The sequence below is a fragment of the Lactuca virosa genome, chromosome 4 (assembly GCF_052849685.1).
Source record: "Lactuca virosa cultivar CGN04683 chromosome 4, Lactuca_virosa_CGN04683_v6, whole genome shotgun sequence".
Lineage (NCBI taxonomy): Eukaryota > Viridiplantae > Streptophyta > Magnoliopsida > Asterales > Asteraceae > Lactuca > Lactuca virosa.
In genome coordinates, this window is record NC_136429.1 from 10,143,308 (window position 1) to 10,215,396 (window position 72,089).

General features: G+C 36.7%; 1 long non-coding RNA gene across 1 annotated transcript; it reads left to right on the forward strand.

Moving 5' to 3' along the window:
• The first annotated feature begins 48,126 nt into the window (after positions 1-48,126).
• LOC145109627 (uncharacterized) lies at positions 48,127-49,847 on the forward strand. The gene is made up of 5 exons (XR_013709105.1): positions 48,127-48,685; positions 48,800-48,857; positions 48,971-49,143; positions 49,210-49,421; positions 49,579-49,847. It is a non-coding gene; the product is annotated as an uncharacterized LOC145109627 (long non-coding RNA).
• Positions 49,848-72,089: the final 22,242 nt, after the last annotated feature.

Genomic DNA, 72,089 nt, shown 5'->3' on the forward strand with positions numbered 1-72,089 from the left:
GTAAAACTATGAAGTTGCGACGCAAGATGGTCGATCTAGTGCTTGTGCGATGGAAACATACGAATGGGCCAAATCTCACCTGGGAAAAATGGAGAGTGATATAATGAGTTGCTACCCGCATTTGTTTGTTGATGTGTGATTCCGGGGACATAATCATCCTAAGGGGGAGAGAATTGTAACGCCCGTGTTTCTAAGATAGGCATTAATGATGATGTAATAGTCTAGGTCAACCTTTGTAACTCATTTTGAAGAAATGAAGAGTAATTATGTGATTATTATGTGAATTATGTGTTTTATGCTTAATTATTAGGATTTAATTAGTTATGAATAAAAAAATAAGCGTCGAAAATAAATATTAGATAAAGCCGATATCTATTAAGAAAGTTTTAGTGGTCGTGACAAGGATTCTGGATATATAAAGAATACCGAAATCCGAGTTATAACGAAGAAGTTATGACCTGTTGAAGTTCCGCGACAAAACCGGCATGGTGCCGAATGACGTAAAAAGTGAGTTTTTGATAAACTACTTTTTAGCCTTGGTGATCTAAATGAAAGTCATAGTGTTCGTTAAACCGAGAGTATGTATAAAAAGAACGTCCAAATCTGACTTCGTATGAGGAAGTTATGATTTTTCTAAGTTTCAGCTTAGCAGTAGACAGCTAAAAACTCTAATTTTAGATCAAGTAATTTTTAGCCGACACAACCTAAACGAGAATCGAAGGTCTCGTCAATAGTAGTACAACGGTGAAAAGACAGACGAAAACGGACGTCGGATGAAGAAGTTATGAATTTTTAACGGATTTTCTGTCCCGGTCTGTTAAAAATAATAATATTAAAATTAAATTCAAAATTAGCCGACTAAGTCTAAACAAAAGTTGTAGAGCGTAATTTTACCTACGCGTGCATATAAAGAACGTCAAAAACGGAGCCCGTATGCGAAAGTTATGGATTTTAGAAGTTCGGGTCACAAAAATCGAGAAAAATCCCAAAATCCAAGAAATTTCGCATGGTCCGGAATAGGCCACGTCACCCTCGCTCGTAGCATGCCACGTGTCCGAATTGCTGAGTCATCCGGGGCCAGCTGGCGAGGCGTGTCGCACCATCCTCGCACCGAAGGCTCGGCCAATTAGAAGCCGCCCCGTGCCTTCTCCGTGTCCGATCTCGGTGAGTCAGCAGACGCGTGTCCGAAGCAGGTGAGTCATCCGAAGCGCTGGACCAATCCGAAGACAACGCATGTCCGAGCCTCGCACCGCCATCAGCCTTCCCTCGCCTCTGAGCCTCGTAGCTGCGACGCGTGTCTCCTTCTCCTTGCTTCGGGTCCGAAGCTCGCCCCTATAAATAGAAGGGTGCGAGACCTCCCGGGTAACTTTGGAAATTTGGCATTTTTCACCCTAAATTTCATATTTTAGCTATTTCCACTTCCCCCGAAGCCCCGGTATCATTTCCAACACCCAAAACACGCCCCGAAGTGCCCGAGAAGCCCAAGAAATTTATCTTTTCGGTTTGAAGCTCCAGCCTTGCAGGGCCCGGTTTTCAATAAAACGTCCCGGTTTTATCGGAAACGATTGTTTTAGGAAACGAAGTGCTGCCCAATTATCGTTAAATCATGTGAGTGTATAGTCACTTTCATCTTACACATAGATATGAAGTATTTTATATAAAATACGGGCTATGTGAATATATATTGTTTGTTTATTTGAGATGGATGTTGAAGGAATGATTTATACAGGTTTTTAAATACTTTAAACTGTATATGTATTTTTTTATCTACAAAAATGTTGGGTAAAACATGGGTAGATGAAATAGTTGGTATGTGATGAAAGATGAGTTGGATAAATGAGATGATCGATGATATAGATCATGAGATGAGGGTGAGTGGTGAAATATGAGAGAAGCACTCACCCAAACGTTGGCCCCCGTCATTCAACAGAGTATGGATGACAACCATGGACTATTCTAGATGATCTGTGGAACACTAGCAGGCTCGCAACCTGTAAGTGTGTGAACTATATGTTCATCAGTTGTACTCTAAAAACCCATTGACATGTATTGCAGGGGGATTCCCGTGAATAATACTGTCGATAAATAAGAGCTATGGACTTAGCACATGTTGTATAAACCTTGGCAGCTATGGACTTAGTGCCTGTTGTATAAACCCTGGCGACGATGTGACTTCGTGCCTATTCCTTTGGTTACCTTGGCAGCTATGGACTTAGTGCCTGTTGTATGAACCCTGGCGTTGATGTGACTTCGTGCCTATACCTTAGGATGAATCCTTAGGAATGAGTGATAGTTGATTCTTAGGGCAAATCCTTAAGAAATAAATAAGATAATGAGGTTGGGTAATTTGGTTGATTGTTTGATGTTTAAGCATAATAAATTTATTTATTGTGGGTTGAAAACCCTATATGCTCACCAGGCTCCCAAGCCTGACCCACTCAGTTTGTTTGTATCACATGTATCGATACAAAGTTACTTTACACTGAGAGATTAAAAGAGATGTAGATCACTAGTGTAAGTGAATATAAGTTTTGTTTATGCTTATGTTTCTGTATTGACGATGACATCCCAATGGTTTAAATGAATAAAATACATTTCTTCGGAAATGATTTGATAATATAATTATCATGTTTTTATGGGAACAAATTCCGCAACATCTTTTAAAAGGATTACTCTGATTTTATTTTAAAAACATAAATTAAATCGGTCTTTTCTGGACGAGAAATTTGGGGATGTCACATCTAGTCTTCTTGATCACTGCCACATTCATATCCCAGCTACGTGGAAGAGAATTTAGTAGCTTCTTGTTAATCTCTAAGTGTGGTAGATTAATTCCAGCTGTACTCATTTCAGTAGTGAGAGTAATAAACCTTTGTAGCTGAGCTTCAAGAGACTCCCCTAGGACATGATTAAACAAGTTGAACCTCTGTCGAAGCAGGTCCTGTCTGCTCTGCCTCATGTCCTCATTTCTCTCATAAACCTCAATCAAGGCTTCCCATAAATCTTTTGCAGATGTGTATTCCCTAAAGCCTTGGGCAATTTCAAGAGATAAGGCCATGGTAAGAGTGGCAAACTGGACCTTTAAGAATACTCCTCCATATCTTGGAATCTTTCATTTTAATGTAGTTCTCCATTCTGAATTTCCATTTTGGAAACCCATCATCTGACAAAAGTCGAGGAGCGCGAGTGGCTGTCCCCATAATAGAATCCAACTCCTGATGCATTGAAGTGTTGGACTGAGATTCCATTTTAAATTAGTAACACCGAGAACGTCAAAAAAAATCAAAGTTTGACCAAAAACTAGGAAAGTCAACAGATGAGTTGACCGAAAACTCCAAGAATTTTTGACCGAAAACTCCAAGAATTTTTGACCGAAAACTCCAAGACTTGTTGACCGAAAACAGACGATTTCGGTCAAGAACCAAAGCTGAAAAGATTAATTTCTTGAACAGATTTCGGTCTGAGTGTTGACCGAGAACTGAAACTTTGACCCGATAACCACCGAAAACCCTTTAGGATGTTACCACCAAAAACCCTTTAGGATGTTACCACCAAAAACCTTGATTTGTTATTTTAAAAATATATTGAAATCCCTTAAATCTCGTGATTTAAATGATAACAGTCCAAATCTAATCCAGATAAAATCAAAAGAATATATCCAAAATTCCCGATGAACATGAAGAACACCAAGAACAATTTTACGAAGAACAGAAAAATTTATCAATTTAACCAAAAATTTCGATTAAATCAATACTTCAAATCAGGAAGATATCGAACCCAAAGTCCTTGAATCGATTGATACCCTTTATTGCTCTGATACCAATTGTAAGTCCCGAAATCTCTATGTATCAATCAGATTTCACTATGATGGTGCGGAATCCCAATCAAGTGAATGATGCAAGATATAATATGGAATAAGAACAAGATGATTAATCTTCAATGCACGCTATTATAGATGAATAGTCGGGTACATAAGATTCTTGATTACACTTGGTTTTCTCTCTGTTTCTCTGTAAATCACGTTCTTGGCTTATGGCAGCCCCCAAAAACGTCCCTCACTCTTTTCAAGGTTCAAATAACACTATCTATACCTAGACCTAATAACAAATGCCCAGCCCAAAACCCAAACAAAACAATATTAAGCCTAACCGAAATCACATGTGATTTCGGTCCAAACAACACCAAAACATGGTGTTTTCGGTCCTAGACCGAGAACTTTAATAGCTTATGAAAAGCAAAGTATAAACCACAATTTATGACCTAACACTATATAAGCCTAAAACACCATCACATCTCCAACAGTTCTCATTCCCAAGAAGGAGATGCCTGTCACAGCCCGATCCTTGTCGGAATCGATCGAGGCGTGATATATTGTTCAAAGTCTCATGACAACTATGTTATAATATGATTAGATTCAATTAAGTACTAAGTATGCAAACAAGATCCACAACATACAAATACAAATCCAAATATGAACAACATTTATTACATCAAATTTAAATAGTCTTGTGGATTTCTAAGGCACAATCTATTTTTCATCTACTTCATTCTTCAAATCTGCATCATGGGTAAAAACAGGTCAACTACGAGAGTTGGTGAGTAATCTAATTTTAGTAGAGAAAATTGTGAAGTTGAAACCTTTATAATTGGAAATTTGTTTTCTTTTGAAGTCGGCAAACAATTGTATTTGAGATAACGGTTTATAAATCAAAAATTGATTAACAAATGATAACAACAACAATAAGTCCTCACCCTATATATACATATGTATATATATATATATATATATATATATATATATATATATATATATATATAATATATAGGATGGAGCATCTAATCATCATACACACTCAACCACGTGCGATCAATCACCTTAGCGTCCCAAGGCGGGGTGGTCAACCCAATAGCGCTATTATTGTCCATAACGTACCTCAAGAATACGGGCATAGTCATGGAGATTAGACTAAAAATGGTAATGCACTACAAGTACATGTAGCGTAAACAAACAATAGTTATACAATTAATGACTCACGTATAAATGTCCCAACAATGTCTCAATTGTGATAAAACAATAAAATGAAGTTGGAATATATTAGAACCACATGATACACCCCAAAAGTATTGAAAATTATAAACTATGGGGTAGATTACTCACATTAGTCCCAAAACGAAATGCGTGTGTCGTACGATAGACGATTCGGGTCAAAATGGCGTAGAACCTAATATAATTAATAGTTTTGGTTTAGGAACTGCTAAACGAGAATGGAGTATTAATACAAATAATTAGACACATATTCTTATATTAGATGAATTAACAATAATTCATTTTGATTATAATATTAAGGTATTTATTTGTTAAATGAATTTTAAATTGAATTACTTACTTTGCATAATTAATTTATATTTTCAATTTAGGCCAGATTTTAATAATTTCCTATTAAAATAATAACTTGCCCAATTATAATTATTTACAGATTTTAACAATTATTTATATGAAATAATCATTAAAATGCATTTTTACATGCTTAAATACTTAGGAAAATAGTTTTAAATAGTAAACTGTATTGAAAAATTATGAAATTATTAGGAAATCATTATTTCATACAATATGAATTACTGTAAAATTTGTATATTTTTCTGAAGTGTTTTAGTATTTATTTAATATTTTAATGATTAAACAACACAAAATTCGGGAAAAATAGTAAATGATTCTCAAAAAATCTGTAAAATTAACCATAGTTTTATAACATGATGTAGAGCTCAGTGTATAAGTTTCAGATATTTGTGACTATGGGAAGTATTTTTTATATATTTCATTATTAATTAATCAATAAAAGCATAAATAATAGTAAAAAGTAATATAAATGCATGAAACTTCATATATCATGTTTAATCAGTATACAGGTCATCCCAGAATTTTCTCAGAATTTATTGAATGCAAAAAGTATTTTATGTGAATTATTGCCCTACTTTATTGCAATAATTATAGTAATTCAATAAAAATAAGTTATTTTCTGAAAATTTCCAGAACTTCTTATTTTATTGATGGGATTCTGAGAAAAATCAGGTTTATGCATAAAATGAGTTTTAGATATTTTGGTGGATTTAATTTGTTTCTTGTATGAATATGAAACTTTTAACAACATACCTTGATGAATGCTTCAAGAGGGATGAAGGTTTGAGTATAATAGATTGTTCTTGGCTGGAATATGAGTATTTCTTAGATGAATTTCGAGATTGAGAGTGAGAAAAAGAATAGAGAAGGTTTAAGTGGTGAAGAGAATAATATGTTGGGAGAAAAAGGAAAGGAAAGTGGATGGGAGGTGTGAGTGGGAGACCATGGGAATAATCTTTTTGCTTTTGGTGGTCTTCATAATTTCCCACTAACACAAGCATCTTTTACATAATTAATATAAGAGTTTTATAAAATTTAATGTAAAGTTTATAAAAATAGAGTTTTATAAAATTTAATGTAAAGTTTATAAAAATGGAGTTTTATAAAAGATGAGTTATTATTTGATTATAACAATCTACTTTGATTTGAAGTTTAATTATAGCATTCAAGGTTGATTCTTTTAAATTTAATTAGAGCATTATACTTTGATTTGATTTTAATATGGTATCATAATTTAATTTGACTATAGTTATAACGTTGTACTATACTATGTTGCTATTAACGTCAATTTATTTCGTAGTGTATGAGTTTTGATCCTATTAGCGTCAAGTAATCTTGAGTAGGGTTTGAATGAGATTGAGAGAGGTTTCGTTTGTGATCTTTTTGAGTGTCCGGCTTCGCAACTCAAGGTCCATAGACCCCGTTAAGCCATGATTTAGTGTCCTACACAATCCCGATGATTGTGCAATAGTGTTTTATCGCTTTGGTTCGTTGTTTAGCACTGTTAAGGCTAAGGAATATCAAACACATGAACTTTCCAAATGATGTTTTCTCATTAAAATAGCGAATTGTACAGTGATTACATAAAGTAAACCCTAACATACAAGGGTTAATGGAGTTGACCGGTTTAACTTGTTGACTTTGTTTGACTTTGACTTGACCGAAATTTGATGGTTGTCACAATGCCAACCAACAATAACGGTCCGACTTGACCCACGTATGCGTTGTGATCCTCCTACAGTCCAACAACCACTCATGCGATGGTCTAACTTATCCTAGGGAATGCTACGACCCTCATCATAGACTTACAACACTTGCACAACAGCCATGACCCAACTCATGGTCTTTCCATCCATACACCATACCAAACCATAATCATCATGAGTCGAAACCTTATCCGACTATACCCTAATAAGGCGTTCGGGTCATGATTTGAACCCCAAAGCCTTAATCAGACAAGAACAGGCAAAGAGGCTCTAACACAACCCTCAACCTGAACCTATTCACATATTTTTCATGCACCACTACTGATGCTTCATGACCTCGGACAAAGATAATCTGAACCTCAACATATGATTCCCTCATCACAACCGAACACTGAACATTATCCCTTGCATAACCCTCGACTCATAATACAATCAGAATGGGCTATCCACTTACCCAAAATAAAATTCCGCATTGCTTCACCTTCGTAAATGTTCCTATCAATCCAAACGGTTTTCCCCTACTTGGATTCAACTACAACTTGCCAACCTCCTAACTTCTCTGCCCCACCACTGTCATCCCGAGCTTACTCGAACTAAGATTCCAATACTAAACAGTCTAGGGTGCCCATACTTTAAACCAGATCAACACATTGCTATTCCTGACTAAAGATTGCTGCCTCTAAAGCACCTTCCCTTGATACAATTCCAAATCCTTGAACAATCTGAACTGACAACAAAGAACGAATAACTCATAGTCGTAACATGAAGATAACTAATCCATCAACTCTCTTGCCGAGAGATCACTGCACTTGAAGCATCGTTAACTGATACAACTCGAACACCTTCCATATTCTCAACAACTGAACTGATCCATAAGAAAATGTACCACCTATACCCCAAAAGTTGATAGCTCCCAACAATTCTTACCCTACTAACTATAACAATCGATCCAACGAAATCCTTGCCTAGAGGCTCCCGAACTGACACCTACAACCGGATCAACTGACTATTTTTCAACATGACTCTCGGTATGCAAAATGGCATGTGGCAGTTCCTCTAATAATCATACCCAAGTAACACAAAGGGACTACGATCCCTATGTGAAGACTCTAACTAAACTGAACATAGCGTCTCACACACACAATCACATGATCATAAGCGTAACTAATAAAGACATAAAGAAAGTGAATACAATGCGTACTTGCAACAACATCTAATGGAACTCGGGCCTCATCGACATGTAACTGAAATGCCCGACTCATCACTACTAGAGCCTCCGCCTTTCCCCGGCGGTCGTCAGTGATCCTCAAAGTTGTTAGGGTTGGTGTTGCAACTACTCCTACTTCTAAACTCGGGAAATTGGCCTTCTTGTGGCCCCTCTGATTGCAATGGAAGAAAATCAGACTACTCGATCCCTGGAACAATCCCTGCTAAAATGTCCAGTCTTGCCACACTTGAAGCAGCTATTACTCTTCTCTCGGCACGTCCAATCATGCCCTCTCTCACATCTAGCACATCAACCCTGACCCGAATGGTCTCCAAATCGCTGGTTAGAAGTCTTGGGTATCTTCACAAGACCCCTAATTGTTTGTATCTACTCTGTCTTCCTCTTCCCAAGGTGCTCCAAGTCAATTTCCCGTTTCTGGGATCTGGCTATCATATCATCTAACATATGACAAGCTGAGAAGCTAACGAAATCCCTGATATCTTCCCTCAACATGTCGTGGTACCGAGTCTTCTTCATCTCCTTGTCTGTAGCATATTGTGGAACTAGTAGAGACCTCTTCTTAAACTTAGTGGTGATCTTTGCTACAGTCTCAGTCGTCTTGCGTAGGTCCTGAAATTTTGTTGCCAGTTGTTGCACCTCGATAGCCAGTGCAAACTCTGCTCGGAATCTGGTCATAGAATCAGGCCAGGTCATGGCCTTAATAGCCGGTGCTCCCAGATCATATCCAACCTCCTCCTACCATTCTCGGGCTCGCTCCCTCATGCACTCTGCAGCGAATCTCACATTTGACCCCTCAGGACAGAAGCTCTTCATCTGGGCACACTCCATGTCTATTATCCACCGCCTGACGGTAATGGGGTCTTTCACCCCGAAGAACTTTGGTGCCCCACATCCCCGAAAATCCTTGAATGTGAGGGTATGGGCTCTGTATTTCCTGACACATACATCGGCCTTGTAGGCCCGAAAGTGCTCATGTATCATCTCAATAATCCCTTCCTTGATCTTCCCGAACATCACTGGGGTCGCATCAAGGATACCTCGTGTAATATCTGACGCGATAAAACCAGAGCCCGAATCGGAACCAGATCATGAGCCTCCTGCTCCACCACGTGTCATCACCATTCTGAAAAGCAGCCATACAATGATCAGAACATACACAAAGAATCCTCATTCCACAGGCTTCCTAGAATCTTCGTGACTTTCCTTGATTTGAGTATATATCATGTGCTTTCAGTAGTACGGGCCCAATACTACCTTCCATACCTATCCATAATTTACTCAAAAATTATCCTAAATCCTCTAAGTCACCTTCTCAAACTGGTACTCCAGGTACCCACTAAATAGAGCATCCAATCCCACTAAAACATTTCCTAGGCTCTCCTAGGATTCCCACCTCACCCTGCCATCAACTGCTGAAAAACTCCTACTAATGTCAACTAACTACTTCATGAATACAACTACATGCAACAAAGCTTAGATAATCATTCAACTAAAATACTCAACCCTCAAACAGTTAGACTCAGAGTATAGCTACGTAATAGGGCCAAATCAATCACTCTGAGATTATTTAACCTTTGCAACATTTAACTTAACATATTCATGTAATGATTAAACTCACATCAATATGAGTCTCGCAATGCAAAAAGCAAGCAACATTCAGACATCAAGTAATCTAAATTGGTGCTTCACCTATTCAGGACATCTATCCAACATTTGAAATCCATACTAGCATGCAGTTCTAAAAGCTCAATCAATAGGCACATAAAAGGCATCTCTCCTAGCATTCTATCATGCAATCCTGAGCAGATCCTTAGCCCTAATCTAGCATGCAATTCTCATAACATATAACATATATCATGTATGGGTATTCTGGGAATTAATTACTTGAGCTCGGCCAATTTCACGCATCACACCCCATTTCTTTTATATACATTTCTTTTATATATAAAGAAAATCTTTTAGAAAGTTCATTATCTTTCAAAAAGATTACCAATTCCTCCATTTGAGCTCGGACACACCCGAGAGTGTGCCCGAATCCCTCAAACCAATGCTCTAATACCAACTTGTAACGCCCCAAAAACTCATAATAAAATTTTCATTTTTTATTTAATCAAACCATTCATTCAATTGCTTCAAAAGGAAATCAAGTAATAGTTTTCTCAAACATCAGAGTAAAGATCACAAATAGTCAATGTAGAATAAACTCTAAGGGATGCAATGAGATTACCTTGGGCCCTTCCCTATGGAGCCAAAAGTACCTGAAACAATAAACGTGAAACTGTAAGCACAAAGCTTAGTGAGTTCCCCAAAATACTCCATACCATACATAACCTCGGGCCCCACCCACCATATAATCGGGCCCGCCGAGCGTACATAAGGGTACCCGCCCAACATTGTAACACCTCAAATTTTAAACCAAATTTTTAATTTTTAAATTTCCAAAATATTGTTCATGAACCAAGTAATCAAAGTAAGCGTCATCCACCCCCAAAATGGAACGGCGGAAACGTTCGGGGGTGGATGACGTCATATGTAGTATCACAACAATTGCATCATAGAATCAAAAGTAAACACAACCATTACATTGATTAAGTAAAATATTTACATATGTTTGATTCATGTTTATATATACATAAAAAGTATAACGAAAGTAAAAGACGTGGCTCTATACACTTCGTCTTCTCAAAATCTATGCGAGGTACCTGTCTACTGATTTCCTGAGAATACAAGCGGTTTTGAAAAGAGAATCGACATTAAGCTGGTGAGTTCATAAGCATGTTTTTGTAATAAAAACCTGTCATTGAATCTGTAAAATGTTTGCATGCTTGCCAAGAAAATCCAATATTTTCTAACATATATGTTTGATTACTGGATTTTGTAGTAGTGTATAATGTATTAGTTTGTATACATGGTTACCACCAGCTGTATTGTATATCGTTGTTTGAATGAAAAACCCTTTGTATGAAAACCCTGGCTATCACCAGTAATGAATCAAATGTTTCGTTTGAAAACCCTGGTTACCACCAGTATGTATAGTAGTTTCATTACTTAAAATAAACAATGTGTTGAAATCCCCGGAATCCTACAGTTGTATTATGAACTAGTTTTATTAATGAAAATAAAACTAAAGAAGAATGAAATCTCGTAAACAATAAGGTTAGTTTATACTATTGTGATTCGTATAACCATGCTTGATATGAACTCGTGACCTTTACGATGTTCTTCAAGTGTCGGATAAATGGCATTTGTCACCCCTGGCATGCCTGCCTAACTGTAGCTAGCAGTTCAGGTGTGGGATTGTCAGTCCCGAATAGATCTATTCACAAATCTCACGCTCTCCCTCCAGGAGACTCTAGTTATACTATGATAGGATTTAACATGTACCCCGAAAGGTACAATTGAAGTGTTGTCTCACAATCCTATATTAACTAGTTTACGTGTAGTTCTGTATTGATCTACTGTATTTATACCCGTGTGTATACTTTGTAGGGAAATAATTATACTTAAATAATTATTTAATGTTGTACTCTTGAAATCCAAATATGGTATGAATGTCATAAACTAAATATGTCATAGTTTATATGTTTTGCTATGTATAATTCTGGATTCATAAATCTGTGTATTGAAAACCCCAAACTATACCTATTATAGTTTGCATGTTTGGTGTGTACTTGATTTACGTATTGATCTGAAAATTTTGCAATTTTGACTGTAGATTGAAAAAGTCACGTATGCTCAACATGTTACAAAAGGGATAAAATATCTAAATATTTTATAAACATGTGGAAACCGTATGATTGTATTAATTGCATCAGCTTTAAAGGTATTGAAATCCTTGTGTATAAATTCACAAAATCATTTGTGTTTGGCTTGTATTCCCCCCTGAAAACGTGAAAATAGTAAAAGCATAGGGGTATGAACTCATTGTTAGTTGCGTGAAAGTGTTGGACAACGAAACTGGGAATGAAGACCCTCGAGTTGATGTATGCGGCACTCAATGAGATCCTAATAACAATTAATAAATATATATATTTTATTAGCGAAACCATTTATTATAGTGTTGGAAAAACACTTGTTATTGGTTTAGGAATGTTACCGAGACTCGATCGAGGTGGAAAAGTGGGTTTGCGGCCAAGGTTCACGGTGTGAGGGAGTTTGCGGCAGTGAAGGGTTTCCGGCCGTGAACTGCCCCTTGAAGGGTTTACGGCTGTAAACGGTGTTCTTGAAGGATTTATGAATCTTTGAAGGGTGTACGGTCGTAAACTATTTGCGGCCTTTGAATATTTGAAGATTTGAAGGGTGTACGTCCGTAAACTCAAGAACAATGATGTTGGATTCGATGAAAAACGGGTTTTAGCTGCTCTAAAACAACCTCCAAAGGTGATTCTTGATGATTTTTAGAAGAAAAGAGGGTGTTTTGGTGTTTACGGTCGAGAGGTAGAGAGAGAGAGAATGAGAGAGTTTTTGGCTAGGAAAGTTCAAATGGATGTGGGAGTCCCGTATATATATATATATATATATATATATATATATATATATATACACATACATATATATATATATATATATATATATATATACATATATATATATATATATATATATATATATATATACATATATATATATATATATATATATATATATATATATATATATATATATATATGCTGGGGGGTATGGTCGGTGATGGGGGCCACCTGGCACTAGTCGTAAACGGGTTTACGACCGTAAATGGGTTTACGGTCGTGAACACCTCTCAGGCCGAAGTCTATTGATTCTTCATAGGAAACTCGGGTTTTTCGCGTGATTTTGGATCCGACTCTTATATAAAATTCAATTATATAACTAAATGATTTTCCAAATCAAAGGAATTTGACGGAACTCAATAAAAATTCAAATTTTATTAACGGAAATAGGCTAACAGTAACTGAAAAAGGTTCGGGTTATCACATCATCCCCCCGTTAGAGGGAATTTCGTCCCGAAATTCAAACATAGAATACAAATCATGGACTCGGAAAAATATGCGGGTACGTCTGTTTCATCTGATCTTCGCGCTCCCAAGTGAACTCAGGTCCCCGCTTAGCATTCCAGCGGACCTTCACTATCGGTATGCGACTTTGTTTCGTTCGTTTGACTTCCCGATCCATGTTTTCGACTGGTTCTTCCAAAAAATTAAGGTTCTCATTGATTTCGATCTTATCAAGAGGGATCACTGATGTTTCGTCAGATAAACACTTTTTAAGGTTCGACACATGAAAGACAGGATGAATGTTGCCAAGTTCTTGTGGTAAACGAAGTTTGTATGCTACAGGACCGATCCTAGCGAGGATCTCGAATGGTCCTATGTATCTCGAATTCAGCTTTCCACGCTTTCCGAAGCGTATCATGCCTTTCCAGGGTGAGACCTTTAATAAAACACGGTCACCAACCTGGAATTCCAAGGGTTTTCGTCTCTTATCGGCGTAGCTCTTTTGTCTATTTCTTGAAGCTTTTAGTCGATCCCGGATTTGTACGATCTTTTCTGTTGTTTCTCGGATGATTTCTAGGCCGGTGAGAGAGCTATCGGGAACTTGACCTCTAGCTAGCTGCGTATCACCCACCTCAGCCCAACACAGAGGGGATCTGCACTTACGACCATATAGGGCTTCAAACGGCGCAGCCTTGATACTGGTATGATAACTGTTGTTGTAGGAGAACTCAACCAATGGCAAATGGGTGTCCCTTGACTTACCAAAGTCTATGACACATGCCCTAAACATGTCTTCCAATGTTTGAATGGTCCTCTCACTTTGCCCATCGGTCTGTGGATGGTAAGTTGTGCTCATATCCAGCTTAGTTCCAAGAGCTTTCTACAGTGACTGCCAAAATCTCGAGGTGAATCTGCTATCCTGATCGGAGATAATGGACACAGGCACACCATGCAAACGAACTACCTCTTGGATGTAGATTCATGTTAGTCTCTCTATCTTGAATGTTTCTTTGATTGGCAGGAAGTGGGCGGATTTGGTCAATCGGTCGATAATTACCCAGATGGTATCGTACCCACTCGGATACTTGGGCAACTTAGTAATGAAATCCATCGTAATCCTTTCCCACTTCCACTTAGGTATCTCTGCTTTCATGTTCGGCCACCAATAGAGTTGTTTGAGACCCAGATACATCTTATCTGAACCTGGGTGAACAGAGTATCTAGTCTTGTGAGCTTCGTTCATGACAACCTCCCTGTAACCACCGTGCTTCGGGGTCCAGATCCGGTTCATGAAATAATAAGCTCCGTCTCCCTTGACCTCTAAGTTATTTTCCATTCCCCTCAAGGCTTCATCCGACATGTTCTTTGGTTTAATGCTTCCAGCTGAGCCTATCTGATTTGAGAGGATAAATGGGAATGGATGGTCATTGTCAGTGCCTTCACTCTACGACCTAAATATTTTTTTCGACTGAGGACATCCGCTACCACGTTGGCCTTGCCGGGATGGTAGCGTATTTCGCACTCGTAATCACTGAGTAGCTCTATCCATCGCCGTTTCCTCATGTTCAACTCTTTCTGATCGAAGATATATTGTAGGCTCTTATGGTCGGTGAAGACAGTACACTTGGTTCCATAGAGATAATGTCTCCAAATATTTAACGCAAAGACCATTGCTCCCAACTCTAGATCGTGAGTTGTGTAATTGACTTCGTGTGCTTTCAGCTGTCTCGAGGCATAGGAAATAACCTTTCCTTGCTGCATGAGCACACAACCTAGGCCCTAATTGGATGCATCGTAGTAGACCACGAAATCCTCCATCCCTTCAGGCAGAGACAAGATAGGTGCGTTGCATAGGGCCTGCTTCAATGTTTGAAACACAGTGTCTTGCTTTTCTCCCCAACTAAAGGGTACACCTTTCTGTTGGGTTTTGAGCATTCTAACACTTCCTAAGTGTACATTCAACCCTATTAAACCTTGGATCTATGTTTGTCTAAGATACATGAAAAATATTATTTTCCAAGGTTTATAACCTATCTAGCATGGCATGGGGTACTTTTAAACATAAAAGAACTAGATGAGTTACATACCTTTTGTTGATTGTTGATTCCTTGGAGTTTGAGAGCCAAGCACCAATAATGTGAATGCCTCAAATGGAAATCACAAATCACCACAAACTTGGAAAAAGTATGAGAGAGTATACTAACTCTTGATTTTGGCCACCACACTTACACACACACTTAGTGTCTTTTTCATGCAACATAAGCTTGTTTATATAGTGTGCATGGTTAGGGTGAAACCCTAATAACCCATGTCTTTTCCTCTTCCAAGGATCCATGGGTTAAAAGCTCCATGGATCATCCATGGACTTCCATATAAGCTTAGCCCATTAACAAATGAGCATTAGTCCACACCATATAAATACAATAGCCCATGATTTAATTAGTCTTCCTTTTAATCACTAAATCAATTCATAATTAATTCAAGATTAAAACTAATTAAATAACATGACTTTATATTAATATATTATAACTTATAATATATTAATAAATCGTAAGTATACAATTCTCATAAAATTATCCATAAACAGTTTGGGTGACGTGCAACCCAAATGGACCATGCCGGGTCGGGTCAAGTATATACCAAATAAGTTATGGACTTAGACACCTTATCCAACAGTCTCCCACTTGGATAAGTCTAATAACTGTATTTGCGTATGTTACTTCAGGAACCAACCAGCAATCGTAGCTCTCGAAAACTCTGTTGAACTATGAAGCGCCATTTTAGATAAGTGATCATATAATCCTCTGTTCTCATGATATCAGCCGGACAAATACATGGAACAACGTCGTACTTATTGTCCAACAGTTTGTTTCCCGATTTCCGATTTGTTTGACAAAGAACTAAATTGAACACATCAATTAGGTTCTGACCGGGCCCGGTACATAGGTCAAAACAAAATCATCGAGGGGCCCAGATATCGCTTCTAATCCTCCAAGGACTAGAAGGAACAGATAAACTTCGACTCATATACTTGTTTCTACTACTTGTTGAATTATACACAAAGGCACGTTTTATAACATCAAGTTACTGATGCGTTTACGTACAATCAATGCACAACCAACTCATAGGTAACAACTCATATCTCTAGGTTTGAAGACTTATATGATATTACCGTCTCACGATCACTCGAGATAAATTCCATGAAGTGATGCAAGTGAGCGTGGGTTGAATCCAATACTCATAACTTATGAGCACTCATGAGTGTTGTAGCCATGTCCAACATCTTAGACCTCTACAACCAACTCATGACAGTCTTGATTCATATCTACTTCCAACATATGACCGACTGTGGATGGTTTGAATAACTTAATCATTCGGAAAGAATAACCTAGTTATTATGGAAGTCAAAACATGCAAAGTGAAACACAATAATAATCGAATCCAATATGGTCTCAGAACCCTTTTGAATATAAATAAAACCACCTTTTATTTATCACCATATTGATTACACATTATTCATTGCATAATGTTTCAAATAATCAACTTAATACTTGAACAAAAACAACAGTCGTCCCATGCTCCTAGCATGTACACTTTGTTTTTCTAAACAATAGTTATGCCATACTCCAAGTATGCACACTATGTTTGTCTATGATCTTTACTTTGTGAAATAGATCAATTGAACATGATTCCAATGATGCTCATTTCACAATCCCAAATCCTTATTGTAAATGTAAGAATTCCTAATTCCTACCATTTACCAAAAAACTGTTAGATTTTAAACTTTTATGCACTGATCCTCTCATAATGGTTATGCACAAGGTCACCAAAACCTTGTCATCAGTCATTACAGAGGATTCCAAAGGAGATCAACTCTATGGAAACGAACTCTCATATTCAAAGTACATTGCTTTGAACATCCTTCTTGCATAAAAGTTTCTAATCTTACACAGTTTGAACAACTTCCACCTATGGACACATTTCCATAGTCCCATTTCGACTATCACTTCCGAACAAGAGTCACCTCTTTTCAGAATATGTCAATATGGTCCTTTCCAACAATTTACATCATACTTCCAACTGTCCCTGAGCAACCAATCTTTGGTGAACCTTAGATTGTCCTCGACAATTGCTTAATCATTTTAGTCATATCCGGTTCTATTCCTTTTTCCCTCTTAATGCTCTAAGCATTTTGGAAAAAAATTTAGAATGGATGAATATTATAGCACATGTGACCGATCCTATACCCGAAGCATATGGGACACGATTCATGATGTCTCACATAAAGACCTGATACTAGATCAGTCTTTTGCTACAATATTTTTTTATTTGCCATGTTTTCAAAAATCGACTATGAAGAGGGATGCCGTAATCATAATCGAATTTGAGAACGCAATATATATAGACTTTCCTTATGTTGAACCATTCCAACATAAAATTCATATATATATATATATCCTTGACCAAAGATGATTAAAAACTCAATCTAAGCTTTTAGAATTGAAATGAAGTATAATTTCCTCTCCCTTAATTATAGCAAAACAACTTTTTCAACCCCTACAACTTTACGAATTGAAACTTTTGTTTTTCTATAATTAACATTGCTAAATTGCAACACTAAACATAACAATCATGCTCCCACTAACATGATGATTATCAGCATAACACTTATGCTCCCACTAGCTCTGACATATTTCCAGAAATCAGCTAGACTTCTGAAATTTAGATTCGTACACCCTTTCTTAGATAGCTCACATGTGTGTCTAAACAATTTCCAGAACTATGAAAAGGGATGCCGTAATCATAGTCTTAATTGTTTAGACCTTTGCCATTTCTCACAAGTCCAAGTTAGTGTGCCGGTTAACCACACACGCTCCACTAACGATTTTGAGAATGCAAACATCACAATTGCTATCTACTTAAAATCTTCTTAGTGAAAGCATTTCCTCACCATCATTTTCATGAATCGGAAAGAAACCTTATGACACTTAGATTTTATGGTGTATGAGTTCCTATCCATGTGAATTGGTCAAAACCATAATCACAATACAAGGTTAGTAACAAATTCAGCCTTACATGGATTGAACTTGTTCAATCTTAATTTCTTGTCATCTGGTAGCACAAGGCCCACCAATGCTTCCAAGCTGTTATGCACACAGTTTAGAACTAACAGAACTCATATGCATAGTCAACTTAATAGGAACAGACACAGAAACAAGAATTATGTCAACTTAATAGGTTGCAAACCTTAAGTCGTGTGCTAGTGATAAAACTCAGGTTTTACTCTTGATTAAATCTTGAAATCCTTTCAGGATCTTTAAGACTCCCACTGTCCTCTTGACATATAAGTTTCCCTAGTCAAGAACCATTCCTTGACAAAACAAATATTCAAGGGATAGTGCAGATTCTTATCAAGATAAACACTTCACACAATTGGTCTTAGTTGGTCTTTGTCTTATCCAAGACATCACAACTTACCAATTTCAAATGTACAGGAGTAGAAAACATTTTACACTACATTTGATAAGTGTTTTAAACCTTACTTTATGTCACTCAATGTTATAATCTTGGATTATGACTCTAAGAGTTGTTTTGGAACGAAGTATGATCCATCTTCTTGATTTTAACCATTCCAACAATTCATGACCCCTCATCTTAGTCATAACAATGCACTAAGATGTCCTTAGAGTATGAATTTGTGATATGGTTTCATAATCATTAAGATGATCATAAAAACATGTATGATCCATCTTTTTGATTTTAACCATTCCTACAATTCATGACCCCTCATCTTAGTCATAACAATGCACTAAGATGTCCTTAGAGTATGAATTTGTGATATGGTTTCATAATCATTAAGATGATCATAAAAACATGATACTAAAGTACTCTCCCATCTTTTCAGATTTGAGAAACTTTTATCTTTCTGCCATATTTGATTCTTCTCATCCGTTCTGCCATACATTGAAACTTTTCCAATGTTACAGAATTATACTTAACCTTATAAGTATAACCATATTTACTAATCTCTAGTAAATCATGACGAATTGATCTTTGTGGTGGACCTTGACCAGCACACACCGAGTGTACCTAATTCCTTAGTCCTTTAATTGACTCACATATGCATGTGATCAATGAATTAGTCTCAATTTTACAAAGATGAAAATTCTCATTCATCATACAATACAACTTGTATGATTCCAAGTTTCTGTCTAACTGAAGCTTGGGTGATGAGAACCTTTCCTCATTTGGTAAATTCAGACACTACCACATATGAGAGAATCAAACTCATATTTCCAATATTGCTAGAAACATACAAACATCAATTTTCCATAAATGCCATTGTAAGGGGATATAATATAAAATAAACAAAACTTTTATTTCTTTATTAAAATACGGAAAAATATTCCTTACAATGCAACTTTAAATGAAAACTATGCTATTACATATTTCTTAGCAATCTATCATAACTTTTAAGTAGTAGCTCAAAAATCCGATCCTCGAACCATGCGATAGAAATCCATCTTCGTGATCAGATTCAGCACACTCTTATTTTAACCTTCCTTTTGCTCGATCCTGCTAAACATCAAGATGCAACCTAGTCACATCATGTAATAAGAATCAACAATTAGGAATTTTAACAAAGTTAGATAGTGGACTTACCTGAAGCCGAGTCAAACATTTTGTCTCTACTTGCTTTCAAATATTTCAGGTATTCAGGGCAGCTTCGCTTCCAATGTCCCTTCTCATGACAATAGAAACATATAGACTCTTTGGGAATGGTACACAAGACAATCACAGACTTAGCCTTTCCCTTTACCTTTTGGTCAACCGGGTTGACCAAGGCCGATCCCCTTCCATTGGGACGAGAAAGCTTTTCTGGACTTCCAATGTTACCATTGTCCATGTCCATGGAAGTTTGAGAAATAGATTTTCCATCAATATTTGCTTGACCATTGCGCCAAATCATTGTTGATTCAGCAGCAACAAGCAAATAAGAAAGATCTATTAGGGTTATGTCAGGATCTGTCATATGGTAGTCTTTAATAAACTCACCATACGACTCAGGAAGTGACTGAAGAACCCAGTCAACAACGAACTTCCTTGAAATAATAGCACCCAACATTCTCAACCTGTCTATGTGAGACTTCATTCCTAAGACATGAGTGCACACAGGTCTTCCATCTTTATGTTTCATTTCTAGTAGAGCTTGAGTGATCTTGAACCTTTCAAGTCTTCGGGCTTGTGGGTCAGGGAGAATAAATGGAGGAGGTGGGGGGAGTGAAGCATGATGTCGAGGGACATCATCTTCAAGAGGAAAGCTTGTTCCAAGCGATTTGGGAAGATCATAGTTGTCTGAACCAGACATCTACAATGGGAGAAAATCAAGTTAGTTGATTCAAGTCCCTAATATAACACCCAATATGAAATATTAAGGCTAGGACCCAACACAATATTTTATAACTTGGAAGAGGGATGCCGTAATCCAAACTATAAAATATTTGAAGGTAGGTGAATGACGATTCACCAATTTCCACCATGAAAAACGAAATAATTTATTAGGTTTTAATTGGATTTGAAACTCCTAGATCTTTTGAGATTTATTGAACTTTTCAATGGCATGTTTCAATCTCGATTGTGCCCTTCAGGTTTTGTGACTGGGATGCCGAGGATCACAAAACAAGGTGTGAATAACCATGCAAACTCACTTGGTACCCTTAATATTATCACATAATCGATGTGCCAGTTAACCACACACGCTCCACCGATCTATGATAAACATTAAGTCACCCTTCGTGATCCTTACTAGTCCAAGTTAGTGTGCCGGTTAACCACACACGCTCCACCAACGACTTGGTAAGGTACAAAGTGTGAATTTCATGGGTTAGCACCATATTCACATTTTCCTAAAGTAACTAAGATTGGGAATTTATAAAAGGTTTAGTTACTTTATAATATTCATTATACTTTTAATGAGAATTTAAAGTCATTGTCCTACCCGTTCGGCTAACGACCCTCCACCGATCAAGGAAGCGGTGGGTGAGAATGGACACCCATTAAGTTGCCATTTTATAGGCAACAACCTTATACCCCCCTTATAGACCGGCTTCGTGAATGAGGCCTACTAACGGTAAAACGACTTGATCTTATACATATATAATAATTAACCATTAATGTTATAAATAGTATAAGGGTTGAATTTTAACTATTAAAACTCTAAGGGTTGGAATTAAAGTTTATTAAAGTGTGTGAAACTTTACAAATTCTAAAACTTGAGGGCAAGTTTTGTTACTCTCCATAACTTTTCATTTCATAACTTATGAATTAAAGGTTCATAAAATGAAGACTCTTCATTTTATGTAACTTATGTGTTTTAAGTGTGTGTTTAAAAGAAGTGACCTTTGGAAATCCATAACTTGAGGACAAATTATGGACTCCATTAAAACACATAAATGATCAAGAATTAATCCTAAACAATTCAGCAAATAATTCCTATCATCTTCTAAATTCATAAGAACATGAACATGATCATCAAAGTTTCAAGAATTATATGAACACATACAAAGCATGAAATTTTGATATAAGCTATTGTAAATGGATTAGAACTACCATTACACCAACTAAAACAAGTTTTAAAACACCAAAACAGTTTAGGGTAATGTTTCTAGTCCATTTCCAGTAGCAAAAGTCGAAAATCTGCATTCTGAGGCTCCTACTCGCCGAGTGCACGAACCTACTCGGCGAGTAGGATGAGTTTACACATGAACTCGGCGAGTCCCCCCACGGACTCGGCGAGTTCATCAGTCAGACAGCAAAAATCGACTTTTTTATCACTATTTTGCATCAAGTATCAAACAAACAAGCCTAGGCTCTGATACCACTGATGGGTTTTGAGCATTCTAACACTTCCTAAGTGTACATGCAACCCTATTAAACCTTGGATCTATGTTTGTCTAATATACATGCAAAATATTATTTTCCAAGGTTTATAACCTATCTAGCATGGCATGGGGTACTTTTAAACATAAAAGAACTAGATGAGTTACATACCTTTTGTTGATTGTTGATTCCTTGGAGTTTGAGAGCCAAGCACCAATAATGTGAATGCCTCAAATGGAAATCACAAATCACCACAAACTTGGAAAAAGTATGAGAGAGTATACTAACTCTTGATTTTGGCCACCACACTTACACACACACTTAGTGTCTTTTTCATGCAACATAAGCTTGTTTATATAGTGTGCATGGTTAGGGTGAAACCCTAATAACCCATGTCTTTTCCTCTTCCAAGGATCCATGGGTTAAAAGCTCCATGGATCATCCATGGACTTCCATATAAGCTTAGCCCATTAACAAATGAGCATTAGCCCACACCATATAAATACAATAGCCCATGATTTAATTAGTCTTCCTTTTAATCACTAAATCAATTCATAATTAATTCAAGATTAAAACTAATTAAATAACATGACTTTATATTAATATATTATAACTTATAATATATTAATAAATCGTAAGTATACAATTCTCATAAAATTATCCATAAACAGTTTGGGTGAAGTGCAACCCAAATGGACCATGTCGGGTCGGGTCAAGTATATACCAAATAAGTTATGGACTTAGACACCTTATCCAACACTTTCTGTGTCAGGGTGGTTAAGGGCTTGGCAATCTTGGAGAAATTCTGGATAAATCTGCGATAGTAGCCAGCGAGACCCAAGAATTGACGGATTTCTATGGGCGTCTTCGGTGCTAACCAATTCTCAATCGCTTTGATTTTGGAAAGGTCCACGTGTATGCCTTCCTCGCTAATCACGTGACCAAGGAAAGTTACTTTTCTGATCCAGAATTCGCACTTTGAAAACTTTGCATAAAGACTCTCCGCCCTTAGTGTTTCTAACACTAGCCCCAAGTGTTGTCTATGATCATCCTCGCTCCGAGAGTAGACAAGTATATCATCAATGAACACTATTACAAACTTGTCTAGGAAAGGGCGGCACACCCGATTCATCAGGTCCATGAATACTGCGGGTGCGTTGGTTAGACCAAAGGACATTACTACAAACTCGTAGTGACCATAGCGTGTTCGGAATGCTGTATTGGGAACATCACTCTCATGAACTCGCAATTGGTGGTACCCTGATCTCATGTCTATTTTTGAGAAATAGCCGCCTCCTTGGAGTTGATCGAAGAGGTCGTCGATTCTGGGCAGGGGATAACGGTTTTTAATGGTAAGCTTGTTCAATTCACGATAATATATGCACATCCGAAATGATCCATCTTTCTGTTGGGTTTTGAGCATTCTAACACTCCTATGGTGTACATGCAACCCTATAAACCTTGGATCTATGTTTTCTCTATTATACATGCAAATATTAACTATTCCAAGGTTTCATCCTAACTAGCATATTATGAAGCACCTATACTACAAAGTTCTAGTTAGATGACATACCTTTTGATGTAGCTTGATGTCTTCAAGCTTTAAGAGCTTAGCCCCAATAGTGTGGAAGCCTCAAATGGAATCACAAATCACCAAAACACCTTGGAAGAACTTGAGAGAATATGTATGCACACTAAAATCGGCCCACTCTTATTTTCACACACTTGTGCCAATTTTGTAAGCCAAGGACCCCTTTATATATTATGGAGGATTAGGGTTACATCCATGTAAACCCTAATACCCATGACCTTTCATTTACATAGGATCCATGGGTTAAAAGCTCCATGGACCATCCATGAAAGCTTAGCCCAACCTAAATGAACTTGGCCCATTCCATATATATAAGAGTCCATATTTAATTAGTTCTTTTTTATCACTTAATTAATTCTAAATAAATTCTTGATCAATACTAATTAAATAATATGATTCCATATTAATATATTAGAACTTATAATATATTAATATAAATCATAAATATACTATTCTCAAAAGACTATCCATATAAATTGTGCCGGTGAAGTGCAACCCAAATGGACCATGCCGGGTCGGGTCAAGTACATACCAAATATAGTTATGGACTTAGACATTAATCCAACAGTCTCCCACTTGGATAAGTCTAAAACTATTATTGAGTATGACTTCAAAACCTAACTGGCAATCGTAGCTCTTAAAGCCGCTGTCGAACTCTGACCTTGTCAATGACTTGTCCATTAGATAAGGGATCATATATTCCTCCATTCTAGATATCATATGGACTGATACATTGATTATAATCATTCTCTCTGTCCATTTGTTGTTTCCCGATTTTTGATTTATGATGACTGACTGATTGAACAAATCAAATCAGTCCTGGCTTGGCCAAGCACTCACATGTGTCATCGCTAAATCATCGAGGGGCCCACATATATCGCTTTTATCCCGAAGGTAAAAGGAATGGATAAACTTCGACTCATATGGCTTGTTCTACTACTTGTTGAATCATACACAAAGGCACGTTTTATAACATCGAGTTACCAAATGCGTTTTCGTGCAATCAATGTATAACCAACTCATAGTAACAACTCATATCTCTAGGTTTGAAGAATATAAGATATTATCATCTCATGATCACTCGTGATAAAATCCATGAAGTGATTCAAATGAGCGCGGGTTGAATCCAATACTCAGAACTTATGAGCACTCATGAGTGTTGTAGCACCACTTTGTCCACCAACTTGGACCTCTACAAACCAACCCATGACAGTCTTGATTCATATCTACTTCCAACATATGACCGACTGTGGATGGTTTGAATAACTTAATCATTCAGGAAGAGCGACTTAGTTATTCTGGAAGTCAAAACATGCAAAGTGAAACACAAGAATAAATGAATCAAATATGGTATCAAACCCTATGAATATAAATAAACACTTTTATTTATCACCATACTGATTACTCATTATTCATTGTTTCGGTTTTATCCACTTTATACTTGAATTAAAAACACTAGTTGTCCCATGCTCCAAGCATGTACACTATGTTTTTCTTAAAGAATAGCTTTGCCATACACCAAGTATGCACTCTATGTTTGTCTATGATCCTTACTTTGTGAAATAAACCAATTGAACATAATTTCAATGATTCTAATTTCACACTCCCAAATCCTTATCGAAAAATGTGAGAATTTCAAATTCCTATCATTTATCGAAATCTGTTTAGATTTTAAACTTATATGCACTGACCCTCCTGTAATGAATATGTACAAAGTCACAAAGACTTGTCAACAGTCATTATAAGGTATTCCAATGGAGATCAACTCCATGGAAACTAAGTCTCATATTCAAAATACATTGCTTTGGACATGCTTCTTGCATTAAGTTTTCTAATCTTACACAGATAACTTCCACCTATGGAGACAACTCCATATTCTCATTTTGACTATCACTTCTGAATAAGAGATGCCTCTTTTCAGAATATGTCAATATGGTCCTTCCAAAAGTAGCACTAAACTTCCAACTGTCCCTGAGCAACCAATCTTTGGTAAACCTCAGATTGTCCTCGACAATTGCTTAATCATTTTAGTCATATCCAATTCTAGACCTTTTCCCTTCTTAATGCCTCTGGGCATTTGGAAAAATTTAGAAATGACAAATATTATAGCACATGCAATCGATCCTGTACCCAAAGCAAATGGTACACGATTCATGATGTCTCACATAAAGACATGATTCTAGACCAGTCTTTTGCTACAATATTTTTATTTGCCATGTTTTCAAAATTTGACTATGAAGAGGGATGCCATAATCATAATCGAATTTTGAGAACGCAATATATAGAATTTCCTTAAGTTGAACCAATCCAACATGAAATTCATATATATATTCTTGACTAAAGATGATTAAGGTCTCAATCTAAGCCTTTAGAACTGAAATGAAGTATATCCTCTCCCTTAATTATAGCAAAACAACTTTTTCAATCCCTGCAGCCTCACGAATTGAAACTTTTGTTTTCTATAATTAACATTGCTAACTTGCAACACTAACAATAATTATCATGCTCCCACTAACATGATGATTATTAGCATAACACTTATGCTCCCACTAGCTTTGACATGTACTCAGAAATCAGCTGGACTTCTAGAAATCAATACTTTATTGACTTTCATACCAAAGTTCAGATTTCTGATATGAGATGCTTTGATAAAACTTTATCAAAATAATACACCTTTCCTTAGATAGCATGCATGTGTGTCTAAACAATTTCAGAACTATGAAAAGGGATGTTGTAATCATAGTCTTAATTGTTTAGACCTTTTGCCATCTGCTTCAAATCTACTTGGTGGAAGTGTTTCCTCACCATCATTTTCATGAATCGGAGAGAAACCTTATGACCCTTAGATTTTATGGTGTATGTGTTCTTATCCATGTGAATCGTCAAAACCATAGTCACAAGACAAGGATAATGACAAATCCAAACTCATATGGACTGAACTTATGCAATCTTAACTTCTTGCCACCTGGCAGTACAGGGCCTGCCATTGCTTCCAAGTTGTTATGCAACCAATTGAGAACTTTCAGAACTCCTATGCAAAGCCAACTTTAACTGGAATGGACACAGAATATATCAACACGATAGGTTATAAACCTCAAGTCGTGTGCTAGTGAAGAACCTCAGGTTTTATTCCTTATTAGTTCTTGAAATTCTTTTTAGGATCTTTAAGACTCCCACTATCCTCTTGACATATAAGACTATCTTGCCAAATATTCAAGAGATAGTGCGGATTCTTTATCAAGACAAACACTTCACACAATTGGCCTTAGTTGGTCTTTGTTTTATCCAAAACATCACAACTTACCAATTTCAAATGTACAAGAGTAGGACACTTTTACTCTTACATTTGACAAGTGTTTTAAACCTTTCTTTAAGATATGTCACTCAAGTTACAATCTTGGAGTATGACTCTAAGAATTGTTTTGGAACGAAGTATGACTCATCTTCCTGATCTAACCATTTCAACAATTCATGACTCCTCTTCTTAGTCATAAGAATGCACTAAGATGACCTTTAGAGGACTAATTGTGATATGATTTCTAAATCATTAAGATGATCACAAACATGATACTAAAGTACTCTCCCATCTTTTCAGATTTGAGAAACTTTTATCTTTCTGCCTAATTTGATTCTTCCCATTCGTTCTGCCATACATTGAGACTTTTCCAATTTTTCAGAATTATACTTAAACTTGTAAGTATAACCATATTTACTAAACTTAGTAAATCAAATAGTCTTAACGAGCTTTGTGGTGGAGATGACCAGTGCACAAGAATGAGTACTCGATCCCTTTAGTCCTTCACTTGACTCACACATCCATGTGAACAAGTAATTAGTCTTGATTTTCCAATGCTCGAAAGTTCTCATTCATCATACTATTCAACTTGCATGATTCGAAGTTTCGGTCCAATTGAAACTTGGGTGATGAGGAACTTTCCTGATTTGGTAAATTTAGACACTACCACAAATGAAAGAATCAAATCCATTTTCCAATATTGCTGTCAGTGGAATCATATAAGCAACAATTTTCCACAAATGCCATTGTAAGGATACTTCAAATAAACAAAATTAAACAATTTTCTTTTATTTTAAAACTTTGTGGAAAAACTTATCCTTACAATCCACATGGAAAATTGTTGTTATCTATTCCTTAGCAATATTTCATAACTTCTTAAGCACCTACTCAAAATTCTGATGCGATCGAAATCCACCTTCGCGATCAGAATCAGCATATACTTCCTTTAAGATTTCTCTCTATTCTTTGATTCTTAAAACATCAACATGTGACCCAGTCACATCATGTAATGAGGATCTCAGAATAGAACTTAACAGAGTTAGATAATGGGCTCTACTTGATGTAGAGTCAAACTTATTGACTTTAACATCCTTAGGTAAATTTGGCAGCTTTGCAATCAACGCCCCTTCCTTTGGCAAAATAAACATATGGACCCTTTGGTAATGGGACTATCTCAGACTTAGCCTTTCTCTTTACCATTTGGTCAACCGGGTTGACTATGGCCAATCCCTTTCCATTGGGAAGAGAATGCTTTTTCTGGATTTCCAGTGTCACCATTGTCACTGTCCATAAAGTTTTTGGGAAGTTGATCTTCTAATCAAATTTGCTTCACTATCGTTCCAAATCATTGCTGATTCAGCAGCACCAAGCAAATAGATATGATCATTAAGGTTCATGTCATAGTCTGTATCATAATAGTCCCAAAGGAACTCACTATGTGACTTAGAAAGTGATTGAACATCCAACTTTCTCAAGACTTTGAAACCCAACTCTCCCGACTTGTCAATATGTGACTTCATCTCTAAGATGTGATCACACATAGAACTTTCTTGCCATTAGGGCTTGAGTGACCTTGAACTTGTGGGTTAGGGAGAATAATTGGAGGAGGTGGAGGAAGTAAAGTTCCAAGAGATTTGGGAAGATCATAGATGTCTGAACTCGACATCTTTTGGGAGATATTCAAGATAGTTGATCTAAAGTCCTTAATATAACACCCAATATGAAATATTAAGGCTAGGATCCAACAACCTATTTATAACTGGAAGAGGGATGCCGTAATCCGAGTTATAAAATAGTTGAAGGTAGGTAAATGACGATTTACCAATTTCCACCATGAAAAACGAAATAATTTAATTAGGTTTTTTACTTGGATTTGAAACTCCTAGATCTTTTGAGATTCATTGAACTTTTCAATGGCATGTTTCAATATCGAGTGTGCCCTTCAGGTTTTGTCACTGGGATGCTGAGGATCACAAAACAAGGTGTGAAGTAACCATGCAAATATACTTGGTACCCTTAATATTTACCCCTCAATCGATGTGCCGGTTAACCACACGAGCTCCACCGATACTATGATAAATATTAAGTTACCCTTTGCCTACTTTGTTAAATCCAGGTTAGGGTGCCGGTTAACCACACACGCTCCACTAACGGTTTAAACAAAGTGCAAAGTGTAATTTCATGGATTAACACCTTATTCACATTTTCCTAAGTAACTAAGATTGGGAATTAATAAAAGGTTTAGTTACTTAGTATTTATCATTAATACTTTTAATGAAGGGAGAATTATAGTCCTCGTCCTACCTGTTCGGCTAACGACCCTCCACCAGTCAAGGAAGCGGTGGGTGAGAGTGAACACCCATTAAGCTGCCATTTTATAGGCAACAACCTTATACCCCCCTTATAGACCGGCTTCGTAAATGAGGCCTACTAATGGTAAGACGACTTGCTCTTATACATATAATATATTAAACTTTTAATATTATAATAGTATAAGGGTGTATTTTAGACATTTAAAATACTTGATGATTTAATCTATTAATTAAACTAGACTTTTAATTTAATTAAACTCAAACCATATATTTATGGATTTAATAATACTCTTTTAATTAAACGCTTTAATTAACTATTAATAAAGTCCATAAGAGTTAATTTGAACTATTCAACAAAACATCATAATTCCAATTATTAAACTCAAAATTAAAACCCTTTAATTAATTGTTTAAGTTATGAACCCAAGAGTTTTAGAATTCAATTCTTTTTTTCATAAAAAACTTTTCTCAAATTCCAAAACTTGAGTGCAAGTTTTGTAATTCTTGAAAACCTTTGGATTCCATAACTTATGGAATTAATGGTGTTTTATGATGAAACTTTCCATGTTCCATAACTTAAGAACAAGTTATGGAATTCTTTAAAACATTAACACCAAATTTTGTAACTCCATAAAAACTTTAAATCAAATTTTTTTTTTAAAAAAAACTTTCATATCCATAACTTATGGAAGTTTCAAAAACCCTTAAGATCACAACTTAAAAAAAACTTTTGAGCTCCAAAATTTTATGACAAAATTTGTAACTCCTTAAAACATTTAGATCAAACTTTTAAAACTAATAAAATAATCATATCATTTTATCTTTTACTAAATTTGACCTAATTCAACTCATATAACAAATGATTCAAATTTTACAAATAATTCGTTTTTCACAAAACAAGTAATTATCTTAAAATTTGACAAACGTCATGTTTTTTTTTCCTTTTTTTTTCCAACTTGAAAATAAAACATTTGCATCAATATAATAGAAAACAACCCATGGCTCTGATACCACTGTTGGGTTTTGAGCATTCTAACACTCCTATGGTGTACATGCAACCCTATAAACCTTGGATCTATGTTTTCTCTATTATACATGCAAATATTAACTATTCCAAGGTTTCATCCTAACTAGCATATTATGAAGCACCTATACTACAAAGTTCTAGTTAGATGACATACCTTTTGATGTAGCTTGATGTCTTCAAGCTTTAAGAGCTTAGCCCCAATAGTGTGGAAGCCTCAAATGGAATCACAAATCACCAAAACACCTTGGAAGAACTTGAGAGAATATGTATACACACTAAAATCGGCCCACTCTTATTTTCACACACTTGTGCCAATTTTGTGAGCCAATGACCCCTTTATATATTATGGAGGATTAGGGTTACATCCATGTAAACCCTAATACCCATGACCTTTCATTTACATAGGATCCATGGGTTAAAAGCTCCATGGACCATCCATGAAAGCTTAGCCCAACCTAAATGAACTTGGCCCATTCCATATATATAAGAGTCCATATTTAATTAGTTCTTTTTGATCACTTAATTAATTCTAAATTAATTCTTGATCAATACTAATTAAATAATATGATTCCATATTAATATATTACAACTTATAATATATTAATATAAATCATAAATATACTATTCTCAAAAGACTATCCATATAAATTGTGCCGGTGAAGTGCAACCCAAATGGACCATGCCGGGTCGGGTCAAGTATATACCAAATATAGTTATGGACTTAGACATTAATCCAACACTTTCTTCTTCACAAACAAGACCGGGGCTCCCTAAGGTGAGGAACTTGGTCTTATGAATCCCTTGCTGAGTAGCTCATTGAGTTGGCTGGATAACTCTTGCATTTCTGTCGGCGCTAGACGATATGGGGATTTAGCTACATGTGACATCCCCAATTTCACGGCCAGAAAATACCGATTTAATTTATGCTTTTAAAATAATTTCAGAGTAATCATTTGATTAAAAGTGTTGTGGAATTTGTTCCCATAAAAACATGATAAATATGTTATCAAATCATTTCCGAAGAAATGTATTTTATTCACTTAAACCATTGGGATGTCATTGTCAATACAAAAACATAAGCATAAACAAAACTTACATTCATTTACACTAGTGATCTACTTCTCTTTTAATCTCTCAGTGTAAAGCAACTTCGTATCGATACCTGTGATACAAATAAACTGAGTGGGTCAGGCTTGGGAGCCTGGTGAGCATATAGGGTTTTCAACCCACAATAAATAATAAACTTATTAAGTTCTCAATCAATAAATTTATTAAATTTCATCAACCAAAATAACCCTAATTACCCATTCCCATTATCCTCACTTTACGTCCCTAAAACAACTATCACAAGGGACCTAGCCTAAGGATTATCACTAAGGGTGACAACATTGCTTTGGGGGTTCCTCAGCAAGTTATGTCAAATAAAACAAACATCGGGGTGACAACATTGCTTTCCCTCAGCAAGTTATGTCAAACAAGACATCCTAACATAAAACAACCTATAAAGTGACAACATTGCTTACCTCTGCAATTTATGTCAAATAAGACATGAAGTCACATGTTGCCATGTGCTAAATCCATAGCTCGTATTCATCGACGGTATTTCCCACGGGTGTTTCCCCCCCGCAATACATGTCAATGGGTTTTCCATATGCTAAGTCCATAGCTCTTATTCATCGACGGTATTTCCCACGGGTTCCCCCCCCCCCCCCCCCCGCAATACATGTCAATGGTTTTTCCATACAGCTGATGAACATACTAAGGGGTTTCCCCAGCCATACATGCACTAAAGGCACTCATGAGGGGAATAGAGTACATCGAATGAACACTCTAGTCCATTAACACCTACAGGTTGCGAGCCTGCTAGTGTTCCACAAACCGTCTAGAACAGTCCATGGTTGTCATCCATACTCTGCTGAATGACAGGGGTCAACGTTTGGGTAGGGGCTTTTCTCATATTGCACCACTCACGCCAACGTTTGAGTAAGGGCTTTTCTCATATTTCACCACTCACTCTCAACTCATGATCTATATCACTGATCATCTCATCTATCCAACTCAACTTTCATCACACACCCACTATTTAACTTATGATCTATATCACTAACTCATGAAGCTCGTCCGCTCACTTCATAAAAGAACAAAGACTCCAAAGCCCTTCCAAATAAAAGTATAGGGAAAATACTGATAAAGTACTCCCGTACGCTCCCGTACCCCGCCACGTAATAGTGTCAAAAAGAAGAACTAACGGATGAACACATAGTTCAAAAACACCTAAGGAACATATAGTTCAAGAACACTTTATGAACATATAGTTCAAACATACGTACCGATTACAAGTCTACTAACGTTCCACTAGACTATCTAAAATAGTCTGTGGCCGTTGTCTATACTCTGCTAGATAACTAGATCATCTTAAACATCGATACCTCTCATTACTTTTATTTCATCACACATCATCTAATTCATCTACCCATGTTTTACCCAACATATTTGTAGATAAAAATATATATAGAATTTAAAACTTGTATAAAACATCAATTCAACAGTCACCTCAAATAAACAATTAATATATTTACACATAGCACGTATTTTAAGGTAAATACTTCATATCTATGTGTAAGGTGAAAGTGACTATACACTCACTTGATTTAACGATAACCGGGCAGCAGTTCGTTGCCTAAAACGATCGTTTCTAATAAAACCGGGAGTTTTATTGAGAAACCGGGCTCTGCGAGGGTCGGGCTTCGAAACCGAAAAAATAAATTTCCCGGGCTTCTCGGGCACTCCGGGACGTGTTCCGGGCATTGGAAATGATCTCGGGGCATCGGGGGAAGCGAAAATGGCTAAAATATTGAAAAAGAGGTGAAAAATGCCCAATTTCCAAAACTACCCGGGCAATCTCGCATGACCCTTCTATTTATAGGAGTCCGAAGTCGGCTTGGGAGGTGGGGTCCGCAGGTGCTCGCACATGGGCTGCGCGTGCGAAGTGGCTGCTGGCAGCTCCTGATTGGACCGAGGCCTAGTGGTCCGACGTAGAGGGTTTGTGGCTCGCTGCGAGGGCTTCGGACATGTGATAGTAGACACACGTCAGACAGGCATTGGACCGCTTCAGCAGCTCGGATGACTCAGCCTCATTTCGGACACGTGGCTCGCATGACTCACCAATTTCGGACACGTGGCACTCATTCAGCGAAGGTGACGTGGCCGAAGCCACCTATGCGAAATTTCTTGGTTTTCGCGTCAAAAGTTCTAAAATCCATAACTTTCGCATACGAGCTCCGTTTTTGACGTTCTTTATATGCACGCGTAGGTAAAATTACGCTCTACAACTTTCGTTTAGACTTTATCGGCTAATTTTGAATTTAATTTTTATATTATTATTTTTAACAGACCGAGACAGGAAATCCGTTAAAATTTCATAACTTCTTCATCCGACGTCCGTTTTCGTCAGACTTTTTACTGTTGTGCTATAAATGACGATACCTTCGATTCTCGTTTAGGTCGTGTTGGCTAAAAATCGTTCGATCTAAAATTCAAGTTTTTAGCTGTCTACTGCTAAGTTGAAACTTCGAAAAATCATAACTTCCTCATACAAAGTCAGATTTGGGCGTTCTTTTTATACCTACTCTCGGTTTAACGAACACTACGAGTTTCGTTTAGATCACTAAGGCTAAAAAGTAGTTTATCAAAAACTCACTTTTTACGACATTCGGCACCGTGCCGGTTTATCGTGAAACTTCGACATGTCATAACTTCTTCGTTATAAATCGGATTTCGGCATTCTTTATATATCTGTAATCCTTGTCACGTCCACTACAAGTTTCTTAATAGATATAGGCTTTATCTAATATTTAATTTTGACGTTCATTTTTATTCTTAATTAATTAAACCCTAATAATTAAGCTTAAAACACATAATTCACATAAAATTCACATAATTCCTTTTCATTTCTTCTAAATGAGTTACAAAGGTTAACCTAGACCATTATGTCAATATTAATGCCTAGCCTAGAAACACGGGCGTTACAACTCTCTCCCCCTTAGAATGATTCCGTCCCCGAAATCACACATCAGCAAACAAATACGGGTAGCGACTCATCATGTCACTCTCCGTTTCCCAGTTGAGATTTGGCCCATTCGTATCTTTCCAATGCACAAGCACTAAATCGACCACTTTGTGTCACAACTTCTTAGTCTTACGGTCAACTATTGCCTCAGGTTCTTCAATCAACCTCTTGTTTTCATCCAACCTTAATTCAGAAATGGGAATTATGTCGGGCACATCTCCCGTAAATTTTCTCAAATAACACACATAAAAGGTATTATGAATACCCTCCAGTTCTTCCGGTAATTCTAGCTCGTAAGCTTGATTCCCGATCCTCTGAAGAACTTTAAATGGTCCAATAAACCTTGGACTCAACTTTCCCCTTCTACCAAACCTTATAAGTTCCTTCCATGATGAGACTTTAAGTAAAACCGAATCTCCAACTTCGAATGATATCGGTTGTCTTTTCTTGTCAGCATAGCTCTTTTGAGCAGCTAACATCCTTTCCCTAATCACTTTCAACTTTTCAGCAGTCTAATGGACTATTTCAAGTCCCATAAACTGCTTTTCCTCAGCTTCCAGTCAACATGACAGCATTCGACACTTTTCCCCATACAAAACGTGATAAGGTGCCATCTTGATGCTTGAGTGGAAACTATTACTATAGGAAAATTCTACTAGAGGTAAGTGTTTACCCCAGTTACCTTGGAAATTCCAGGGTACATGCCCTCAGCATATCCTCCAACATTTGAATTGTTTATTCGCTCTGACCATCGGTTTGTGGATGGTAAGCTCTATTCAAACACAACTTGGTACCCAATTCCTCTTATAGACTCCTCCAAAACCTTGAGGTAAAACGGCTGTCAGGATCGGATACAATCGTTAACAAAACACCGTGAAGCCTCACACTTTCCTTCACATAAGAATTCGCAAGTTTATCCATAGACCATTTCTCGTTGGCTACTATGAAATGCGCACTCTTAGTGAAGCGATCAACGACCACCCAAATCATGTCGTGACCGTTCCTTGTTCTGGGCAGTTTAGTCACAAAATCCATGGTGATACCTTCCCATTTACCCATGGGTACAGGTAAAGGATCTAAACTCCCATACGGTTTCTGATGTTGTGCCTTAACCCTAGCACAAGTTACACACTCAGCCACATACTTAGCAACATCGAGCTTCACCATCGGCCACCGGTAATAGGGTTTTAGATCCCTATACATTTTCGCACTGCCAGGATGAATCGAGTACATGGTTTTGTGAGCTTCTTCCATCAGAAGACCTCTTACTCCTCCCATCCTAGGTATCCAAATCCTACCTTTGAATACCTTTAGTCCTTGATCGTTTGTATCAAACACCAACGTTTTTCCCAAACGTTCCTCCTTTCGGTCATTTTTTTTTCTCTAAAGCTTCCTCTTGAGCTTTCTTTATACTTTCCACAATTGTAGAGACAACTTCAATTCTCAACGCTCTTGGCCTCTTCCTTTCAAGATTCACATTCCGACTGAGAGCATTAGCAACAACACTTGCTTTACCAGGGTGGTAAAGTATCTCACAGTCGTAGTCCTTGAGTAACTCTAGTCAGCGCCGTTGCCTCATGTTCAATTTCTTCTGATTAAAGAGATATTGAAGGCTCTTATAATCAGCGAAAAGTTTGCATTTAGTACCATAAATATAGTGCCCCTATCTTTAAGGCGAATACTACCACTGCCAACTCCAGATCATGAGTGGGGTAGTTCTTTTCATGCTCCTTTAATTGCCTCAATGCATACGCTATCACTTTATCCCTTTGGATCAGAACACAACCTAACCCAACTTCTTTAACAACGAACGCGATATTTCTATTGATCGCTTTGATCAGCCTTCACTTCAATTCGGCTTAAGTCAACTGCTACATCGAACTTGGTTCTCTGAACCACATAACAAACTCATCGTAGTCGGACTCAATTTGATATGACCACTAGGGTCAGAATAACAATCATCTTCTTAGTCATTACCGAAATGATGGTAACGACAGACTGGAATAAGACGGAATCAATTACGAGTTCCTTGGTAACCTTGTGACTTTCACTGATCCAAGTGTGAGTCCTGTGCTTCCAGTAGTATAGATCTCTACTACTATTCACACCTACTCATACTCGTCCCAAGTACTGTCTCGCAGTCCCCAAGTCCTAAAATCACAAAACAATTTAACACATACGAATGTGTTCAACTAATCATAAAATTTTCCTAGACTCTACTAGGACTTCTTCCATGCATATCTTCAATCATCAATTCTACTTCAACTTGGTTGGTGATGGAAATTCCAAACGATGGGACAACTTCAAGAATTACACCAATCGTTCCATCATCCTACCAATCGAAGGTGTACTTCAGACGTACCATACTCCTCTAAACGTTTCATTATTTTATCAAACATATTCTAAGGACAAGATACCACTCTTACGATATCTTCTGATAGGTATCATTCACTATCATAAGCTTTTCATTTCCTCCATCTACTCAATTCTCTACGAGTCTTCACCATAATGTTTTGTACACCCAAGCAGACGTTCGGTGTACCAGGCGAGAATTTAAGATAGGAAAGCTTTATTTACGATAAACGTATAAATCTCCTTATCACTTCGAAACGTTTACATGTTAGTTCTAATCTCGTAATCATACGCTTAGAATCCTACACACATAAGGTTTCCAGATTCGGTCGGCAACAGACCATAGATCCGAACAAATAATAACATATAAGGCATCCTTATAGCTCTAACATAAAATATTTAACACATAAAACATTTTAGGCATCTTTCTTAAAATAAACTTGTGCTCGTGTCTAAAATATAGCAGACACTCATCTCACAATCATCACTTAGCATTCTAAGTTTAAGTCTAGAAATCCTAAAAATTCCTAGTTCGCTTAAACTAATGCTCTGATACCAACTGTGACATCCCCAATTTCACGGCCAGAAAAGACCGATTTAGTTTATGTTTTTAAAATAATTTCAGAGTAATCATTTGACTAAAAGTGTTGCGGAATTTGTTCCCAGAAAAACATGATAAATATGTTATCAAATCATTTCCGAAGAAATGTATTTTATTCACTTAAACCATTGGGATGTCATTGTCAATACAAAAACATAAGCATAAACAAAACTTACATTTATTTACACTAGTGATCTACTTCTCTTTTAATCTCTCAGTGTAAAGCAACTTCGTATCGATACCTGTGATACAAATAAACTGAGTGGGTCAGGCTTGGGAGCCTGGTGAGCATATAGGGTTTTCAACCCACAATAAATAATAAATTTATTAAGTTCTCAATCAATAAATTTATTAATTTCATCAACCAAAATAACCCTAATTACCCATTCCCATTATCCTCACTTTACGTCCCTAAAACAACTATCACAAGGGACCTAGCCTAAGGATTATCACTAAGGGTGACAACATTGCTTTGGGGGTTCCTCAGCAAGTTATGTCAAATAAAACAAACATCGGGGTGACAACATTACTTTCCCTCAGCAAGTTATGTCAAACAAGACATCCTAACATAAAACAACCTATAAAGTGACAACATTGCTTCCCTCTACAATTTATGTCAAATAAGACATGAAGTCACATCGTTGCCATGTGCTAAATCCATAGATCGTATTCATCGATGGTATTTCCCACGGGTGTTTCCCCCCGCAATACATGTCAATGGGTTTTCCATATGCTAAGTCCATAGCTCTTATTCATTGACGGTATTTCCCACGGGTCCCCCCCCCCCCCCCCCGCAATACATGTCAATGGTTTTTCCATACAGCTGATGAACATACTAAGGGGTTTCCCCAGCCATACATGCACTAAAGGCACTCATGAGGGGAATAGAGTACATCGAATGAACACTCTAGTCCATTAACACCTACAGGTTGCGAGCCTGCTAGTGTTCCACAGACCGTCTAGAACAGTCCATGGTTGTCATCCATACTCTGCTGAATGACAGGGGTCAACGTTTGGGTAGGGGCTTTTCTCATATTGCACCACTCACGCCAACGTTTGAGTAAGGGCTTTTCTCATATTTCACCACTCACTCTCAACTCATGATCTATATCACTGATCATCTCATCTATCCAACTCACCTTTCATCACACACCCACTATTTAACTTATGATCTATATCACTAACTCATGAAGCTCGTCCGATCACTTCATAAAAGAACAAAGACTCCAAAGCTCTTCCAAATAAAAGTATAGGGAAAATACTGATAAAGTACTCCCGTACGCTCCCGTACCCCGACACGTAATAGTGTAAAAAAAAGAACTAACGGATGAACACATAGTTCAAAAACACCTACGGAACATATAGTTCAAGAACACTTTATGAACATATAGTTCAAACATACGTACCGATTACAAGTCTACTAACGTTCCACTGGACTATCTAAAATAGTCTGTGGCCGTTGTCTATACTCTACTAGATAACTAGGTCATCTTAAACATTGATACCTCTCATCACTTTTATTTCATCACACATCATCTAATTCATCTACCCATGTTTTATCCAACATATTTGTAGATAAAAATATATATACAGTTTAAAACTTGTATAAAACATCAATTCAACAGTCACCTCAAATAAACAATTAATATATTTACACATAGCACGTATTTTAAGGTAAATACTTCATATCTATGTGTAAGGTGAAAGTGACTATACACTCACTTGATTTAACGATAACCGGGCAGCAGTTCGTTGCCTAAAACGATCGTTTCTAATAAAACCGGGAGTTTTATTGAGAAACCGGGCTCTGCGAGGGTCGGGCTTCGAAACCAAAAAAATAAATTTCCCGGGCTTCTCGGGTACTCCGGGACGTGTTCCGGGCATTGGAAATGATCTCGGGGCATCAGGGGAAGCGAAAATGGCTAAAATATTGAAAAAGGGGTGAAAAATGCCCAATTTCCAAAACTACCCGGACAATCTCGCATGACCCTTCTATTTATAGGAGTCTGAAGTCGGCTTGGGAGGTGGGGTCCGCAGGCGAGGGTGCGCAGGTGCTCGCGCGTGCGAAGTGGCTGCTGGCAGCTCCTGATTGGACCGAGGCCTAGTGGTCCGAGGTAGAGGGTTTGTGGCTCGCTGCGAGGGCTTCGGACATGTGATAGTAGACACACGTCGGACAGGCATTGGACCGCTTCAGCAGCTCGGATGACTCAGCCTCATTTCGGACACGTGGCTCGCATGACTCACCAATTTCGGACACGTGGCACTCATTCAGCGAAGGTGACGTGGCCGAAGCCACCTATGCGAAATTTCTCGGTTTTCACGTCAAAACTTTTAAAATCCATAACTTTCGCATACGAGCTCCGTTTTTGACGTTCTTTATATGCACGCGTAGGTAAACTTACGCTCTACAACTTTCGTTTAGACTTCATCGACTAACTTTGACTTTAATTTTTATATTATTATTTTTAACAGACCGGGACAGGAAATCCGTTAAAATTTCATAACTTCTTCATCCGACGTCCGTTTTCGTCAGACTTTTTACCGTTGTGCTATAAATGACGAGACCATCGATTCTCGTTTAGGTCGTGTTGGCTAAAAATCGCTCGATCTAAAATTCGAGTTTTTAGCTGTCTACTGCTAAGCTGAAACTTCGAAAAATCATAACTTCCTCATACAAAGTCAGATGTGGGCGTTCTTTTTATACCTACTCTCGGTTTAACGAACACTACGAGTTTCGTTTAGATCACTAAGGCTAAAAAGTAGTTTATCAAAAACTCACTTTTTACGACATTCGGCACCGTGCCGGTTTATCGTGAAACTTCGACAGATCATAACTTCTTCGTTATAACTCGGATTTCGGCATTCTTTATATATCCGTAATCCTTGTCACGCCCACTACAAGTTTCTTAATAGATATCGGCTTTATCTAATATTTAATTTTGACGTTCATTTTTATTCTTAATTAATTAAACCCTAATAATTAAGCATAAAACACATAATTCACATAAAATTCACATAATTCCTTTTCATTTCTTCTAAATGAGTTACAAAGGTTAACCTAGACCATTATGTCAATATTAATGCCTAACCTAGAAACACGGGCGTTACACTACAGGAGTAGCTCCGGGGATTAAGTCGATACGGAACTCGACTTGGCGCTCGGGAGGGATTTCAAGAAGATCTTCGGGAAAAACATCAGGAAAGTTGCAGACTTCGGGGATGCTCTTGAGGTATTTAACTTCCTGCTTCTCATTAATGACATACATGGGCTAGGAATACATGGCACTCCTTTCGCATATATTTCTGGGCTTTGATGCATGAAATGATACGAAGGTTTGAGCTAAGTTTATCAGCATATACAATAAGGGCTTCACCAGATGGTAGATTGAGACGGATGGCCTTTTCATAGCAAAGGATATCAACACAATTGGGGCTCAACCAATCCATGCCGACGATGACATCGAAGCTTTTAATGGAAACTGGCATGAGGTCAATTGGAAAGGAATGATCGTTTAGGGCAAGGGTACAGCCTATGAATACGTCGTTAGTGCTCTCTTTCTTTCCGTTATCCATCTCGACGGTAAAGATTTCAGTTAAAGGTTGTGGTTTATGCTTGAGAAGGTGCTTAAATGAATGACTAACAAAACTTCTCTCCGCACCAGAATCGAAAATGATGCATGCATAAGAGTTGTCGAGGAGGAACGTACCCGTAACAACGGTGGGATCAGCAAGTGCTTCCTCCTGGCCCATTGCTAGTACTCTCCCTGTGTTGCCAGCTGTTGTTGCCTTGGGGCAATTTCTCTTGAAGTGCCCGACCTCCCCACAGCCATAACAGGCTTGACCAACGCCCGCTCCAGAAGCTTGATTGGTCGGTTAAACTGGTGTCTTGCAAAATCGAGTTGTGTGCCCCTTCTTGCCACAACTGTTGCATTGTAAATCACGACAGGGTCCATGATGATGAAAGTTGCACTTGTCGCACCTTGGAAGGGTACCAGTGTATCTGCTGGCAGGTGCTGGAGTGGTGGGAACAACGACAGGAGTGGTAGCAGCATGAACTGCCACTACTTGCTGCTTCTTCGAGGGCTCCTGCGAAGACTGGCCCTTTCGCTTGTTCCAAAACTTCTTCTTCCCACCACTCGTCTTTGGTGGTTCGGGAGCGGCTGCCACTTCATCGAGATCAACCCCGTGATCTATCAAGGTCTACGCCATGCACTTGGCGTTGTCAAAAGTGGAAGGCTTAGCAGCCAAGACATTTCCTTGAGTTGGGGGCGTCAATCCCCAAATGTACCTTTCTATCTTCTTGCTTTCCGGGGTGACCATCCCCCGGCATAGAAGAGCCGGATCGCAAAATCTAGTTGTGTAAGTGGCAATGTCGGAACCCTTCATCTTCAGGTTCCAAAGCTCTTGTTCTAACTTCTGCATCTCGCCCCTTGGGCAGTACTCGACAAGCATGAGTTCCTTTAAACTCTCCCAACCCATGGCATTCGCTACCGACAGAGTTAGGGATTTGACTTGGCTATTTCACCAAGTCAATGCTCTGTCGGAGAAGGTGCAGGCGGCAAACTTCACCTTGTTTGCCTCGGAACATGCACAAATCTCGAAAATGGATTCGATCTTCTCGAACCGTCGGGTTAAGGCAATGACTCCCCCATTACCATCGAAAGATTTAGGATTGGAATTCATGAAGTCTTTATAGGAACACTCCCTCTAGTGTCCTTGACCGCCGTCAAGGTTACGGGGATCGGGTCCATCTCCTGATCCGCCAGAGCCACCCGAATTTATCTGCGATATTGCAGCAGCCACAACGGCCGTAACTGCTGCCTGGAACATGGCAGGATCGAACTGAGGAGGTGGTGGCGGCGGAGGGTCATTGTTCTTCATGTTGGGTCTCTTTCTACGAGGCATATTTTCTCTAAAAAGATACAAGGGAAAAATGACGATAAGCCTCCTATATGATCATGAATCGGATATTTTCGAGCAAGATATATCTTAATCCTATAATGATAATAAAGACCTGTAATGATAGCTACTAACAATAACAAGGAATTGCAGGTCTTTCGATTATAAGGATTTGTACTAGTAGTGATGACTTTGTGCAGTGTTATAGTACCATAAAATACTCCTATAGTATTTTAACTATGTGTTTTCATTAGTATAAGATTTGGTGGGTTTTAGACTTGTCGCGACACCACAGTCACTCCCAAACAAATGTTGGTCATATCTCGGACAAATATAGCTGATCAGGTTATATTGGCCCCACATATGACTACATAATTGCCCAGGTTTAACCGTAGTGTCCAACTTGACCTAAATACTTTTATGTAGTTCTTACAATGTCATAGCTTCTTGTACGTATGTATACTTGTATACTTCTTGTAAAAATACTTGTATTTTTAAAGTATACTTTTAGTTTCAGATCGCTTCGGCCCTTTAATGTTTATAGTTGTATACCATGTAAGGTTCGGTATACTTAGTTCACTATAAACAATAACTCTGATACCAATCTGTCACACTGCCAAACCGGAACAACGGAAACGTTCGGGGGTGGATATGACGTCATATGTAGTATCACAACAATTGCATCACAGTAATCAAAGTAAACACAACCATTACATTGATTAAGTAAAATATTTACATCTGTTTGATTCATGTTTATATATACATCAAAAGTATAACGAAAGTAAAAGACGTGGCTCTATACGCTCCGTCTTCTCAAAATCTGTGCGAGGTACTTGTCTACTGATTTCCTGAGAATACAAGCGGTTTTGAAAAGAGAATCAGCATTAAGCTGGTGAGTTCATAAGCCTGTTTTTGTAATAAAAACTTGTCATTGAATCTGTAAAATGTTTGTATGCTTGCCAAGAAAATCTAATACTTTCTAACATATATGTTTGATTACTGGATTTTGTAGTAGTGTATAATGTATTAGTTTGTATACCTAGTTACCACCAGCTGTATTGTATATCGTTGTTTGAATGAAAAACCCTTTGTATGAAAACCCTGGCTATCACCAGTAATGAATCAAATGTTCCGTTTGAAAACCCTGGTTACCACCAGTATGTATAGTAGTTTCATTACTTAAAATAAAACTATGAGTTGAAATCCCTGGAATCCTCCAGTTGTATTATGAACTAGTTTTATTAATGAAAATAAAACTAAAGAAGAATGAAATCTCGTAAACAATAAGGTTAGTTTATACTATTGTGAGTCCTATAACCATGCTTGATATGACCTAGTGACCTTTACGACGTTCTTCAAGTGTCGGATAAATGACATTTGTCACCCCATGCATGCCTTCCTAACTGTAGCTAGCAGTTCAGGTGTGGGATTGTCAGTCCCGAATAGATTTATTCACAAATCTCACGCTCTCCCTCCAGGAGACTTTGGTTATACTATGATAGGATTTAACATGTACCCCGAAAGGTACAATTGAAGTGTTGTCTCACAATCCTGTATTAACTAGTTTACGTGTAATTCTGTATTGATCTACTGTATTTATACCCGTGTGTATACTTTGTAGGGAAATAATTATACTTAAAATTTTATTTAATGTTGTACTCTTGAAATCCAAATATGGTATGAATGTCATAAACTAAATATGTCATAGTTTATATGTTTTGCTATGTATAATTCTGGATTCATAAATCTGTGTATTGAAAACCCCAAACTATACCTATTATAGTTTGCATGTATGGTGTGTACTTGATTTATGTATTGATCTGAAAACTTTGCAATTTTGACTGTAGATTGAAAAAGTCCCTTATGCTCAGCATGTTACAAAAGGGATAAAATATCTAAATATTTTATAAACATGTGGAAACTGTATGATTGTATTAATTGCATCAGCTTTAAAGGTATTGAAATCCTTTTGTATAAATTCACAAAATCATTTGTGTTTGGCTTGTATTCCCCCCTGAAAACGTGAAAATAGTAAAAGCATAGGGGTATGAACTCACTGTTAGTTGCGTGAAAGTGTTGGACAACGAAACTGGAAATGAAGACCCTCGAGTTGATGTATGCGGCACTCAACGAGATCCTAATAACAATTAATACATATATGTATTTTATTAGCGAAACCATTTATTATAGTGTTGGAAAAACACTTGTTATTGGTTTAGGAATGTTACCGAGACTCGATCGAGGTGGAAAAGTGGGTTTGCGGCCAAGGTTGACGGTGTGAGGGAGTTTGCGGCCGTGAACTGCTCCTTGAAGGTTTTACGGCTATAAACGGTGTTCTTGAAGGATTTATGAATCTTTGAAGGGTGTACGGCCGTAAACTGTTTGCGGCCTTTGAAGATTTGAAGATTTGAAGGGTGTACGGTCGTAAACTCAAGAACAATGATGTTGGATTCGATGAAAAACGGGTTTTAGCTGCTCCAAAACAACCTCCAAAGGTGATTCTTGATGATTTTTAGAAGAAAAGAGGGTGTTTTGGTGTTTACGGTCGAGAGGTCGAGAGAGAGAGAGAGAGAATGAGAGGGTTTTCGGCTAGGAAAGTTCAAATGAAGGTGGGAGTCCCGTATATATAGGCTGGGGGGTATGGTCGGTGATGGGGGCCACCTGACACTAGCCGTAAACGGGTTTATGGCCGTAAATGGGTTTACAGCCGTGAACACCTCTCAGACCGAAATCTATTGATTCTTCAAAGGAAACTCGAGTTTTTCGCGTGATTTTGGTTCTGACTCTTATATAAAATTCAATTATATAACTAAATGATTTTCCAAATCAAAGGAATTTGACGGAACTCAATAAAAATTCAAATTTTATTAACGGAAATCGGCTAACAGTAACTGAAAAAGGTTCGGGTTGTCACAAAAAAATGTCTAATCTTTGGGACAAGAAGCTCATAAAAACTCATCCATGAAGATTAAAAAGGAAACACATCAAGGTATGAACTTTATACCTTCAAAATATGCACAAGTTGAAGTAGTTTTTTTTGGATCCACAAGCTTGCAAGCAACACGATTTTCTTCACTAGTCTTTTTCTTCAACAAAAGGCCACCAAAATCACCACTAAGCTTCAAGATCTTCACTCACAAGGGATACACTCGAGATTAGGGTTTGGAAGGAGTGGAGGCTGATTAGGGAAGGTCCAGGGGTGAGTTAATGCCTTTAAATAGGGGTGACACCCTAAAATTTAGGTTTTAGAACCTGGGCTAGTACGCCAGACGTACCATTTGTACGCCCAAAGTACTAGCTTGGCTTCCACGATTCGGGCTCCTCACGAGTACGATGTGTGTACCTACACGTACGCCCAACGTACGGGCTGAAATGTGGAACTTTACACCACAAAGGACCAAATGTGCCAACTTTGATTAGGTCATGGGCTAAAAATGAAAGTACCTTATAATCAGATGTTACAAACATACACATGCAAGAGTCGCAAAGACAGCTAGCATCCTACATAACACAATCTAGGGGACCCACCCAACAAGCAAAACAGGCCCAACCTAGCATATAGATAAATGGCCCACCCATCATACACATGCAAGGGTCACAAAGATAGCTAGCATCAATTCTAACATAATCCAGTGGGCCGACATTGGTGCTTTCGACCCTTGATTATAGTAAACAGACTCACGTGGCTCACAAAGCTGACTAAAACTCAGCTCAAATCTCGTACCGACCACAACTGACAGCTCTCACCACTAAATGATAAGTGCTAAACACCTCCTATCAATCGATACAAGGTAAACCCTAAGTCTACCTTCTAAATCCAACAATCTTGATCAAATGTCTACCAATGTCAACAAGTCAACGGTTAAAGTCAAATTCAACAACAATCAATTTCAACCAACTTTCCTCACGTCGTGGCCAACCCTTAGTCACGTCGTAAGAGTACACTCGACCCGATTCCAACTCGGCTCGCTCTAACTCGTCCAACTCAGTCACGGAAAATCCTTTGGGCTGACCTCACAACATGAACATCCTTCTATCACGTTGTGAGTCCCACAAAACTCAGCAAACACATGATCTTTCATGGTCACGTCGTGACACACCTTGTGTCACGTCGCGAGTACAGTCTGAAGCATAAATCTAATATTTAAGTTGTTACACACCTGGGTTATCAAAATTCGGGATCTTGGGCTGCAAGACTGAGGGTGCTGCCTCCTGAGGCTTGTGGATCTCCGTCCTCATTCTTTCCACTTCCTTGAGGATCGTCTTGTTATCTTCCTATTGTTGGGTGACTTGTCGCTCTAGTATCTTTATTATGGCAAAGATCTTGTTGTTGGAAATCAATACAGTAGGATCCTGAGGTCCTGGAGTAACCGGAGAGGTATTTTTCTTCGGTGTTTCAGACTTTCTTGGGAGCTCCAGCCGGTGGTGGTGGAAGGTTTTTAGAGGAAGTGGGAAGAATCGAAGATGAGGACATAGTCGATTAGGTAAACATGATTTTTTGAGGGATTTTGAACACCACGGCCCCACGGTGGGCGCCAAATTGTTTTGGTCAAAAATCGACTAAATGGAAATCAACCAAAGTGTATGAGAGGCTGTGGTGTTGTTAGTGAAGTGATTAATGAAATTAGAACAAGATTACACAAGTGGTTTACAAGGAAAACCCTTGATCCTTACTAGGATCTCCGACACAAAACCTTGGGAGGTGATAATGATCACTTGCCTTGATGATTTTATTGATTGAAATGAATGATTACAGAGAAAATATAATGAGTACGAGTACAAGTGCTAGTGTACTGCCAGAAAATCGTATGTTGTGTGATGAATACAAGTGATATATATAGTCTAAAGTTAAGAACAACAATTCCAAAAATTCTGGGATCCTCCGAGATCAACTTATAACCGTTGTGTGACATGGTCCTCCGGGTCTTTTTCATGGTTGTGACTATTCGTTGAGACTTTGACTAGTTATTTCTGCACATATGAGAAAGACAAAAGAATATATAGTCGTTATAAAAAAAATTAGTCAGGATCCTGGAGTATATTCGGGATCTTGAGGTTTGAGGATCCTGAGCCTTTGATGATCCTTAGACTTGAGGATTTCAAAGTAGTTCCGAGATCCTAACCCTAACACTGAGTATATATGTTTTAGGATCCTAGTTATACTTCAAGATTCGGGATCCTGGGAATGTCTCAGGATCTTGACCCCTAAAAATATTATATTTATATTTATGGTCCTCTAAGTTGTATATAATTTATGTAATAATCATTTTCATACCTAACATTTTACTATAAGTGGTGTCTCATAAACTTCATTTTCATTCTATGATATTTTGGAAAAAAATCTTTTTAATTAAAAAAATGAGTTGGCCATAATATTTGCCATCATTTGATTAGTTAAATGACGAGGTATGTAAGTATGTTCGTTTATTACTATATAAATTACATATTTATATTTGTATGTATTGATTAGTTAACGATATTTATATAAATAATACACCTCAAAATGACATGCTGAAAATAGTTACTTAATGACAATTATTAATTTAAAATAATATCACAAAATAATAAAATGTTTCATCAAAATAAAAATATATAATTAAAAATAAATAATTATTTGTAAATAAAAAACAATTAAACAGTAATTTGGCTGGTTAGTAATAGGCAATTAATTAATGCGAAGATTCTAATTAATTTCATGATCTTCAAGCGGCTGGGGCACAAACGGTTCGTTTGACTACAAAGTGAGTGCCAGTCGTGCCTGAACTCTTCATATTTCCTTCTTTCTTTCTTCTTCCTCTTCGCATCCACTTTTCCAATTTTCCAATCGTTTTCCTCTGGTGTTCCAAGAATAAAATAAATTGATTTGAAGAAATTGGTGACAGCGGAAGAAGACGATGATGTCGGAGGGCAAGCGTTCTTTTTCTCATGCTCTCCATTTTTTCTTCAGTTATCCATTCTATAAACCCACATTACCCATACTCGTAATTTCTATCCGGTGATCAATAGTACATAAACATTCGCTGTACATCTCACGCCACCTAGCCTGCTGCTTCCATCTTCTTTTTCCCTTCTTGATCCAACGCTTCACTTAACTTCTCCTCTACCGCCTCTGTTTCTTGAAACCGAAGCCTCTCACCCCAAATATCAACTTATACGACCCAACCCCACTGAAGCGAAGACTTGAAATATTCTTTGGTTTGATCTCAACTAATCAAGCGTCCATAATTTTGAAGCAAAGCAGAGAAATAACGAATGATTATCATCATGGTTTTCCACTTTTTTCTTCGACATCTTTGCTTTCACCCAAATCGACGCCTCTCACAGGCTCCTGCGCAGGCGATGTCTATACCAGAGGTGTGAAGTTCATATGTTCCATTAAACTTACAGTTTTATTGGGTTTGACATGTTTTTTTATTATATTAGGGATTCGGTAATGTATGACTTATGTTTCGTTGTATGTGTTTGTAGGAGCTGTCACATGTTATGGGAAAGACAGAGAAGAAATTTTGTTTATATTCAGTTCTGGGTATGTTCTGTTGCTGTTATTTCTTTGCAATTTGAATTTTCTGATTGTGATTGTAAGATACAATTGAGTGATACTAAATTCTTATTGTAACTTCTCATTCTCTGTCATCTGAGTGATGGAACTACTCATGGAAGAACACACAGTGAACCACAATTCTCAGGGAGGATCATCATTGCCCTCATACACAAAGAAGAAAAGCTTTTCTGTATATGAATGAATAATGATTCAGTCAAAAGTAGCAAAATAAACAAGAAAACAGCTGATGGAGGAAATGGATTTAAATATGGTATATAAACCTGGAGTAATTAAAAACTGTTTACTGAAAAAACTTATTGATCCTTTACTTTTACAGGGTGCTTGCAATGGCAATGGATAAGTCAAGGGTATTAAACAAATATATATAGTTTCTACTATAAATATTGTCTAGAAGAGTGTTTCAAACAACAGTGGAACTTGTTTTAAAGGTGTCATTCTCATTCAGTTAGTTCTTTTTTTGAATCCTCCAAATTCTGATGAGAACTATATCCATACTACATCATTGTTCTCGTAGCTTGAAATCTTGAGGTATTTTTGAATCCTTTTGGTTTTAATTTAACATCTACTAGAGGTGTGAAGTTCATATGTTTCATTAAACTTACAGTTTTATTGGGTTTTGACATGTTTTTTATTAGATTAGGGATTTGGTTGTGTATGACTTATGTTTTATGGTATGTGTTTGTAGGAGCTGTCATCACATGTTATGGGAAAGACAGAGAAAATATTTTCTTTTACCAATTAAATTTATATTTAGTCCAACGTATGTCATCTCCTTCTGTTGTTTTTCTTTTTCAATTTCAATTTTCTTATCTATGCATTTTAATTTTAAAGCATTCTACTTTCAAAAACCTCAATTTTAAATTGAATTTTTAAATTTTACAATGTACTTTGACTTTTTTTTTCAGTAACATCAAACTTTTTTTTTTACTTTGAAAAAAACTTCCAATTAAAGAATCCTACTTTCAAAAACATCCATTGTACATTGAATTTTCAAAAATCATCCCATTTTTAGCATTCTACTTTCATTTTTCTTTCTATAACATCACTGAAACATAAGACATCACTTTTCTCATCTATGCATTTTACTTTTAAAATTTTTCCAATGAAAGCATTCTATTTACGAAAACTTCCATTTTACATTCATTTTTCAAAAATCATCCCATTTTTTGCATTTTATTTCTTATTTTTCTTTCTATAGCATTATTAAAACATCAAATTTTTTTTTCTCATTTATGCATTTTACTTTCAAAAAAACTTGCAATTAAAGCATTCTACTCTAAAAATTATTCATTTTACATTAAATTTTTAGAAATCATCATATTTTAGCATTGTACTTTCACTTTTCTTTCTTTAACATCATTGAAACATCAAACTTCTCCTTTTCACATCTGTGCATTTTACTTTGAAAAAGTTTCCAATTAAAGCATCCTACTTTAAAAAACATCATTTTTACATTGAATTTTCAAAAATCATCCCATTTTTAGCATTCTACTTTCACTTTTCTTTCTGTAACATTATTGAAACATAAAACTTCTCTTTTTCTCATTTATGCATTTTACTTTGAAAAAAAATTCCAATTAAAGCATTCTACTTTGCAAATCATCCGTTGGACTTTGAATTTTCAAAAATCATCCAATTTTTAGCATTGTACTCTAACTTCATCCATTTTACATTGAATTTTTAAAAATCATTCCATTTTTAGCATTGTACTTTAACATTTTTTATCTATAAAATCATTGAAACCTCAAACTTTTTTTTTTCATTTATACGTTTTACTTTGAAAAAAACATCAAATTAAAGAATTCTACTTTCAAAAACATCCATTTTACATTGAATTTTCGAAAATCATCCAAATTTTTAGCATTGTACTTTAACTTTTCTTTCTGTAACATAATTAAAACATCAAACTATTTTTTTTATCTATGCATTTTGCTTTGAAACAACTTCTATCTAAAGCATTCTACTTTAAGAAACATCCGTTTTATGTTGAATTTTCAAAAATCATCGTATTTTTAGCATTGTAATTTAACTTTTCTTTTTGTAACGTCATTAAATTATCAAACTTCTCTTTTTCTCATCTATGCATTTGACTTTGAAATTTTTTCCAATTCAAGCATTCTACTTTCAAAATATTCCTTTTTACATTCAATTTTCTAAAATCATCTTATTTTTAGAATTGTATTTTAACTTCTCTTTCTTTAACATTATTGAAACATCAAACCTTTTTTTCTCATCTATGCATTTTACTTTGAAAAATTTTCCATTAAAGCATTATACTTTCAAAATCATCCATTTTACGTTGAATTTTCAAAAAATTTCAATCAGATCATTTTATTTCAAAAACTTCCATTTTACATTTGATTTTCAAAAATCATCCCGTTTTGGCATTTTACTTTAATTTTTTCTTTATGTAACATCATTAAAACATCAAACTTCTCTTTTTCACATCTATGCATTTTACATTGAAAAAAAATTACATTTATAGCATTGTACTTTAAAAAATTTCCAGTTTACATTCAATTTTCAAACATCATTCCATTTTTAGCATTGCCTTTTAACTGTCTTTATGTAACATCTTTGAAACATCAAACTTTTCATTTCTCATCTATGCATTTTACTTTGAAAAAAATTTCAAATAAAGCATTTTATTTTAAAAATTTCCATTTTACATTCGATTTTCAATAATCATCTCTTTTTTAGCATTATACTTTCACCTTTGTTTTTGTAACCTCATTTAAACATCACACATCTCTTTTTCTCATCTATGTGTATTACTTGGACAAAACTTCCTATCAAAGCATTTTATTTTCAAAAGCTTCCATTTTACACTGAATTTTCAAAAATCATTCATTTTTACCATTGTGCTCTAACTTGCTTCTCATTTTCTCATCTATGCATTTTACTTTGAAAAAAACTTACAAATAAATCATTGTACATTTCAAAATATTCCATTTCAGACTTAATTCTTAAAAATCATCCCATTTTTAGCATTGCACTTTAACTTTTTCTTTATGTAACATCTTTAAAACATCAACCTTCTCATTTCTCATCTTTGCATTTTATTTTGAAAAAACTTTCAATCAAAGCATTTTATTTTCAAAAACTTCCACTTTACATTCGATTTTCAAAGTTTATCCCATTTTTAACATTATACTTTCACTTTTGTTTCTGTAACCTCATTAAAACACTACACTTTTCTTTTTCTCATCTATGCGTATTACTTTGAAAAAACTTCCTATCAAAGCATTTTATTTTCAAAAGCTTTTATTTGACACTGAATTTTCAAAAATATCCATTTTTAACATTGTGCTCTAACTTGTTAACTTCTCTTTTTCTCATCTATGCATTTTACTTTGAAAAAATTCCAATTAAAGCATTCTACTTTCAAAATCGTCCATTTTATATTTAGTTTTAAAAAATCATCCATTTTTTGGCATTGTATTTTAACTTTTCTTTCTGTAGCAATATTGAAACATCAAGCTTCTCTTTTTCTCATCTATGCATTTTACTTTGAAAATTTTCCAATTAAAGCATTCTACTTTCAAAATCATCCATTTTACATTGAATTTTCAAAAATCATCTCATTTTTAGCATTCTACTTCCACTTTTTTTTATGTAACATCAAACTTCTCTTTTTCTCATCTATGCATTTTACTTTGAAAAAAACTCATAATTAAAGCATTTTATTTTCAAAAAGTTCCATTTTACATTCAATTTTCAAAAATAATCCCATTTTTAGCATTATACTTTCACTTTTGTTTCTGCATATTAACTTTTTATTAATGTAACATCTTTGAAACATCAAACTTCTCATTTCTCATCTATGCATTTTATTTTTGAAAAAACTTTCAATCAAAGCATTTTATTTTTAAAATCATCCCATTTTTAGCATTTTATTTTGAAAAAACATTCAATCAAAACATTTTATTTATAAACATACATGCATTTACTTTGAAAAAATATCCAATTATAGCATTCTACTTTAAGTTTTCCTATTATTAACACATTGTATTTTAGAAAATCTTTCCATTTTTAGGATTTTACCTTCAGTTTTCTTTCCGTTACTTTATTGAAACTTAAAAAAATTCTCATCTATGTATTTTACTTTGAAATTTTTTCATATATAGCATTTTACTTTTACTTGTCTTATATTGAGAACTTTGCATTTTCAAAATTCATCCTTATATTAGCATTGTACTTTTACTCTTCTTTCTTTTACAACATTGTAACATCAAACTTTGAAAAATCTTCCTATTATTAGCACATGCCATTTTTTAATATCATTTAATATTTAGCATTGTACTTTCACTTTTCTTTCTGTTACAACATTGAAACCTCACACTTTTTTTTTTCTCATCTATGTACTTTACCTTGAAAGAAACATGAACCAATCTAAAGATATATATAGAAAATTTGATATGAGTGAACTTTCAATGTAAGGATAAGGAGCATAACCTTAATGTAGGAATACATTAGGATTGAATGATGACACGAAAAGATGAAATATGATCATCATGTTCTATGTTTTAAGGATCCCATGGTTATGTTTTATCATTATGATAGCATAGCAAATAGATTCATGACAACAAGATTGTATCTTTGTACTAATAAGTACCATTTGAATTTGAGTATCATATATGTATATGTGCTTTGAGGATATGATTAGTATGATGAGGTTAAAATATGTTAATTTTAGACTTTATCTGGTAATGATTTAAGAATTTGATGAATTTTGGTTTTCTCATTCTTAACATATTGCATTTTGAAAAATCATCCAATTTTTAGCATTTTACTTTTACTTGTCCTTCTGTAACAACATAATAAGATCAAGATCCTTCTCAGGGAAAAGAATCCTAATCGACCACCTGTGTTTCGAGGGAGTTCTCCAATTGACCAGTCAAAGACTTTTTATTAATGCATAAAAAAATAAACAACCCTATGGAGCATTATTTATAATGTCTTGCTAATCTATTTAGATACCAAAACCGAATCCTAGAATATAGGAATCCTAAACTGAAACAAACTAATATTCTGATTACAAGGAAAAACTAAATAAAAGAAAACAATTAAATTATCTCTTGAATGTTGATGCCTATCTCCTGCGATGATAGACTTGACCAAAACGCCCTTGGGTTGTATCACAACATTGAAACATGAAACTTCTTTTCTCATCTATGTATTTTATTTTGAAAAATCATCCAATTATGCCATTCTACTTTTAGTTTTCTTATTATTAGCATATTGACTTTTCAAAAACCATCCTACTTTTAGCATTCCACTATCATTTTTCTTTTTGTTACAACATTGAAACAACAAATTTCTTTTTTCTCATCTATGCATTTTACTTTGAAAAATCTTCCATATGTAGCCTTCTACTTTCAGTTTTCTTCTTATGAGAACTATGCATTTTCAAAAATCATCCCTATATTAACATTGTACTTTCATTTTTTTTCTTTTACAAAATAGTAACATCAAACAATGAAAAACCATCCTATTATCAGCACATTGCATTTTTAAAAATCGACCCATTTTTAGCGTTGTACTTTTGTTTTTAGTTTTGTTTCAACTTACAACAAGAAACATTAAACTTCTTTTTTTCATCTACTCATTTTACTTTGAAATATCACCACATTATAAAATTCCACTTTTAGTTTTTATTTTTATTTTTTACCCATTGCATTTTCAAAACTCGTCCTATTTTTAGCATCGCTCTCTCACTTTCCTTTCTGATACAACATTCAAACATCAAACTTTTTTTTTCTCATTTATGCAATTTACTTTAAAAATTCATCCATTTATAGCATTCTACTTTCAGTTTTCTAAATATTCACATTTTATTTTTAAAAATCAACCCATTTTTAGCGTAATGTTTTCAGTTTCCTTTGTGTTAAAACATTGAAACATATCATTATGCTTTAAAAAAATTATCCATTTATAGCATTATGCTTTTTTTTGTAATATGAACTCATTGATTTTTAAAAATCATCTCATTTTAGCATTGCTTTCACTTTCTTTGTTGTTACAACATTGAAACATCTTATCGTTTTCTTATATTAACAACATTGAAACATCAACCATTTTTTTCTCATCTATGCAATTACTTTGAAAATTAATCCATTTATAGCATTCTACTTTTAGTTTTCTAAACATTAACATTTCATTTTTAAAAATCTTCCCATTTTTAGCATTGTGATTTTACTTTCCTTTCTATTACAACATTGAAACATCAAACTTTGAAAAATCTTCCATATATAGAGAAACTTTCAGTTTCTTACTATTCTTAGCACATTGCATTTTAAAAAATCATCCCATTTTTAGCATTTTATTCTCACTTGTCTTTCTGTAACAACAATGAAACATGAAACTTCTTTTTGCTCATTTATGCATTTACATTGAAAAATCTTCCAAGTATAGCATCATACTTTCTGTTTTATTGTTTATTAGTACACTTTATTTTCAAAAATCATCCCATTTTTAGCATTGTGCTTTCACTTTCCTTTCTGTAACAACATTGAAGCATCAAACTTTTTTTCTTCTCATCTATTTATTTTACTTTGGAAAATCATCCATTTATAGCATTCTACTTTCAGTTTTCTAAGTATTAACACATTGCATTTTTAAAAATCATCCCATTTTTATCATTGTGCTTTCACTTTTCTTTTCTGTTACAACATTAAAACATCATTTTTTTTTCTGATTAAGCAATTTACTTTGAATATTCATCACATTATAGCTTTCTCCTTCCAGTTTTCTAAATATTAAACACAATGCATTTTTAAAGATTATCCTGTATTAACATTGTGCTTTCACTTACCTTTCTGTTAGAACTTAGAACATACAAACATTAAACTTTTTTTTTTCATCTATAAAATTTACTTTGAAAATTCATGCATTTATACCATTCTACTATTAGTTTTTTTAAAATAATTACACATTATATTTTTCAATGTGATGATTTTTCAAAGTAATTTACATAGATGAGAAAAAAAAGTTCGATGTTTCAATATTGTAATGTGTAAATGGGATATTTCATTTTGAAAATTCATCCCATTTTTAGCATTGTACTTTCACTTTTCTTTTTGTTACAACATTAAAACATCTAAACTTCATTTTTCTCATCTATGCATTTTACTTTGAATTAACATGAACCATTCAAGGGGATGCTAAGAATGTACGAATAATAGAAAAATAAATTTAGAAATTTTATTACGAGTGGACACTTAGTGTAAGGATATGGATCAGAAGTTTGTTTAGGGATACATTAGGATTGGAATGATGACAAAAAGTGTATTACATGTGAAATGAGCAATGTTTTAAGGATCCCATGACTATCTTTTATCATATTAAACATAGCAAAAAGATTAATGACTACAAGATTGGATATTTGTACTAATAAGTAAATTTGAATATTTAAGCATCCTATATGTATATGTGCTTTGAGGTTGAGAATATAATTAGCATGATGAGGTCAAGAATTGAGGATATGCCGGGTAGGAGTGTATCATAAACTTAAGAATATTGGTAAGTCGAGGATTATGTAAGCCTTGTGTGTCATAATTTGAATCGTTATACCAGAGGAGTATGACTTTTCTACTTTGATGTTAAATACTTCATAGAAAAAGCATGAGCTAGATTTATTCGTATGTGCATGAGATATAATGATAACTTTAGTATGAATGATAATACATGATACATATAAGGACAATGTTAAGTTTTTGTTCTCTTATTATTAGCATATTTCATTTTAGAAAATCATCCAATTTTTAACATTTTACTTTTGTCTTTTTGTCACTTTGAAACATGAAACTTCTTTTTTCTCATCTATACATTTTATTTTGAAAAATCTTCGAATTTTAGCATTCTATTTTCATTGTTCTTATTAGCACATTGCATTTTAAAAATCATCTCATTTTTATAGTTGTACTCACTTTCCTTTTTTCCTTTTTTTCCTACAACGTTGAAATATCAAACTTTTTTTTCTCATGTATATCCTTTACTTTGAAAAATCATTACATTATAACATTCTACTTTCAAATTTCTGATAACAAAATTACAAAAATGGTCCCTGTGGTATGTTGGAATTTGCCACTTTGGTCCAAAAAGTTTAGAGTTGCGGTTTTGGTCCAAATATTTTTAAACATATTTAAAATTACAAATTTGGCCTTTGTTATTTTATTTTTTTTATTTGTTTTATTAAGTTTGTACTTTCTCATTAAAAATTAAACATATTCTACATTCAGTTTTCTTATGAGAAAATTGCAAAAATTTGTACTTTCTCAGTTGGAGACAACGTGGACCACCTTTTTTCTAGCGCCACTGTTACCGTACAATTGTCGTCGTTGCGTCTTTCCAGATTTGCCTAATGAAGACGAAGATGACGACCTCGCTAAAAGAAAACTTGTCTGATCTGGAAATCATTTGAACCCAACCGTCACCCACTTCTTTTTTCCGGTGAAACCCTAAACTAGACAAAGATGACAACGTCGTTTGAAACCATAACCTTAGCACCGTCCTAAACCTGAACCCCAATGTGGTTGTCGAACTACGACCACATTCCTCTTTCTTTAGAAATTTGTTCTTTTATAGATCCTAATATTCTTCCTCGTCTCATCAAGTTTGTGATTTAGTCCACGGAGGAATTTGTAAATTCTATTCGTCTCTAATATGCGTTTTCCATCTACGTAAAAGTATTGAGAATGTCCAATTGTTTTCGGTAGCGATTTAAGGTTTAAGTTCACCTTGTTAAAGATCATGTAGGATACCTTTGATTTTGAATAAGGTGAACGTATTTCTTGGTTTGAAAATGTGTCTCGTGCTGCTTCCCAGATTTCAAAGGCCGTTTCACCAACTTTAGGTGTCATAGTATTTAGGAGCCAAGATAGTACCATATTCTATTTAAATCCTGGACGTTTCTCTTTTGGTTGAACAAGATCACTTGATAGGTAATCTTCTTTTCCTCTTATGAAAATCGAACCAGAGTGTGACCATAAATTGTAATATCACTCACTCATTCAGCTTGTAATTGGTGGTAAGAATGATATAACATCATTTGGATTTGACTGAATTGGAGGTGGGTTCTCCGATAAATATTCAGGGGTTACTTTGTTGACTAGGGCAGTAGGGATATCTCCGAATCTGATTCCAGTAATGATGACGACACAGAAACAACACGAAGACATATTGAGTAAGGCATGGTCAAGATGAAACCATCAAGAAACCGGTAACAATACCAAGAATAAGAACCGTATTAAAAATACATTGAACTAGAAGGATATAATTACAAAGGAATAGCTAGGTGATTCTTGTTTAGAATTGATGGTCATATGGGAATATGGAAATGTTTCCATAGTGGAAGTTGGTTATTGAAACTTACATGTGAGTTAGAAACTTTAATGCAAGGAAGGTGTTCAAGGAGTGTATCTTGAATTTGAGACTTTATTTCCATGAAATTGTTTTTAGTAACAAAGTTTCAATGAAAAATTTTGTGATAGGTGATTTTGATGCCTCGTCATCACAAAAAGACATTGCATGCAAGGTTGAACTCTAACACATTTGGTAGTAACAAAAAATTGAAATTGTGAAATGAGCATCAGTGGGATAGTATCCAATTGATTTGTTCACAAAGGAAGGACCATAGAGAAACATAGTATGCATGTTTATAACATGGCATGACTGATGTTTAATTCAAGTGTTTAGTTGATTACTCGAAACATTATACAATAAATAAAGTCCAATTAATATGGTGATTAAATAATAAGAGTTATATATATATATATATATATATATATATATATATATATATATTAAATAGTTTTGAGACCATAGTTAATTAAGTTATTATTGTGTTTCACTTTGTATGTTTTACTTCCCGAATAATTGGATTATTCAAACATCCACAGTCGATCGTACTTTTGGAAGTAAGTAGCGAATTAAGACTGTCATGAACTGGATTGTAGATTGTCTATGAAGATTAGAAATAGCAATGGTTTTGCTGCAATGTTCATGAGTACTTGGAAAATGGGGTTTTGAGTATTAGATAAATCCACGCTCAGAGAATTACTTCATGAATTTTATCACGAGTAATTTTGAGACGATAATATATTATATTCTTGAAACAGAGATATATGAGTTGTTTACGAGTCAGTTACGCATTGATAATACGTAAACGCATCAGTAACTTGATGTTATAAAATGTATTGTTGTGCATGATTTGATGAGTGAATAGTACAAGCATATAAGTTGAAGTTTTTCCGTTCCTTTTGCCTTAACGGAAAAATCGATATATGTGGGCCCCTCGATGATTTGATGTCGACATCTAAAGCGCTTGGCCAAGCCTAGACTGAATTGATGTGTTCAATTAGTAGTCTGATATCAGTCGTCATAAATCAGAAATCGGGAAACAAATCTTGGACAGAGAGAATGATTATAATCTATGTCTCATGTCCATACGATATCTTGTAGAACGGAGGAATATTTGATCACTAATATAAGGACACGTTACCGACTAGGTCAGAGTTCGACAACGGCTTTTGGTAGCTACAATTTGCTTACCAATTTGGTAGTTATAGTTATTAGACTTATCCAAATGGGAGACTGTTGGATTAGGTATCTAAGCCCATAACTGTGGCAACCCGAACCTTTTTCAGTTAGCGTTAGCCGATATCCGTTAATAAAATTTGGATTTTATTGAGTTCCGTCAAATTCCTTTGGGTTGGAAAATCATTTAGTTATATAATTAAATCTATATAAGAATCGGAACCGAAATCATGCGAAAAACCCGAGTTTTCTTTTAGTTTTCGGCCTGAGTGATGTTCACGGCCGTAAACTCGTTTACGGGCGTACACCCGTTTACGGCCAGTGCCAGGTGGCCCCCACCACCGACCATACCCCCAGCCTATATATATATATATATATATATATATATATACGGGACCCCCACCTTCATTTGGACTTTCTTGGCCGAAAACTCTCTCATTCTCTCTCTCTACCTCTCGACCGTAAACACCAAAACACCCTATTTTCTTCCGAAAATCATCAAGAAGCACCTTTGGAAGTTGTTTTGGAGCAGCTAAAACATGTTTTTCATTGAATCCAACATCATTGTTCTTGAGTTTACGGCCGTACACCCTTTATATCTTCAAATCTTCAAAGACCGCAAACTGTTTACGGCCGTACACCATTCAAACCTTCAAATCTTCTAAGGTCGTACACTCGTTTACGACCGTAAACCCTTCAAAGGACAGTTCACGGCCGGAAACCCTTCACGGCCGCAAACTCCTTCACACCGTGAATCTTGGCTGCAAACCCACTTTTCCGATACAATCGAGTCCCGGTAACATTCCCAAACCGAAAGCAAGTGTTTTCCCAACACTATAAATAATGGTTTCGCTAATAAAATACATACATATATTAATTGTATTAGGATCCCATTGAGTGTCGCATACATCAACTCGAGGGTCTTCACTCCCAATTTTCGCTGTCCGACTATTCACACGACTAACAGTGAGTTCATACCCATATGCTTTTATGATTTTAAATGTTTTCAGAGGGAGAGAACAAGCCAAACACAAATGAATTTGTGCATTTATACAAAAGGATTTCAAACACATTTAAAACTGATGCAATTGATACAATCTTACAGTTTCCACATGTTTATAAAATATTTAGATATTTTATCCCTTTTGTAACGTGCTGAGCATAAGGGACTTTTTCAATCTACACTCAAAATTGCATAGTTTTCAGATCAATACGTAAACCAAGTACACATCATACATGCAAACTCTAATAGGTATAGTTTGTGTTTTCAATACACAGTTTTACGAATTCAGAGTTTTACATAGCAAAACATATAAACTATGACAGATTTAGTTTATGATATACATTACTACAAGAGTACAACATGTAATAATTATTTAAGTATAGTTATTAACTTATAAAGTATACACACGAGTTTAAATACAGTAGATCAATACAGAACTACACGTAAACTAGTTAATACAGGAATGTGAGACAACACTTCAGTTGTACCTTTCGGGGTACAAGCTAAATCCTATCATAGTATAACCAGAGTCTCCTGGAGGGAGAGCGTGAGATTTGTGAATAGATCTATTCGGGACTGACAATCCCACACCTAAACTGCTAGCTACAGTTATGCAGACATGCCTGGGGTGACAAATGTCATTCATTCGACACTTGAGGAACGTCGTAAAGGACACTAGGTCATATCAAGCATGGTTATACGACTCACAATAGTATAAACTAACCTTATTGTTTACGGGATTTCATTCTTCTTTAGTTTTATTTTTATTAATAAAACTAGTTCATAATACAACCAGAGGATTCCAGGGATTTCAACTCATAGTTTTGTTTTAAGTAATGAAACTACTATACATACTGGTGGTAACCAGGGTTTTCAAACAGAACATCTTATACATTACTGGTGATAGCCAGGGTTTTCATACAAAGGAGTTTCATTCAAAACAATGTTATACCATACATTTGGTGGTAACCAGACGTACAAACTAATACATTATACACTACTACAGAACACAGTGTCAAACACATATGTTAGAAAATATTGGATTTTCTTGGGAAGCATACAAACATTTTACAGACTTAATGACAGGATTTTCATTACCAAAAACATGTTTATGAACTCACCAGCTTAATGCTGATACTCTTTCAAAACTGCTTGTATTCTCAGGAAATTAGTAGACAGGTACCTCCCGAAGTTTTGAGAAGACGGAGCGTATAGTCACGTCTTTTACTTTTGTTTATGCTTTTGATGTATAAAAACATGAATCAAACATATGTAAATACCTTTTTATATACATTCAATGTAATGGTTGTGTTTACTTTGATTACTATGATGCAATTGTTGTGATACTACTTTTGACGTCATCCACCCCCGAACGTTTCCGTCGTTCCGGTTTGGGTGACAATAACTATAATTGGTATATACTTGAATTGATAGTAGCACAGTTCTTTTGGGCTGCCTTCGTACTAACAACTAGACAGGATGACCTATTGAGGAAGAGGAAGAATTTATTATTTGATTAATAAATTGGAATGAATGATTTATTAATGTATTATGGAAATAATATATTACTTGAAAATCATATTATTTAATTAATAGTTAATAAGAAATTAATTGGATTAATTTTGGGATTAATTTTATTAATTAAAAGTGCAGGGGTTGTTTGGCAATTTATTGATAATTGTGGAATTGGGCTCTAGAACCCTCCTAGATGGGTTGGACGAAATCTTTTAGGAAAGCCCTAGAAATTTCGTCCAAGGGCCTCTTGGATGGAGTTCATTTCATCTGAGATCACGCGCATTATCATTGACCAGACTCCTGTGATCTTCGGTACGGTCAAGGAGGGCATTTTGGAGATTCTTGACGAGAGGCTGAGTGCATTTCGCACCGATATGGCTGCCATGATGGGGGCGCACACGTTGACATTCAGAGAGTTCCGAGCTTGTGGAGCTCCAGACTATCATGGGGCTCGGGACCCCATTGCGAGCAGCAGGTGGTTGGCTGATGTCGTCAACGCCTTTTGCACCAGCCCTTGTCCTGAGGGGGACAAGGTCCGACTTGCTTCCTGCCTCCTGAAGGACAGGGCTCGTGATTGGTAGGAGGAGGCCGTGCATGCTATTGGAGATGATGCCGCTATTGATGCGATGACCTGGAGTGACTTCTCGGCCAGGTTTAGGGCCGAGTTTGCACCAGTGATTGAGGTGTAGCAGCTTGTGCGGGAGTTCCAGGATCTCCAACAGTCTACTGAGACGGTGACTGAGATCACCGATATGTTCAGGGAGAGGGCCCTTCTCGTTCCGCAGTATGTGGCAGACGAGGAGATGAAAAAGGCCTGATACCATAAGATGTTGATGGGTGACATCCGACAGTTTGTTAACCACTCTAGCTGCAAGACGTTGGAGGATATGATAGCAATCGCTCGGGAAAGGGAGCTAGATCTGGAGATGGAAAGGAAGAGGAAACCAGATGGGGTTCAAACATGGAGTTCGGGCAAAAGGCCCAAGGTATCAAATTCTAGATCGAGGAGACAGCCGCAGCCGCTGTAAAAAGTGCGGCAAGATGCACGAGGGGACGTGCAGGGCGGGTAGTTCGGGCTGCTTTAAGTGCGGCCGAACTGATCATGTTAGCAGGGATTGTACTGTTATCACCACCACCACTGTAGTAACTGATCTGATTTGCTTCTAGTGCAATCAGAAGGGCCACAAGAGGTCATAGTGTCTGAGTTTAGCAGCAGCAGCAGGACAGGTGGCAGCACCCGCTCCTGCTACATTGAGGATTACCGATGGCCGTCAGGGCCGGGTTGAGGTGCCTACGGCGAGGAGCAGGGCTTTTCAGCTTACTGCAGAGGAGGCACGTGCAGCTCCCGATGTTGTTACGAGTATGTACTCTCTCCTTATCTCTTTATTTATGTTGATTATCGCTTATGTTTATGTGTTTCATTATAGGATCGTTCCTTGTGAACAATATATTTGCTCTGGTATTATTCGATTCAGGGGCTATCCGGTCTTTTGTATCACTCGCGCTTAGCAAGCGATTTGTTGGAGCTCCAGGGGAGCTGGACTGTCCACTTGATGTAGAGATAGCGGATGATAGGATCGTTCGGGTTGCAAAGGTTCATCGATGATGTACATTGCAGTTGTTCGATGAGCAGTATTCCGTGGATTTAGTCCCCATTTCCCTGCGAGGGAATACGTTTATCGTGGGTATGGAATGGTTGAATCCCAACGGGGCAGTGATCGACTGCGAGCAACATCTAGTTCGAGTTCGGACCCCAAGTGGGGGAGGGCTGGTGATTCAGGGCGAGAGGCAGCAGTGTGGACCGACTTTGTGTTCAGCGGCGAGGGCTAGGCGCTACCTTCAGCAGGGTTTAGCGGGTTATGTCGTCTATGTTATGGATACTCGGGACAAGGGTAAGGTAATCGTGCACGATGTACCGATCGTGCGAGAGTATCCGGACGTGTTCCCGGATGATTTGCCTGGGGTACCTCCGGAGAGACAGATAGGGTTCAGGATTGACCTAGTTCCTAGTGCGGCTCCGATAACCAAGGCACCATATCGGTTGGCTCCTCCCGAGATGCAAGAGTTATCTACACAGCTGCAGGAGCTGTTAGACAAGGGATTTATCAGGCCGAGCAGTTCGCCATGGGGAGCCCCGATTCTGTTTGTGAAGAAGAAGGACGAGTCACATCGGATCTGTATAGATTACCGGGAGTTAAATAAGGTAACGATGAAGAACCGTTATCCCCTATTGAGGATTGATGATTTGTTTGACCAGCTTCAGGGTGCATCTTGGTTCTCGAAGATTGATCTGCGATCAGGTTATCACCAGATGCGAGTTAGGGACGATGATGCGCAGAAGACAGCCTTTCGGACTCGCTATGGTCATTACAAGTTCGTGGTGATGTCGTTTGAGCTCACCAATGCTCCTGCAGCGTTCATGGACCTCATGAACCGCGTGTGCAGACCGATGCTGGACAGGTTTGTGATAGTCTTTATCGATGACATCTTGGTGCATTCCAAGACTCTGGAGCAGCATGAGGAGCACCTGAGGGAGGTGCTGGAGACATTGAGGAGGGAGAGACTTTTCGCAAAGTTCTCCAAGTGTGAGTTCTGGTTGCGCGAGATGTAGTTTCTGGGGCACCCTGTCAACCAGAAGGGTATTCTGGTCGATCCGGCCAAGGTAGAGGCTGTGATGAGATGGGAGGTTCCGAGGTCTCCTTCCGAGATTCGAAGTTTTTTCTTGGTCTGGCGGGTTATTATCGAAGATTCATCCAGGATTTCTCCAAGATTGTTGTTCCACTGACCTGACTGATCAGGAAGTCGGTGACATTCCGCTGGGGGCCTGACCAGCAGGCAACTTTCGAGACCCTCAGACAGCAGTTGTGCGAGGCACCGATACTGACCTTGCCGGAGGGGGTCACCGATTTCGTGGTATATTGAGACGCTTCGATCACGGGTATGGGTGCAGTTCTGATGCAGCGGGGTCACATGATTGCGTATGCTTTGAGACAGCGTAAGCCTCATGTGGCGAATTATCTGATGCACGATCTGGAGCTAGGGGCCGTTGTGTTCTCCCTCAAGATTTTGCGGCCCTACCTCTAAGGGGTTCGTTGTACTATTTACACGGATCACAAGAGCTTGAGGTGTTTGATGGACCATCCGAATCTGAACATGAGGCAGCGTCGCTGGTTGGACGTAGTGAAGGACTACGACTGTGAGATTCTATATCGCCCGGGAAAGGCCAACGTGGTGGCCAATGCTCTCAGCCACAAGGCGGTCGCAGCTCCGATTCGGGATATATGCTTGAGGATGACGGTAATTACTCCATTTCTGGAGCAAATCCGAGAGGCACAGGTAGAGGCTATGAAGGAAGAGCACCGGAAAAGTGAGCGCATTGTGGGTCAGGTGGCTTCCTTTGACTATGGATAGTCGTGGGTTATTGACCCTGCATCGGAGGGTCTGGATGCCATATTTGGGAGGTGTACGACAGGTTCTGATAGAGGAGGCCTACAAGTCTAGTCCCTAACATTGGAAGAAACGAAAAGCTTGGAGATACAAGAAGGAGTTTATAGATCCAGAATCCTTGCCTCATCCACAACATTGTTTTGGTATAAAGCTTGAACCTTGCCTAATAGTTGATTAGATCTCCTTCTTAGCACCTTTTCTTGGTTTTTGTCCATTTATCATGGTCCTTGGGAGTTGGACGTCCCAAGTGGTTAACCTTTTCAGATCTAAGGTTTGAGGGGATTTCATGGCATAAAGGTGCCAACTTTATGGCCATGGAAGTCCCATGCAACCTTTAAGCCATCATTTTGGCCTTTTGAGCTCATAATGGCCATGCATGTGGAGAAAGCTAGAGACTTTACGTGATCATTTAGTCTTTAAGGTCCAAATCTATGTTCTTATGTCCTATCTTGAAGTTTGATGGCCTTTGGATTTAGATTTAAGCCTTTTGGGGGCTTAGGGTCGAGCTTAATCCCTTAGGAGGGGTATTAATGGGTAAACTTAGAAACTTTACCCTTCTAAGAGGCATTTCCAGTCGGGATCTGAGGTATAGGTTTTAGATTTGAAGAATAATGGCTTAATGAGTTAAGAAGGGGTTAACAGACTGAAGAACTCGACGAGTTCATGAAGGAACTCGACGAGTTGAATGAAAGTGTCCCGATTCTGTTGATAGGGAAGAACTCGGCAAGTTCATGGAAGAACTCGACGAGTTGGATCGCAAAATCACGATTCTGTGATGCATAGAAACTCGACGAGTTGATGGGGTAACTCGACGAGTTGAGTCAACTCGGACGTTGACTTCGACTTTGACTATGACCTTGACTTTGACTATGACCATAGTTGACCCTAAGGGGTTGTGAGTATGAACTGGTATCTAAGGGGTTGTTCTGTTTAGGGGTTTGAGTAGAGCCGATTCCGAAGCAGAGACGTTTCGGCTAGCATCCGGCGTTTGAGCTGAGTTTTCCTCCTGTAGGAACGGGTCGAAGGCACCAATGTCGGCCCGTATGTATAACTGTATGTTACCGGACTACGGTCCGATGTCGGGCGGTTCCCGATGAATGTTTATATGCTTTTCGGACTACGGTCCGATTCCGGGCAATGCACGAGGAATGTTTGTATGCTTGATGTCTTCGTGATTCTTGCATGTGTCTGTGTTTATATGTTTACCGGACTACGGTTCGATGCCAGGCGGTGCCCGATGAATGTTTGTATGCTTTCCGGATCTTGATCCGATGTCGGGCGGTGCCCGAGGAATGTTTATATGCTTATGATCATGTGTTTATTATATGTGTATTTTTAATATGTTTATATGCTTACCGGACTACAATTCGATGTCGGGCGGAGCCCGATGCCAGTCATTGTCTGATGTCGGGCGGGGCTCGATGAAAGGGCGGGGCCCACGATATGTTTATATGTGATTATGTGATTATGTGTATGGTATGTGGTAGTTTAGGGAAGCTCACTAAGCTTTGTGCTTACGGTTTTCAGTTTTGGTTTCAGGTACTTCTGGTAGCAAAGGGAAGAGCTCGGGATGATTGCATTGCACACACCATGATGTTTAGCCTGGGATGTTACTCTGATGTTTCGATTTGGAAATAATGTTTTGAGATACTTTGACTTGTGTTTTGATGGAATGTTTTGATAACTATGGTTTTATTTAATAATTAAAATGAAATTTTTGGGACCATATTTTATGAGTGTTTCAACCTTATTTCCATTATTTCTCTCTCTCACTAATCAATACCCAAAAAAAACCCTAATATCATTACCACTCCTCTTTTCTCGCACATCAAGAATCTACGATGTCGATCATGAAGTTCTCAAAGCGCTCAAAGGATCGGGAATTGAGATCATTATTGGGCTAGGAAATGAATTCATGAGAGAGATATAAGCACAAGCCAGGATCCAGCCATGGATTGGGTGAAAAACAACGTCGAATCCTTCATCCCCAGGACCCGTATCTGTGGAATTGCAGTCGGAAACGAGGTTCTAGGCGGCGGTGATCAACAGCTCTGGGAAGTCCTGCTACCGGTGGTGAAAAATATCCTCACCGCTCTCGACCTCCTTCACCTAGCCGACGATGTTGAGGTTTCAAGCCCATATTCTGTCGGTGTGTTCGCTAGTTCATTCCCTCTGTCATCCGGAGCGTTTAAGGAAACCCTAGTTCCCTACATGAAACCACTCCTCGAATTCTTCTCACGGGACTTGTACCTTCTTCTACAACTTTTGTAGGTAATTGCTGGATGTTCCACAACTTTAGTATTGATGGTGTTAAATTTGTAGGGGCATTTATATACTTAGAGAGTCACATTCGTAAATTTGTGTTTGATTCGAGAACTTATTCTTTGAATACATGATAGGGTTCATAATTGATCACAAAGTGCAGGGAGCATAAGTCTCATGGGTTTGAAAGGGCCTTCTTCTGGTAATGACAAATTTACCATTGGTCTTACCATATTTGGAGTTACAACTCCATGTGTAAATGTTGTGAAATAAAGGTTGAATAAGGAAGGTTATGAGACTCTGGTTTTTCATGCAACTGGAGTTGGAGGGAGATCTATGGAGGATTTGGTTAGAGGAGGATTTATACAAGTGATTCTTGAAAACTTTATATTGCATTTTTTAATCTAATTCTTTATAAGGGACTCATAAAATTCTTACTTTTGCAAGGGTGTTTTGGACATTTTTTAATATAATTCTTTATAAAGGACTCATAAAATTCTTACTTTTGCAAGGGTGTTTTGGACATTACAGCAACAGAAGTTGCAGATGACATAGTTGGAGGTGTTATGGCTTGTGAGGAATCAAGATTTGATGCAATAATTGAAAAGAGAATTCCTTTTGCTTTGAGTGTGTGAGCTTTAGATATGGTGAACTTTGGTCCTAAGAACACCATACCTACAAATTTTCAACATAGGAGAATATATGAGCACAATGAACAGGTATCTATCTATCACAGTGGCTTTTTTGTAAATAGTCAGGAGTTATTGTTAATGGAAAAGTCTTGTTTTCTTGACTTTTCTCTTTTCTTTATTAAATCGTTACTTCTGCATTACTAAATCAAAAAGAAACACCGATATAAAGTATATTCATTATGTGGGATAGAAATTTGAATATGGCAAAAATGCCCTCATTGTGTACAGGTGTCATTGATGCGAACCATAGTGGAGGAAAACAAGAAATTTGCTGCTTTTATTGCACAAAAATTGAACAAATCATCTTCAAACATGGTAAGACCAATGATAAATTGTTCTGGATTGATGATGAACGTGTAATTGACGCCACACGAGCAGGAAGCATAGCACATTTGACTAATCATTCTCGTGAAGTATGTCATTTATTAATTTTCTTTTAGTGTAAATGCAAGAAATAGAAAAGTAATTCAACTTGTATTTTTTCAGCCAAATTGTTATTCAAGAGTTATCAGTGTGAATGGAGATGAACACATTATCATTTTTTCCAAAAGGGATATTGCGTAGTGGGAAGAACTCACATACGAGTACATGTTTTCTTCTCTTCTCTTCTCTTCCATATATATAATATAATATAATCATCTACATAGTAATTATTATTATTATTTTTTATAAATTTAATATTGCATATTCTTTTCGATTGATGAACAACTTGCCTGTTATTGTGGGTTTCCAAGTTGTCGGGGTGTAGTTAACGACATTGATGCAGATGTACAAATACTAACTTTGGTCATAATCTCTATGTTCGGTTCATATCTCCCAACTCGGTATGTCTAATTTTCTTTATGAATAGCAATGCTTCATTATTTATTTATTTATTTATTTTATAACAACTAGCAATGCTTCATTTACATTGCAATGTATTGATCAAAATTATTGTGTTCTTCAATGATCAACATGCAGTAGACAAGATTCGTGAAAATAACTTGACCCACAAGCTTGTAGAGGGTGTGTTTTTTATTTTTTTTATTTTTACAAAAGGTATGGTAACTAGTCCCCAAAACATCATTATTATTACTTCATGGCTTGTAGAGGGCATGTTTGGTTCTTTTCATTTGTTGTATTTTCAAATTTTAAGGTTGTTGATTGTGTGATTAATATTTTATTTTTGTTTCAGCTAATGCTTCAAGCCCTTACTTGCCATCCACGCCCGGTGGACAACCGCCCATGACACCAAGTTCAACATTTTTTACCTGGTGTACTAGGTGGCAAACCAATGACACAAAGGATTTTTTACATGATATGTGAAACAAGAAGGTGTCCCTTAATAGCAATGTAGTATCAAGTTATATAATTAGGGAAAACCCCTTACTAACAATGTACTATCTGATCACCTTAATATCAGTGTATTATATTTTTTGATAACTTGATTGACATGATATTGATTGTTTTGGTATATATTTGTTTCCATATTTTTGTATTATGTGTAACTGAATATCGTAAAGCCAAATCGTAAATGGTTGCTGAATTTTATGACACTCAAATGTGTGGCATCTTCATTTATGACAAGGGATTTAATGATACGCAATGCGTGTCGTAAATGTGTGTCCTAAATGTGTGTCGTAAGGTTATGACACGCAAATGCATGTCGTCTTCCTTTATGACAGGGCCTTCCTTGACATGCAATGTGTGTCGTAAATAAGCGTCGTAAATGCACGTCCTAAGTTTATGACACACAAAAGCGTGTCGTCTTCCTTTATGACAGGGCATTCCTTGACACACATTTGCATGTCATCTGTGGCTTTTACGACATGCAATGCGTGTCATTAAAGGTTATTTTTGTTGAATTTTTGTATTGAATGGAATAAGGGCTTGAAATGGCAACTTTTAGCTTCAGACTGCTCTCACGACATGAGAGGTAAGTGTTGGGTTTTTGAGCACTATAACACTCCTATGGTGCACATGCAACCCTAAATGCTTTGGATCTATGTTTTCTCTAATTATACATGCATATTTTCAATTTTCCAAAGCGTTGTCCTAACTAGCATACATATGAACAATTGAATGATACAACTAGTTAGACGACTTACCTCTTAGAATGACTTGTGGTTCTTGACCTTTGAAAGCTTGAGCACCTCAAGTGTGATGCCTCTATTGGTTTACAAACATCAATATGCAAGAGGAGGCTTGAGAGAATAGGCTACTAGCACAAAATCAACTTCACCCTCTTGGAAAGTAAGTGGTAACCGATTTTGGCTCTAGGAGGGGCTTATTTATAGTGTTGCACATGTTAGGGTTACACTTTGTAAACCCTAATGACCCATGACTTTCCACATTCTCATGCTCCATGGATTTAACCTCCATGGACTATCCATGGATTAGTTTAGCCCATCTACATAATCATGGATCATTGGCCCACACTACAAGAATCATTGATTTACATAATCATTCCCCATATATTTAATTAGTCTCTTTTAACCACAAAATTAATTCCAAATTAACTATTGATCAATAGTAATTAAATAATTTCATATTAATATATTATACTTGTAATATATTAATAAACCATAAATAACCTTATTCTCAAAAGTCCATCCTATCAAATTGCACTGGTGAAGGCAACCCAAAAAGGACCATGCTACAGTCGGGTCAAGTACATCCCGGTTATAGTTATGGGCTTAGACACCAAATCCAACAGTCTCCCACTTGGATAAGTCTAATAACTATAACTGCCAATATGACTTCAGGATCCGACTTAGCAATCGTAAGCTTTCAAAAGCCGGTGTCGAACTCTGACCTAGTCAGTGACACGTCCTTCAAATAAGGGATCATATACTCCTCTGTTCTCAAGATATCTATTAGGACAAACACATGGAACATAGTCATACTGATTGTCCTGCAATTTGTTTCCCGATTTCCGATTCGTCTGTCATAGCACATAACTGAACACATCAATTTAGTTATGACCGGGCCCGGCACATAGTCAAAACAGAATCACCGAGGGGCCCAAGATAGTGATTTTAATCCTCTTACGATAAAAGGAACAGATAAACTTCGACATTATATGCTTGTACTAACTACTCATCAAATCATGCACAACGACACGTTTTATAACATCAAGTTACTGATGCGTTTTCGTGCCATCAATGCACAACCAACTCGTAGTCAACAACTCATATATCTTGGTTTGAAGACTATATGATATTATCGTCTCACAATTACTCATGATAAATTCCATGAAGTAATTCAGGTGAGCGCGGGTTGAATCCAATACTCAAATCTTTTTTCAGGAGCACTCATGAATGGTGTAGCAAAATTTTGCTATGTCTAATTCCTTAGACAATCTACAAGCCAAATCATGACAGTCTTCTTTCATACTTACTTCCGACGTATGATCGACTGTGGATGGTTTGAATAATTTTATTATTCTGGAAATCAAAACATGCAAAGTGAAACAATAGTAAATAATTGACACAAGACATTAACTTTACTTATAAATAAAACTCCTTTTATTTAATCATAAAATGTCAATTATAATTTAGCTATTACAAGTTTCGATTTATCTAACCACTAAAACTAATATCGTCCATTAGCCCAATGCCCCTCGCATGCTGCAAGTGCTTAACCCTAGTCAGTTCCTTTGTAAGGGGATCTGCTGGGTGCTCCTATGACGATATCCCCTTTACCACGAGGTGTCATTCTTTTAATTTATGTCTTATGAAGTGGTACTTTCTTTCGATATGC